Source organism: Sprattus sprattus (assembly GCF_963457725.1).
Source record: "Sprattus sprattus genome assembly, chromosome: 11".
Classification (NCBI taxonomy): Eukaryota; Metazoa; Chordata; class Actinopteri; order Clupeiformes; family Clupeidae; genus Sprattus; species Sprattus sprattus.
The window spans coordinates 10695318-10767406 of NC_137909.1; the positions used below are offsets into that span (position 1 = coordinate 10695318).

Sequence of the window (72089 nt, forward strand, 5' to 3'; positions counted from 1 at the left end):
TATTGTTAAAACGGTTTTGCAGTCTATATAGGCTACTGTTTAAACAGATGAAGAATTACTTTTAGTTGAGATTTTTGTTAAGGTCTTTCTACTCGGGCTGTATTTGAGTTCACCACATTCACGAATGTTCACACATGTTAAAAGGTGCCCATGTGGACAAATAACAGTAGTTTTGTACTATGTATAAAGGCCTCCTGTTGTCTTGGAAACTGGTGTTTTGTCAAATAAATCTAAATATGACAATCATGACCAAATAAACCCACTGATAGAATCTAGAGTATGTTAATATAGGGGTGATTCTAACTAGATCCGGTTGACAGGCAGTTTAAGTGGCCTTGTTTGTAGGGCATTTCTCTAAGTCAGTCAATCACACATTTGCAAATGAAGTTAAGTTGATTATACTTGTGGTGTATCTTCTAGTTGGGTTCTAGTAGTTTGTTTGAATGCATGTCAAACACCTATTACCTTTTTATAACTGGTGGTCTCAGTATCGTCCCCACTGTAGTGGACGGTGAAATATTTTTGAAAAATGACCTCTTGCACCCTGCAAAAACATGATGGTTGATAAAACATAACTTCTCATGAATGTATTGGAATGTTCTGTGCACAACACGTGTGCATGTCAGAAACATATGGGCTATAACTGTAGTATCAGAGGATAAAAGGATACATCATTCGGATGCAAGGCCTTTGTAAGTAGCATTCCGATTCTTTCCGGGGACGGACTCCTAGAAGAGTGACTGTTTGAGCTCACGGTAACCCGTACAGTATTAGAGAAGAATGATGCTATTGCCAACCGTGCACACGCACACACATACACATACACATACACACACACAGCCCACACACACACACACACACACACACACACACACACACACAGCCCACACACCACGCCAGCCTAGGGGGACAACACCCTAAGATTATTCCATTGCTCTTTCCTCCAAATGGAGGTGGTGCCACACATCTCCTCTATAGGTTTAGAAAGCTCTTAAGCATTTACACACACACACACACACACACACACACACACACACACACAGGATGAGAGAGAGTGTAATCTAGTACTCTGCCATGGTGATTGAAAGCTGCAGCTATATTTCCCTCCTCACTGATAGATCCTGATGGATCAATACCGGCAATGGTTTGCTGCAGTGTGACCAGAGGGAAGGATTACTTATGGATGAACACAATATCATGGTGCTTGACCTGTAGTTAGTGTCATCACGGCCTGGTCTTTAAAGTGTCATCTAGTAGTTCCTTTCCTTTCCAATGAAGTGGATTTTTTATTATTTTATTAAATGCATCTGTCCACCTGGCAAAAAAAGTGTAACCTAAAACTTTTTTGAGGTTAAGGCTACTTTTGCCCTCCGTGTGAATGAGATTCCATCTGCTTTTACGCAGATTCTCAAAGTGTATTTTGAATGAAACAGTGACTCGCTTTAGACTCTTTTGACATTTTGCCAGGGTTGTATTCCCCTTTTTTCACAGTCAGAACAGGGTCACTTGAAACGGTCCCTGTTTTCTGTCCCGCACTGGAGAAGCGGACACGGGGAGGGGCGGTTTAGTGGAGTAGGGCGGGGCTCTGCGCATGCACGCTGACTCCGCTGTGAAAATCTTTCGCTCAGTCGCTGAGATTGTCTGGGTGGACTTGGTGCATTGGTGGAGATAGGAGAGACAGGAGAGGGCACTGCTTCTCGAATTGTTTTGTGTTCAGCTTATTCTTCACGCCAGTTTCTTGGTTCCCTTGTTGCTTTAGTCTTATTACTTGTCACAATCCTCATCCGGCCTCACCCCTTTACAAACCTGCGCATCTTTTTTCACCGATAGCGGTCTGTGAAGGCAATAGTAGCATACACACAGCGGCGAAGATGTCTGGCTATCAGGGCAAGAAGAACATTCCACGCATAACCGTGAGTTCACAGGATTATGTTCCGTCTTATGTTTTGGAAACAAATGAAAATCGCTCTTTGATTCCAAGGCAAGTATGTAACGGAGGTTTATTGTACTGTTATGACAAGTTGCTATCAACGGCGAGAGACCTGTTTGCACCAGCTGAGGGACGTGTTTTACATTGACCCTGAGTTGAATGTAGGCTAGGGTGTTCCAAAATGACTTCATCCAGCGCAGAGGACAGAGAAATACATTTGAACCAAGATGCGAATCCTGTCGCTCGATGCTACTGTAACTGTTCTTTATTCTTGTTCGGTGCTCACGTTGACGTGTGTGAATATGAACTGTACATTTTGTGTTTTGAATTTTCATGAGCATGTTAGTAATTTTAGCCTACCTAACAAATACATTATTACTGTCCGCAGCAATGACGCCGGTGAAACATGTGGACATTGTCCTCTCAGGCTAATATAGGAAGCGCTACGGCGACGGTCTTTTGTTACAGGGGTTGGTTGGTTATCGACTCTCGCCAACTGGTGGAGCAAATGCAATGGATTTCTCGCATCCGCCCATCCGCTGCAATGCCGTCTGAGGGATTTTTTTTAACGATGCCCACTTACGTTACAGTGTTTCGCGGTTTTATTTTTAGATCTGTTCAAGGATAAAGAACTGTTACCAGCCGCTGCTAATGGGTTTGTGTTATGGGCACAGCAGTTTCCCCCGTGAAATAGTCAGACATGCACACTGATCATGGCGAATATAGAGCGGTTCAGGTTCATGGAAAAAAGCGACCTGGAGGGAAACAGCGGCTCCGGTTTCCTTCCTCATTTCTCTGTCCTGACTCTGATGAGGGACGCTTCGTAGCATAAAGCCTCTCTTCACTGCTGTGGAATTCTGTCGGCTTTTGCCAAGTCAATTCGATTTTGTTTTATTTAGTTTCGCGCCGCCGCCGGCTTTTCTCTTGAGTGTCCGTGGAGCCTGCTTAGACTGCGTCCCACCCCGCTGCTATTGAACAAGTAGCCTACCGCATGAAGCCGCACACTCACATGTTCAGCCTACTGCAGAGAGAGTCAGGGAAAGTCATCACACGTCTCACAAACATGCACAGAACATATTTTGGCTTTAACGTGTCATTGTTGGTCAGTGAAGTCATGTCCTTGCTCATGACACAAAGAGACCCGTGGCTTGTGGTGTACGCTTTTGTGTCTTACAAACAGAGAGCTTTGAAGGAGGATTTGGCAGTGCGCTGGAGTCAGGGGAGATCTGGAGGCTACAGTTAAGAGGCCTGCATTTGGCCGAGCATCCTTCCCCCCTCCCGCTCCCGCCTAACTCTTTCTCTGAACATCCAACAACTGTACCCAATAGATCACTGATCTCAAATGTTAGACACTGTGCAGCCAGCAGCAGCCAGCAGACAACACACATGAATGTGTGCATGCAAAAACACACACCACACACACACAGATGTATGAACATCTCTCTCTCACACAGACACACACACACACACACACACACACACACACACACACACACACACACACACACACACACACAGAGATATGGCCTTACTGAGCATGCCTCAACTCCCATACATCTCTCATATGCTCCAGTTTCTGAACTTTCTCCATCTCATTGACAGACATGGCAGTGGTGGTGGAAGAGAAAGAGAAAATGAGAGCAAGGCTGATAGGGCGGAGGGAGGGAGGGAGAGAGAGAGAGAGAGAGCTATAGAGCTATAGAGCCACAGGAATGATGCTGTAAGGAGCTGCAGGCTCAGAGAGCCACACCCTGTGTTGCCATGTGCTGCTCAGGCTGCTGCTGCTCAGGCTGCCCCCGGATAGGTGTGCTGCGACTTAAACTAATTAATTCATCCATTAGTTCATTTATTCCCTTTATTCTGGTGTTACTATACCTCATTCATTCATTCTTTCACCTACTGTACCTCATTCATTTCTTTCATTCATTCTTTCATGTGCCTCTTTACCTCATTCATTCTTTCATTCGTTCATTCATTCTTACGTGTGCTACTGTACCTCATTCAATCTTTCATTTACTGCACATGTGGAGGCTTCTGTTCTCTCACACACACACTGCTGGGGTAATGCAAATGTTTACTTTCTCTGGTTATGTTAACCTATAACCCCAGGGTAAAATAAATCACACACACACACACACACACACACACACACACACGTATAGGGAGTTCCATTCAGTAAGTGTGTTGTGGCATGTGTGTAGACCCAGAGCGTGTGTCAAGCCCTGATCCCCTCTGGAATCGCGTGCCATTCCCAGTCTCATCCAGAGCTTCTCAAACAGGCCAGTGTTCTCCTCAGACCGGCTCCAGCCGAGGGAGAAACATCACATACATTCAGCTTTGGGCTCAGGGTGGACAAGGGCTAGGCTAAACACCAGACACCACTCCAGATGTGTGTTGTACTCATTCACACACACACACACACACACACACACACACACACAAAAACACACACAAACTGTCATCGATGTCAGACACCACTCCAGCTATGGGTTCTACTCATGCACCCACACACACACACAAACTCTCTCCTTGATGTCAAACTCGACTCCAGCTGTGTGTTCGACTCCTGCGCACACACATGCCTTGACATATCTCCAGCTGCTACCCCTGCACACTCACGCACACACACATGCACACACACACACACACACACACACACACACACACACACACACACACACACACACACACACACACACACACACACACACACACACACACACACACACACACTCTGTCCTTGATGTCATTCATTTTATTTTTTCTTGGTGGTTGGCTAAAGACTGGCGTGGGTCTGTAGCTACACCTCATTAGATGAGTCACTGGGCTGCAGGAGGAGATGCTGAATGGGGCCTGGATCCTGGCAGGATGCTGCGGCTGTAACCAGGGTGAAGCAGGTTCTGGCCCTAATGACCCTAATCTAGCCCTGATTTGACCATAAACTAGCCCTGATCTGACCATAAACTAGCCCTGATCTGACCTTAAAGTAGCCCGGATCTGGCCTTTATCTAGCCCTGGTCCTATTGCTGGTCTGGCCCTGATCTGACCATAAACTAGCCCGGATCTAGCCCTGATATGGCCCTAACCTAGCCCTGGTCCTAGCCCTGATCTGGTTTATCGCTAATCTTGCGCTGATCTGGCTCGGGTGTGGTCCTGATCTGGAATGGATTTACATGGGGGGCTGTCCAGCTAGGGTGAGCTGCTCAGACAGAGACGTGGTTTTGGCCCAGGTCTGGCTTTAAATTGGAGTGCGCGGGAGTTCCTCACCGGCCAGATGAGGGCTGGGTGTGGCTCAGATCTGGCTGGGTGGTGCTCCACTGCGACCTGTGTGTGTGTGACAAAACTGACAACACTGCCAGCTCTCATTAAAAATGCAGGTGATGTGTGTTTGACCAGCTGCTGCCCTTGGAGAGGGAGTGGCGGCCTAACGGGAGACGGGCCTGAGAAATACTGTACACACACTCTCACACACACATACACACACACTAACACACACTCACTCTGCACACAGAGGTCTTCACACACCCTCACTCTGCACCAGAGATATGGTGTAATCTGAGAATATGGGCTTAATTTCCCTTTCTCAGTCTGTCTCACTGTCTTCTTCTGTACTGCTTACCACACACAAGCATACTCATGCACTCATATGCTCACGCAGTCACACACACACAGTCTCACACATCCACATACAGTCACACACATAGTATTGACTCACACTTGTGATCACCATAGCAACTAGGCTAGTTAAACCATTGCACATTCACACACACACATGCATCTCCCCCAGTTACCCCAGAATGCACCTCTGCGCCCACCCAATCTCACATTCACACGGGACACAAAAGCTGGTTTTACCCCTCCGAGTTGCCTGCCAACCACCGGGTTTCTCTCCGCTTTGTTCTCCAGGGTTTCCCCATTCATGTTTACCCCACCAAGGGGCCTCCTGGCTAGAGGGATAGAGCTGGAACGCCAGAGCCAAGCGCTGATCTGAGTACAGTGAGTAGCTGTAAACCCAACCTAATGCCAGTTAGCTTAGCATGGGCCACCTGTACCTTGTATCAGCCTCTGTGTCAGTCTCTATTTCAGGCCTGGCGTCAGAGGCCTTTGTGAGAGGATCAGGCAGTCAGAGATGTCTTATCCTGCTTGTTGGCCCAACAGAGTGGTGTGTGTGTGTGTGTGTGTGTATGTATGTTTGGGAATTGGTGTGTTTGTGTGGAGCTAAGATTATGTTATTGTTGGTGGCTGTGATGCCAGAGACCCTTCTCTCCCTGACAGCCATGCCTGTGAGACCCTGGAGAACATCATGGATGCTTTGTCTATGTGCATCTGCTGCCAAATACTCCACCAGCAATACCTGGGTCAGAATCACCTTATATGGCTTAGAGACCCACCTTATAAGTACCTGACATGGCTCAGAGATTGACGTTATATATTCACTTTAAATCATCCTATAAGGCATAGAGATTTACCTTATCTTCATCCTATACATCTTAGATATTCACCTTATATGACACTGGGAACTGTGCTGAGAGGCCATAGAGAAATAAAGCAGGCGTGGCTCCAGCTTTCTATCTCCATTTCTCTCCATCAGAGCAGGAACAGCGATCTGCATCCTCAGCCCAGGGTCTGCAGTGTGTCTGCTCAGCTTCTCTCTCACACTACGCTTTCCCTACTCTGGGAGATGCTTTGAAGCTGCGTTTGAGAAATGTGTGTGCTTTTTTTCCACCTCTTCTGAGTGATTTTATTTTTATTTCCCAGTAGCTTTGCTTAGCTTTGATCTGCATTTCATTTGTCTTTTACGTCTGCTACACTGCCTGTTTCTCCTTCTGCTCCTCTCCAAACTCTCCTCTCCTCCAAGCTGTGTCATTTTTCCTCTTATTGTATAATTTTCCCAGGCAGTGAAAAATGCACCTTTCACAAAAATTGACAGTCTGCTTTCCAAAAGCATATCAAAGCCTCTTACTGTCTCCAGTTAAATCAACAGAACGCATAGTACGTCTGCACCCCAGGACTGAGTCAGGATCATTGTCTAAAAATGCATTACCTCATAGGTGATAAATGCTTTGCATCTTGCTGCACAGTCCTCATCTATTTCAGCTCTCAACGCTGGGCAAATCACGACCCTTAACAATGAGGTATGCAGAGCGGTTCCCATCCTGTTTGCGTGTGGCCGGGCCGTGTTTCCATCCTGCAGGAGCTCCTTAGTGTGTGTGTGTGTGTGTGTGTGTGCCTCCTCAGTGCCCTGGATCTATGCCAGAACAAGCAGCAGAGGTGGGGAGCAGAAGTTCACCTCACAACTCAGAGGCATTTGGCCAGCTGTGTGTGTGTGTGTGTGTCTGTTTGTGTGTGTGTGTGTGTGTGTGTGTCTTTCACCGTGGTTAACCTAAAACATGTCATTGTTATGATTGTTTAATTGCATATCCTGTAGGGTTCTCTGCCTTTGCTCATTTGTGGGGCATGGAGATGGTGATCAGGTCTGTAGTCATACTCACCAGAGGCCTAGCAACAGAGTGAGTACAGCTGAGGTCTGTAATCACAGACACCGGAGGGATAGTGACAGAATGAGGCTCAAGGCTGTAGTCACAGACACTGGAGGGATAGTGACAGAGTGAGGCTCAAGGCTGTAGTCACAGACACAGGAGGGATAGTGACAGAGTGAGGCTCAAGGCTGTAGTCACAGACACAGGAGGGATAGTGACAGAGTGAGGCTCAAGGCTGTAGTCACAGACACAGGAGGGATAGTGACAGAGTGATGTATATGGGCTGGAGTCAGAGACACAGGAGAACTGCAGATTGTGCAGGGCTGCTGACTGAGCGTTATGATCAGCTATTGCGTAACGTCATGGCTGTGCAGTTGCTGCTGGAGCGATGGTCAGAATGAGGGTGGGGCCGTCTCCTTCAGCTCAGTTGTCATCCGGGGAAGGGACGCTCTCTGAATAGACCTCACATCAGCAGTTGTTCTGTTTCAGTGCATTCCTAATACTCTCACAGAGCAGCTCGCCGTCATGACGTCGTCTAAATGAAATGCAATTATCATCCCATGATACCATGTGCCTCGGAGTTTCACTGTCTTTCTGAGTATGTCAAGCAGCATCTGAGAGTGATTAAATAGGAGGCAGTGTCTTAGTACGGATAAATATATGGCAGCTTCTTAATGTAGATAAATATGTGGCAGCGTTTGAGTATGCATACAAAGTTTCCTGCACTTTCTTTTTGATTTCTTATGTAAAGCAGTATTTATTTATTGTCACACTTGATCTCTATTGCTCGTTCTTTTATTGTTCTCTCGTTTCTACGCCGCTTTGGATAAAGCGTCTGCTAAATGAGATAGTAAATACAGTGTGGTAGCATCAGAGTATGGACAGAAACGCTGTTGTCATCCAGGTTGCTGTTGTTGGGACAGAGCCATAGGTCAGCACTGACGTTTGTTCTCGTCCCGTCCTGCTGCGGTGCGGCCGCTGTCCCCCTGCGCTAGCCCTAGTGGTTTTGGCAGCACTGTGAATGGGAGCCGTGCAGTGCAGTGCAGGGCCTTGGTAGCCTGCGAGACAACAGGCATGCAGAACGTTAGGGGCACACAGAGGCGTCTTTGTTTTTGGGGTGGCAGCCTGAGGGCCTTGTGACTGGGATTGTTCTGCCGCTCCCTCCCTCCCTCCGCAGAGAAGGGGAAGGGCCAGTGTGTGTGAGTGTGTGTGTGTGTGAGAGTGAGACAGACAGACAGACAGACAGACAGATAGACAAAGAGAGAGAGAGAGTTTTTGTGCGACGGAAAGGAGTGTTTGTGTGTGAGTATGGGAGAGAGAGAGAGAGAGAGAGACAAAATGTGTGCGTGTGTGAGTGTTGTGTATGTGTGTATATTACTGTGGGAAAGGGACATGAGTGTGCGTGCGTGTGTGTGTGTGTGTGTGTTTGTATGGAAGGGGGGTAGTGCAGGGGTCGGTTTTTCTCAGAGTTTTGTGGTCCAGCTGGATGACTATTTTCCAAGTGTGAAGGATCAATTTGAACCCCCCTCACCCCCCTTTTCCTCTCATATGGAGTTGAGGGGGTGTGCTGCTGTGAAGGGGGTGGGGAACACGTTGGTGTCATTGGTGGATGCAACTGAAAGCATGCATTCTAGAGGGAGGGCTATCTGTTAATCAGTCGATGTGTAAAACAGAATGTATGAGTTATGAGTTGGAATGCCACTGTGGAACACTGAACACTGAGGTCCACTTCTCAGCCAGAGACAACACCTCCCTCACTCTACCCCACTGCCCACTAAACACAACACCTTTCCACTTCTGTGTTCTCCCCCTCAAATGCACACACACACACACACACACATACACACACAATTTTCTCTCAGATCCCAGTTTTCTGTCACTGACACACATGCGCAGGCGCGCACACACACACACACACACACACACACACACACAAACACACACACACACACACACACACACACACACACACATTCACACATTCACACACTCACATACACACAAACACACAACTAGCACACAGACTCACTTACCCGGACTAAGCCTAGATGCTCCCCAATGTCTACAGTGTCAAAGGGCAGTGGGTGCTGACAGTCAGCCCTCTGCCTCACAAACACACATACACGGACAGCAGTGTGGACGTGCCAGTTAGCCCTCTGCCAGACGGAACATCTGCGCTCCGTGTCCAGTGTGTGTGTGTGTGGGGGGGGGGGGGGGGGGGCAGAATGGAGGGAACAGGGCTAGTGGAAGCTGTCATGTCCCCCCCACCCACCCCTGAGGAAGCTGTAATTCTGCCCTATGTCCTCGAATGCACAATGGCCACCCCCAGAGAGCAGTTCACTCTGAGATGCAGCCAGCCCTGATGTGGCATGGGCTTGGGTTAGATCAGAGCCAGAGTCCATTGCTGCTCCAGGCTGATGCTTTCTGTGGAGGAGGCGGTTGCCATGACAGCGTTGCCAAGAGCAACAGACTGTCTCATAAGTTGCCTTTAGCAGACAGCTAGGAGACTGGGCCTATGTGTGTGTGTGTGTGTGTGTGTGTGTGTGTTTGTGTGTGGGTCCTGCCACACGGTCCGATGCGCACGCTGGCATAGAGTCTGAGAGCCCTGCAACAGCTGCTGTCAAAGCTGTGTGTGTGTGTCTGTCTGTCTGTGTGTGTATGTATGTGTGTGTGTGTGTGTGTCTGTGTGTGTATGTAAGTGTGTGTGTGTGTGTGTGTGTGCTGTCTGACACAAAAAGTAACTTTTTTTCTCTGTCCTCTCCAGAGCGATCGTCTCCTGATCAAGGGAGCAAAGATTGTGAATGATGACCAGTCTTTCTTCGCTGATGTCTACATAGAGGACGGCCTCATCAAGTAAGTGGCCAACTGAGCCACCTGCATGTCATTATTATATCAGATTAATAACCATGGAAGTTTATTTCCTCCAGCTGTTCTTTTATTGTTTCAAAAAACTGTTTAGCGATCTAACACATTTATTGAATTAACTGATACTTTTATTCAAAACATTTGACCGTGCATGTTACAGTGTTTATCTCATCAGTATAACCTTGTGATTCATGACATTATTTAACATCATTAGATTTTAGTCTAATAAATGTATATTTAGGAGCATTGGGGCCACATAAGACAGGGTCTCAGTGAGGTCTCATGATGGGGGGCTCACCTGTGATCCTTGTCTCGACAGGCAGATCGGGGAAAACCTGATTGTGCCTGGTGGGGTGAAGACCATCGATGCCCACGGCCGCATGCTGATGCCAGGGGGAATCGATGTGCACACACGCTTCCAGATGCCTGACCGAGGCATGACCGCAGCTGATGACTTCTACACGGGCACCCGCGCCGCCCTGGCAGGGGGCACCACAATGATCAGTACGTATGCTAACCATCATGCCAATGATTAGTGGCTTACCACTGACCAGTAGATATGTCAATGACCAATATATCTCTATGTCAATGACCCGCACATATGCCAATGACCAATATATGTCAATGACCAGTAAATATTCCAGTTATCAGTACGTCTGCATACTAAGAAGAATTTATAAAGTATGCAGCTGATATTGGGCATTACATCATCGCTCCTCTCAGCAGGCAGCATTAGATAAATGATCTAGACCTCACATGTATCAGTAATGTTGTCTCTGCTACGCTGCTTGTGTGATCTATATGCAGACCAACTATAGGAGGTCAGACACCAGTGCCCGCCTCTTTAAACTCCCCCTGTGGATCAGCATGTAGTACCCTGACTGGATCAGCCTCTGTCTGTGAACACTACAGCTTCTCTGGCACAAACTGCTGAATGCTGCAGAGTTTCAGAGCCACCTGTGCCCTTCTGGTTCAGGAGGCTGACCTTGGCAGAGTGCTGTGCAGACACACACACACACACAGACACAGACACAGACACGCGCACACACACACACACACACACACACACACACACACACACACACACACACACACACACACACACACACACAGACAAACAACCAGCCTAGCAAATGCCACCTGCCTACATCATACAGGCAAACACACACATACACAAACCTTGCAAATGGCATCTGCCTACGCACATAGAGACAGCCAGAAGAACCGTCAGTGAAAAAGACCAAATGTTTAAGGGTGGCTTTTAAACTGTTTATGTTTGATGTGTGTTTTTGACTCTGTGTGTATCTCTGTGTACATATTCACTGACACGTGCTTGCCTGCATGTTTATTAATCTGCTTGTGTGTGTGTGTGTGTGTGTCGTGTGTGTGTGTGTGTGTGTGTGTGTGTGTGTGTGTGTGTGTGTGTGTGTGTGTGTGTGTGTGGTGTGTGTGAGTGTGCCTGTGCGTGTGGGTGTGTGAGCGTGTGTGTATGTGTGTCTGTGCGTGTGTGTGTGTGTGAGCGCGCGTGTGTGTGTGTGTGTGCGTGTGCGTGTGTGTGTGCGTGTGCGTGTGTGTGTGTGTGCGTGTGTGTGTGTGTGTGTGTGTGTGTGTGTGTGTGTGTGTAGTCGACCATGTTGTTCCAGAGCCTGGTGCTAGCCTGCTGTCAGCCTTTGAGCAGTGGCGCCAGTGGGCGGACAGTAAGTCTTGCTGTGACTACTCCCTCCATGTGGACATCACAGAGTGGCACAAGGGCATCCAGGAGGACATGGAGACGCTCATCAAAGACCACGGTACGCCCCACCCAACCCCACCCCCAGCACAGCCACACACACACATTGCACATATAACAGCACAGCCACACACACACAGAGCACATATAACAGCACAGCCACACACACACTGGGCACATGTAACAGCACAGCCACACACACACACACACACACACACACACACACACACACACACAGAGCACAAATAACAGCACAGCCCCACACACATACAGAGCACATATAACAGCACAGCGACACACACACTGGGCACATGTTACAGCACAGCCACACACACACACACAGAGCACAAATAACAGCACAGCCCCACACACACACTGAGCACATATAACAGCACAGCCACACACACACTGGGCACATGTTACAGCACAGCCACACACACACTGAGCACATATAACAGATTACATCATTGTAAAAGAGACCGTACCCAGGGAGTAGAGGGTGAAAACGGGAGTGCATTTGTATTTTTGTCCCATCCCACTCCTACAAGGCACGACAGAATTAAAAAAGATTTCTTGTCCCATCCTGTTCTTGTGTTGTTCGTGTTTTTAAGGGGGGAATGGGTGTTGTTTGGGTTGGTTATAGTCCGCTGGCACCTTAAGTTCTGAAAAAAGAGGTGATGTTTGGCTACATTTAGCTGCCACCTGCTTTATAGGTGCGTCTCTGAAGGCCACACGCCCCCTAGTCAGGGGTGAATTGGACAACTTCTTTACAGATGTTATAACAGCGTATGGCGTTTTAACACAATCCCTCCTGACTATTAGAAACGCCTTTCAATATTTACACTTGCCTGTCAGTGTGATACATAAAACATTGTGCTTCACTCTGTGTCACCCAGACTGACTCCATTGTTGGCAGTGACATTTGTGTTGTCAATCCACATGCTAGCAGTGGTCAGGTGACTGCCTGCAACCAACCAGCAACCAGCCACCAGAGCAAACAGAACATAATTCAAGAATACTAAAAAAGACAACAGAATTATGTTCTAGCACCCTGTTCAAGCTAGCATTATGTTCAAAATAAACTGAACTGCATATTTGTATCTAAAAATGTCCTGCTGTTATTTTGTTTCCAGTCCACCCACTTCCCTTGACTTTTTTTCCTGTCACATCCCAGTCACATGATTAATAGTGAATTTGACTCCCATCCATGGGAATTGCGCAGGCATCTTGTGACCCACAGGATGTCAGCCACTTTCAGAGGCCACGCGCACTTATAACATTTAGTCTTGTATTAAACTAAAGGTAGCTCAGGATAAGAGTAATGACAATATAAAAGAATGTTCAAGTTCAACAGCTTTTCAAACAGTTGATTGGAGCACCCCTCTGGTCAGCAACCAATCAGAGAGCCTGGTCACACATACAGAATGCATATCATTGATAACATTAAGTTCTAATGCATGTTGAAGCTTTATGTCTTCATAAGGCCGGACTGAGCTAAAGCACTTTTTAAAGTGGAAATAAATAAATACATTTATATAGAAATGCTGACATTTGACCGGCACACAAATCCTAGACCATGATAAGCACATTGATGTGCTGAAATTCATGTTGATATGGATGTGACATCTAATCTGCTTACGTGACTTTGACCACCGCATTTTTTCCCCATGTGAGCATGAAACAGTCATTTGTTCTGCTGACTGTGTGTGTCCTCCCAGACTGTGTCTCATGTGTACCTCTGCCTTTTTCAGGAGTCAACTCCTTCCTGGTCTACCTGGCTTATAAGGACATCTTCCAGCTCACTGATTCTCAGGTAAGGCTTACTTTAGAACCGAAAGCTTCTGGAGCCTTTAGAAGCCAGTCAGCCATTGCCTCCTCCTGCTGACCCAGCTAAACACCCTCTCTATCTGTCCAGGGAGTATACACACACAGAGAGCCCTTACACTCCCAGGGATTTAAATAACTATCTACTAAATACTAAAATACTTAATCATGTTCATGTCTTATGTAAACATAATTAGGTATGAGTCATATCCCTTATCACATAAATATGTGTGGCTTCATTCTAGTCAAATTATTGTGTCTGTAACCTGTAAGTCTGTATTTATGCTTGCCATGGCAACTGGGCTTCTATTTATAAACATGCTAATGAGTGAAGCTGTGGTGCCACATGTTGTAGTAGTGTTCCCCATCTGTGCCTGCCTGTGCCCCAGACTTAACCACTGATGAATGGACTGATAGTTAAGATATCTCAGGCACAGATCTGGCATGCATCTGGGCCAGATCAGATCAGTGCTGGGCTGAGATGTGCAGTCCTTTGCCAGAGACTGGAGCAGTGCTTGGTTCTGGTTTCCCCCTAGCAGCCAAAGGCAATGATGAAGCATGTTTGCGACTCAGCCTCCACGAGAAACAGAGACCTGCTTATGCTGGCACCCGTGTGGAATGCTTAGCTCTGTGGAAGCAGTGAGCCGTGTGTTCTGGAAGCCAAGCCTGAGGGCTGATGGTCCCTTTGGTCCAGAACTCCTAATGGTCTCTCTGTGTGCTCTGGGGGTCATGGTGGAGAAATGCCTCTGGAGGGAGTGTGTGTGTGAGTGCAGGTGTTTAGTGTGTGTGTGTGTGTTTGTGCCCGTACAGGTAAATTAATTGTTTAATGTGTGTGTGTGTGTCCTCACAGGTGTACGAGGTGTTCAGCACGATCCGTGACCTGGGAGCCATTGCTCAGGTCCATGCTGAGAATGGAGACATCATCGCTGAGGTAAACGCACACACACACACACACACACACACACACACACACACACACACACACACACACACACACACACACACACACACAGGAGCTTACCCAGCTGAACTCTTACACTGCCGCTGTGTCTCGCTGCAGCTCTGAACACAGATCTGAATCTGAGCAGATGTCTAAAGAAGCTTAAATCATCACTCACACATAGGACATGCCTTAGTGGAAACAGATGGGAAGCTCTGTTGATTATTGGTTAAAGATGGAGTTTATTGTAATCATATGCTGATTGTACCATCTGTATTTGCCTCACTCTTCTCTCTCACCTCTTTTACCTCTTCCTCTTCCTCTCCTGCTCCTGCTCCTGCTCCTCCTCCTCCTCCTCCTCCTCCTCCTCCTCCTCTCCTTTCCTTTCCTCACTCTCAGGAGCAGCAGCGTATCCTGTCTCTGGGAATCACAGGTCCAGAGGGACACGTGCTCAGCCGCCCAGAGGAGGTAAAGTGCACACACACTCACACACACACACACACACACAGCCATACACGCACACACACACACACACACACACACACACACACACACACACGCACGCATACAGTACATTTTCACACACAAACATACTCACACCCATAAACGTGCACACAGACACACATACAAAACCACTAACATCATAGACACACTACACTCAAACCCACAAGCATAGCTTCAGAGCTGATGTGTTTGAGCAGACTGATGTGTAACTACACCCCCCCCCCCGTCCCCCCTCCCCCCCCCCACAGGTGGAGGCGGAGGCAGTGAACCGCTCGGTGACCATAGCCAATCAGACCAACTGCCCCCTCTATATCACCAAGGTGATGAGCAGGAGTGCTGCTGATGTCATCGCCCAGGCCAGGAAGAAAGGTGTGAGATGGGAGGAGTCCTCAGTTTGGGTGTCTCCATGGCAACTTTAAGCTGTTTTTCATTGGAATGTGATGTGTTCCTTATAGGGGTGTCCTTGGGTATTCTTGTCTCTTGGAACTAAAGCAAGCGGATGCTCTTCAGTTCTGTTCTATGTGTGGCCTAGGGTTCCCCATAGACCCTGGAAACATCTGGCTTAGTTGATCTTGGCCTAAAGCCATGCGTCGTTTGGATAGAGGAAACAGCTCAGAGCAGCTTCAGCTTGACTGCTTTTAACTTGTTGATTGTGATTGGTCTGTTTAAGGCACCGTTGTGTACGGAGAGCCAATTACAGCCAGTCTTGGCACGGACGGCACGCACTATTGGAGCAAGAACTGGGCAAAGGCGGCGGCTTTCGTGACGTCTCCTCCCTTAAGCCCTGACCCCACAACCCCTGACTATCTCAACTCTCTCTTGTCCTGGTGAGAACCACACACACACACACACACACACACACACGAACCTACCATACATACGCACATACACACACCTGGGCCCTGTTCGGCGTACAACTGAAGCTAAGATAATTAATTTAGCTTGCGACATGAGATAATATAGCTCGCTAAATGAGAACAGGCCAAGCCGGTCTGGCGACGTGCACTAAGATAAAAAATCGTCTAGTTAAGTTATCTCGTCAGCTAAATTGCGCGTGCACGTCCCGCTTCAAAAGGCAGGAAAGGTCGATCACCAAAACCATGATTTTTGTAAAGGTACAATAGTCTAAGCTCAAAGAAAAAGACACATTTTTTCTACGCTAAGGCAGGATATGACTATGAACGCGTTATGAAGAATTCAAGACCATAATCATGTCAATAGCCAACACTGCCGCCGCTGCGATATATAAGAAACTGTCTATAGGCTGTCTAATAAGCAATATCTTTTCCAGTGTCCCATATGTGACTGGTGCAGTGGGTAGAGCTCCTGGTTTGAATGTCACAGATCACTGGTTCAACTCCCCCTTCCCTCAGTACTAATTGTAGTTTAACATCTCCTTGTACATCGCTTTGAATAAAAGTGTCTGCTAAATGACTAAATGTAAATGTATTAATACAAAATTCAAGACATTTAAGCAATGAAAATAAATTGTGTGTATTTCTCCCTTCTTATCATGCATCCACCTTAATCATTTTCTACAAAAATGATATGCTATGGTGTAGTAGACAGAGTACTTTATTCACTACTGCACAAAAACTAAACACGTTTGCAAAACTAGACGTTTGCAATGAAGTAGGTAAAACAACTTTCGACAATATCTCCGTAATTTTTCCTGGGATCAAAGAAGACGTTAGTATTCATGTGCAAACTAAAAACCACGTCTCAGGATTGCTGCGCATGCAAGTTATTTCGGGTGTATCAACTGTACCCATGTCTCAACTATACTAATACCACTGTCATATAATTATGAGTGCTTTGTTCTCCGACATTACAAAAATGAAGGCTACCACTGGCAAAAAAAGTGAAGACATTCAATGTTTGACTGGCTTTGCAGTACATTACTCGAGACGGTCTTTTAAATGAATAATTTCTTGTCGGGTGGATCGGTAGTGCTCATACAAGAACTCATCATGATGGAAAAATGGATCTTGGCGATCGCAAAGAACTCTTCCTACGCTAATCAAACTATAATATGACTCCTTGTCAATGGGACCCCTCCTTTTGGCGTGGGTGTGGCAAGTTTAGCCAGCTAAACTTTGGTTAGCCTCCCCTGGAGCAGGTTAGTGCTAAGTGATATGTTACTATGGTAATTTATCAGAAGTTGCTTCGCCGAACCCGATAAAGGGGCGTTCTCTTTTTTTAAGGCTGGAATCTAGCTTGCTAAACCGCTTAGCGAGCGTCGCCGAACAGTACCCTGAACACACACACAAACACAAACACTTACTATACACACACACACACACACACACACACACACACACACACACACACACACACATGAACATACCCTAAACACACACACACACACACACTTACCATTCATACACACATACACTCACATGAACACACACAAACACACATACACTTACCATACACAAACACACACGAACATACCCTAAACACACACACAAACACACACAACTCTTTTGTGTGTGGTTAAGACACTGTTGAGTGACATTTTGAATAATATTTTCTTCCTAAAATGAAAACAACATACCAATGTATCTTTAATGTATCCTTGTGTATATGACATGGTATCTATTAGTATAGACAGTCCGTATTGTTTAATTTGTATAAGTATATAAATTAATTCTTTACTGTCTCTATGATGTGTTTAGCATTATTGTAGGAGTTTTGCTAATGTTGAACTCTCTGTAGTTCAAATTGATCTCCCTCTGGCTAATTGGTCTCTCCCCCTATTTTTCTCTGTCTCCCTCTCTCTCTCTCTCTCTCTCTCTCTCTCTCTCTCTTTCTCTCTTCCTGTCTCCGTCTGCAGTGGTGATCTGCAGGTAACTGGCAGTGCCCACTGCACCTTTAACACTTCCCAGCGTGCCGTGGGCAAAGACGACTTCAGCCTCATCCCTGAGGGCACCAACGGCACCGAGGAGAGAATGTCCCTTATTTGGGACAAGTGTGTGGTAAGACGCACACACACACATGTGCACACTCACACACACACACACACACACACACACACACACACACACACACACACACACACACACACTCACACACACACATTGATATACATATGCACAGGCACACACACACACACACACACACACACACATGACTGGATAAATGGTGTCCCTCTGATATATAAGTGCTAGGTGTGTATATGACACCAATTTTTATCCTGGTGACTGTAGGTGACAGGAAAGATGGATGAGAACCAGTTCGTGGGGGTCACCAGCACCAACGCTGCCAAGATCTTCAACCTGTACCCCCGTAAGGGCCGCATCGCCGTGGGCTCTGATGCTGACCTCGTGCTCTGGGACCCCGACATCACCAAGATCATATCCGCCAAGACCCACAACTCTGTAAGTTACCCCTGCAGACACACACACACACACAGACACAGACACACAGACACACACACCTAGAGCACAAAGTCATTGCTCAGATGCAGACCTGACGCTCTGTTTCACTGAGATAATCTCTGCCAAGAGCCAAAACACTGTAAATTACCTCCGCAAGGGGCAAAAAATTGCCCCATCAATGACAATCAACTCAGTCTAGAGGGGCACTGCAATAGAGAGCGTGAGCTCAGAAAAAGTAAACGTCTGTGGTTCTCCCTGCTGAAGTGAAGTATGCAACTCAAGGGCCCACGTCTGCCCAGTGAACCAGAACAATACCCCTCTCACACCAAACTGTTCCTGTTCGAGGTGTGAGAATGAGGTCATTCAGCTCTGGTCTCTTTTAGGATAAACCAATTCCTCACAATCATGTTGATGATTGGTTAATTTAAGCTGAGTGGTTTAGCTTGTGACAGACTACTAGTGATTCGCTGAGGTCATTAGGGCCAGGGTGGAGGCCTACCAGTGACTCATGGAAATGATGTAATCTCCAAACTTTTAGAACTGGATCACGTCCCTCCTGATTGCTAGCAGACCTGTGTGTGTGTGTGTGTGTGTGTGTGTGTGTGTGTGTGTGTGTGTGTGTGTGTGTGTGTGTGTGTGTGTGTGTGTGTGTGTGTGTGTGTGTGTGTGTGTGTGTGTGTGTGTGTGTGTGTGTGTATGCGCGTGCCCTCATTGACTCAGAATTGTTTGGCTTTCATTGCTTAGTCTTTTTCCTCTCTGTAAGGAAAGGAACTGCTAGGCGGTGTGTGTGTGTATTTTAGACATGCATATGTGTATGTGGATTGTGTATCTGCATGTATCAATGTATTTGTATGTATGTGTGTGTGTGGTGTGTGTCTGTATGGTGTATGAATAGTGAAACTGGTCATTTGTAGTGTGTGTTGTGTAGGGAGGCGCAGGCTCTGTGAATGACCTCATGCCGGTCTGGCCCATTGGGGTTTACCAGAGATGACTTCAGTTCCAGTAGCATGAGAAGGGGTGATCACACAGCCTAACACACACATCCTCACTGTCTAATGGACACACACCCACCATCACTGTGTAATGGACACACACACACACCCTCACTGTCTAATGGACACGCACACACACTTCCTCTAACTAACCACTCCCTCCCTGCATAATGCACACGCAAACAGGCACGGCCCTAATGCACACTGGCCACAGAAACTCTCACTAGCGCATGCAAACACACTCACAGCCACATGCACACGAATACAAACACACTCACTACCTCCATGCAAACACACTCACAGCAACACACACACGAAATCAAACACACTCACTTCCTCCATGCAAACACTCTCACTTCCTCCATGCAAACACACTCACGGCCACATGCACACGAATGCAAACACAGCATCTATTGCACTAATTAAGATCTTTTTTAAAAGCTCATTATGTATTGGTGACACCCATTTTGTCAACATGCAATATACCTGAAGACTGCTGCAATGCACTACAAAGCCTTTAGAGGGCACTCATGCGAATCATTTATGAATGGGAGTGAAGAGAGTAGAGTATTGCTTTTAACGGAAAAATGGGTGGACAAAAAAAAACAGCAAAAGACGGCAATGTATTTTGAGCATTTCTGTTTGGACAGTATGGAGAGAGTGATCATCAAGTTTCACTTGGTGGTTGTTGTTTGGATGTCCGTATGTGGATGTATACAGTCTCTCCCATCTGAGCTTCTTTGGAGTATAACATCTTTCATCTTTAAGGGGCTGGAGGTGCTAGGGTTATATTTGTGTGTGTGTGTGTGTGTGTGTGTGTGTGTGTGTGTGTGTGTGTGTGTGTCTTAGTTGATGTCTAACCTAATATGAGTGTTGTAGGCGGTGGAGTATAACATCTTGGAGGATGTAGAGGTGCACGTGTGTGCATGTGTATGTGTGTTTGTGTGTGTGTGTGTGTGTGTGTGTGTGTCTGTGTGTGTGTGTGTGTGTGTCTGTGTGTGTGTGTGTGTGTGTCTCTGTGTGTGTGTGTGTGTGTGTGTGTGTGTGTGTGTGTGTGTGTGTCTGTGTGTAAGTGTGTGTGCGTATGTGTGTGGGTATGCTGTGCCTAACCTGATGTCTGTGGTTTTTGCAGGAGGTGGAGTACAACATCTTTGAGGGTATGGAGGTGCGTGGCGGGCCCCTGGTGGTGATCAGCCAGGGCAAGATGGTCCTGGAGGAGGGAACCCTTCACACCACTGAGGGCTCAGGACGCTTTGTCTCCCGCAAGCCCTTCTCTGACTACGTCTACAAGAGGATAAAGGCTCGCAGCAGGGTGAGACAGAGAAAGAGTGTGTGTGTGACTGGTGGTCACTGGTGTTCTTCCTTCTGGTGCGTGACTGGTTTATGAAGTGTGTGACTTGTCTTCCTCTCTCTGTAGTGTGTGACTTGTCTTCCTCTCTCTGTAGTGTGTGACTCGTCTTCCTCTCTCTGTAGTGTGTGACTCGTCTTTCTCTCTCTGGTGTGTGTGACTCGTCTTTCTTTCTCTGGTGTGTTACTGGTCTTCCTCTCTCTCTGGTGTGTGACTGGTCTTCCTCTTTCTGGTGTGTGACTGGTCTTCCTCTCTCTCTGGTGTGTGACTGGTCTTCCTCTTTCTGGTGTGTGACTGGTCTTCCTCTCTCTCTGGTGTGTGACTGGTCTCTGTGGATTTTCACTGGTCGCTCTGTCTCTGGTATTTGACTGGTCTTTTCTGTGTTCCTGTAGCTGGCTGAGATGAGGGGTGTTCCCCGTGGCCTGTATGACGGACCAGTGTGTGAGGTGTCCGTCACCCCAAAGACATTGACCCCCGCGTCCTCTGCCAAGTCCTCTCCTTCCAAGCAGCCATCTCAGCCTGTCCGTAACCTGCACCAGTCCGGCTTCAGCCTCTCTGGTGAGCCTTTCGATGAGCACACCTGTTCACACACATACTCACACTAATGCTAATACTCTGATGAGCTGCTTTATGATAACACTCATGCTAATGCTAATACACCAGCCCAGCCCTTTTATGAGCACACTCATGCTAATGCTAATACACCAGCCCACCCCTTTTATGAGCACACTCATGCTAATGCTAATACACCAGCCCAGCCCTTTTATGAGCACACTCATGCTAATGCGAATACACCAGCCCACCCCTTTTATGAGCACACTCATGCTAATGCTAATACACCAGCCCCGCCCTTTTATGAGCACACTCATGCTAATGCTAATGATAATACTCATTGACAAAATCTGGCATTTTATGGGTTTTTATGGGTTTAAAAATTGGCATTTTATGGGTTGGAAATGGTTCAGCACAACATCTACTGTTCTCAAGGCCAATGCTGACTTAGATTTGAGCGGTTGGTGGATATCTAGGTCATCATATACATACAGCCCCGCTCAGCCTCATGCCCATCTTTTAGCATTTTTCACAATTGTGCAATGGGTGGAGCTTAGAGCTGGGGGGGAACTTACACTTTAATACACTAGTCCAGTTTTAGCCTCTGTATTCAAATATATATTCACAACATGTAAGTTACAAACTTTTAAATCATCTGGTATAGCTAACCAGAACAAGACCTCTGCAAGTAATTTAGAGTGTGACCCAGAGGGCATCTGTTTTGGTGTGGTGCTCTCATTTCATCTCATCTCCCTCTGTTGTTTCCTGCCCAGGCGCTCAAGTTGATGACAACATCCCCCGACGCTCCACCCAGCGCATCGTAGCTCCGCCCGGGGGCAGGGCCAACATCACCAGCTTGGGTTAAGCCCCGCCCACACATGACAGAAAAGGAGGTTTTGGGGAGGGGGGTCACAAGGAGACAGGGGTGCTAGCCATGACATCACACCCCCACCCCCACGAACCAAATCCTCCAGAGGGCATCCATGTCCTCACCTTTACCTCTCCCTGCACCCCCTACAACCCACCCACCCCCACCAATCTCCTCTTCCCTCTTTCCTCCTTACCCCCTCTCCTATCCCCCCACCCCACAGGAGACCTTAAGAAAACCACATATTTGCCTCTTGAAGGAAAAAATGGATAAAAACTAAAACAACACTTTATGTTTGAGCACTTGTGATTGTATGATTTAGTGTTTTATACTGTACTTTCTATATTTTTTTTTATTTAACATTCATTTAAAAATGAAGATTAGCGTAGACTGAGTGGTTTTGTGTTTGCCAGAGCAGGGCAGCTGAGGTGTGGGGGCGCCTTGGTCTACCGTCCCCTTCTTGTGTTTTAGGGAGACGGCCATTGGCAGTGCCTCATCCACACTGCCCCACGTCATAGCCTTTGTCACACACGTAAGCCTCATGGATTCATTCCAGATGCCACCGGACCGGTACCGCTGTGGCCCAGATGCCACAGGCCCGGTACAGTTCTGGCCCAGATCCTCTGCACCCACACAGGGTTTGACCCCGATCTGTTTAAGAGTCAGCTGCTGTCCTAGTCGAGTTCTTGAGTTCTTATTGGGAGGCTTTTTGACTTCTGTTTGGGATGGTGTTTGTCCTAGTTAAGTTCTGATTTTGACAGTACTTTCAAAGTTGAGTTCTGATTGGAACAGACCTTTCCCAGTTGGGTTATCATTGAGTGGCTGAGCGCTCTGCTCTTTGCCTCTTATCAATGCCATTCATGTGTGTGTTGGTGAGAATGACAGCTAAGGGACAGAACGCTCCGATTTCCATCCCACTTCGATGCCATCCGTCACCCTCACACCCACAGGTGGATTCCCCTTCTCACGTCCACCCTGTGCAGTGTAAAAGGTAGTTTGCAAAGTAACCATAAAGTTGAAAATAAGACTTGTAGTACAATCACATTTTAATTTAAGAATTCAAATATTTTTAAAGAAAGTGAAATAGAATCAAGAATTGCTTTTGGAAGCATTAGAAAGTGTGTTCAAGCGATGTAATAGTGAGTTGGAAAATGTTGAACATCTCATTGAGCCTGTGTTAATAACAACTCCACCTGTTGCTTCTCCTTGACCAGATGTACCTGTATGAGAAGCCACAGGCTGACGATGCTACTGGCTGAAGCACCAGGCCTGTGTGGAAGCTCAATCATTAACTGATGGCGTTAGTGGAGTTGTGATCTGAAGTCATCTGATTATAACTGGTAGTGTTGGGTTGAGGCCCAACACTACCAGTTAGAGGTTAGAAGAGTTTTAGAGCTTTAATGGAAGCTGAATGAGGAACTGGTTGTCTTAGAGAAGGTGAAGACCAAGTCTAGCCCTTAATACATCTGTGGCTGAATAGATGACGAGAGAGATAAAGAGACCGACAGAAAGAGAGGGATAGAGAGATGTGTAGGGATGGAGTCAGGAGGTGAAACATTAGCATGGTCACCTCATCATTCTTTAGTCTCTGCAGGTTGTCGATACGGAGGGTCTGTCCCTTGACGACTGGCTGCAGCAGCGGTCATGCTAATGCTAATGCTAACGTTCGTCCCATCTCCCAATGAAGCTCAGTGTTAGTCCTGCTTTTCCTCCGTTAGAACTATATCTGAAACACCTGCTCAAGTGTTTTTGTCTGTTTAGCCTTGTGAATTGAGCGAGCTGGTGTACATGTTTTTATATCTTGTTCTAATTGAGAGTAGGAAAGGGCTGCCCAGTTGAGGTGTTGAGTAGCAGCTGTTAACCGATCCAAAGGTGCCAGTTTGTGTGTTATTGATGCTCTGCAGTGTTGTTCTCTGATGAGACGGCTAAGGGCTCGCTGTGGTGTAAATGCATGTTGACATGTCATTTTGAGTAATGTACTCGAAACTTCCGTGCCATGTTCCTTCTGAAGTGGAGAGCCTGTGAGTTAGAGTTGGGTTCTCCTTGGGCAGCGCTCACACGTTTAGCACACTCTGTTTTTCATTTCACAACATGACTGTGTCATGCTTGTTTTTCTTCCTCTCCTTCCTCCTCTTTTCCTAAAGCCTGACAGATATGCCATGGCCTATCCCTGTCACGATGGTCTCGACACACGATACCTTTGTTCTAGATAGCAACCTGTTCTGACTTTGTTCTGGTCTGGTTCTAACACAGAACCTCTCTCTCGGTCTTTGCAGAAAGAGTGGATTTTGAGAGAGAGAAAGAGAGAGAGAGAGAGAGAGAGAGAAAGAAATAGAACTCATGAAGATCCCCAAAAGATCTAGAACAAACGTTAGGAAGGCTACAGCTTTTTGCATCAGGCTGATGAGTGTCTGCCCTCCTCATGGTCTGCTCCCGCAGGATGGACAGGAGCACAGTAGCCTTCTCCAGAGCACAGAGAGCTCCTGTGTAGGTTAGATATCCATCTTCCCTCAGAGTGCTCCGGAATGGGATTCAGACCTCTTGGCTCCAGCGCCATGGTCCCTCACACACCTCTCAGCTTCCCTGTGACTCCTCATATTTTTGCACTCATCCTTTCCTTGACTATTATTATAGTTACTTTATTCATGTTTTTACTTTCCCCTCTACTTCTAGCGTTGTATTGTCAGTTTCAACCTGAGGTCCCTACGCCAGAGGTGGACTGGGGCCAATGCTTTGGTGTTTTTTTTTTAGCCTGAGTCTCCGTTGTGCATGCTTGCTGTTGGAATGCACATCTGTCAAACGGAGGTTGACGCCGCCTCCATGAGTCATCCTTCCTCTTCCTCAGACTAGGCCCTTTCAGCCGCTAGACTGGGAACTTGGCAGGACACAAAGCCCAAGTTCTTCTGAGTATTTCTCTGTTCTCTTTGTGCATCTTTCTCTTCCTCTCTTTTTCCCCCCATTTCTCTCTCTGACTCAGTCCCCAAGGCTCTCTCGTCGTCCAATCAGTTGTGGCCCCCTTTCTTTATTTGTCGTGGCAACGCTTCTCAAATCCGATGTTGCCTATAGCAACCTTTCTGCCCCTGGTGCTAATAGAAACACAGTGTGATTGGAAGGTATGTTGTATAAATGTACACTCACCCACGGACACTCAGACACACTTCAGTCATAGCCTCTAGAGGCCACTCAGTGATAGCCTGTCCTAAACTCTTCCATGTTCCAGTGATTGTATATTCTCTCTGCTTTCGGGTCCAAACGCATCTGGCATATTGGGTGGGGTTGAAGTGTGCTTTTTACCCACAGTCACACATTGGCCTTGTGTGTGTGTGTGAGTGTGTGTGTGTGTGTCGCTGCGAGGCTGTCGGAGGCAGGGGCAGTTTCCTGCAAACACCACACCGCAGGGTCACTCAGTCCTGCCACACGCCCAGGAGCTGTGGGCCTTCACACATGCCTTAAGCAGCACTTCACTACTCTCCAGACAGATGTCAACCCCTCATATGATGCGTGTCCTACACACACACACACACAGGCTTACACATACGAACACATAGTTTGAGGCTTATACACAAAGACACACACACTCACACACTCCTCTTTGCTTGGATGTTTTTTCTATGCCTCTCCAATATGTGCTGTATGTTAATGTGCAGATTGAGAAGAAATAAGCTTTCAGTGTGAGGTTGCTTATGCTGTGCCCCCTCTCCCTCCTCCCTGCACCCCCCACCCCCACCCTCACCCACCCCTGCCTTGGTAGAATTGAAGCTGTTTGATGGTGTTGTTTTGTTGGCTATGGAGTGCAAGGATGCTTGATCTCTGTGACATGTACTGAGTCTTATGGATGGCCATATAAAGATGATTTCAAAGAAGTGAAAAATTAAAGCGAAACATGATACCCTTACATTGCTCCATGCGCTTTACTCGTGGCTGATTCTGATTCAATTCAATTCACTGATATAGCATAAAATGTGTCTTTTTATCTGTCACTATTACTCTCTCTCTCTCTCTCTCTCTCTCTCTCTCTCTCTCTCTCTCTCTCTCACTCACTCACTCTTTCTCTCTCACACACACACACACACTCACAAAGAAACACAAAACATTTACATAATCATTTATTTTGATGTAATCCATGTGAAGAATGGGCAAAGCGTGGGGGTCAAAGTTTATTCTACACTGTCGCCAGCACATCAGCGTCTACATTATCTTTGGTGGCTGGTGATCCTTAACTCCTCTCATAAGGGGACATTCTCCAATGCACAGAGGCACCACCATACAGCACACTGAGCAATAACCACCTTTAACCTACCTCATGAACATACAACCAAACAGCCCACATAGAAAGATCATTAGAATTGTGAACATGAATCACATGTACCTAGCTGAACATACAACCAAACACAACTGTTACAGTTAGACAGGATATTAGTGCTGTAACCAATGCAATCAAAAAATATGTACACTACGATATGTGTATTCTCTGTATTAATTTTATAGCCAACAGAATCAACAAAAGTCACCATAATATCATGAAACATAGTTTCTTCAAGTACTTGCTGAAAATGTTCACATTAAAAAACAGTACATACATGCAGTTCAAACTATCATGGCACCTCAGAACTTTCAACATGAAATACGTGCAGTTGCAAATTTGAACACCAGGTGGCAGCACATACTACGCAGTGCCGATTCCAGAGATAGCTGCGTAGAGGTCTGACCACCGATTCGTCCCTGACGGTGCGGCAGGAAACACCGCTGCTTACACAGAGATGTTGATGAACATTTACACACACATTTACATTGACTTCTCTACACAAAGTTAGGTCATCTCACATTCAACATGTAAAGTGATAGAGTACATTGTTTTTGTTGACTTATTTAGATTCATCAAAATCTAAAAAATTCGATGTGAAGCAGAAAAGGACAGGACATAAAACCTTATATATATATATTCATTTCAGACCTTTGTTACATAATATTAAAAACTATTTTGGGATGTAATTCATTTGAGAGTGCTTTTATGGGATGTTCAGAGACAAATCACGACACGCTGCGAGAGATTGTGTTCCTCATCCTTCCTGGCATCTCTGCAGGATTACTGTTCATTCTCCTCATTCAATTCCAAGCTCCTCCACAACTCACATAAATCAAAGATACAATCATCCTTCATTTCAAACAAAGAGCCACTGCTGTACACACAGACTGACAAATAACCAGCACACAAAACAACATGGTGCTCTTGGTGCTCTCTATGGTGTTAGCCAGAAAATATAAACAGATGTACAGAATGTTCCACAGGCCCACCATTTTGAGCTAAATTCAGGAAATACTCAAGGGCTCACGTCACAGAGAATGAACAACATTATCTTACATTCCACAGTGAAGTCCACCAATGAGACAAGAACAATTCTGTTTCCGCCGCTCTCTTCTGACTCCTCCAGGGTTCTGCCAGGTTGGTTCACATAGTTTCAGGTGAAGATATGTAGTCAGTCTCTCCATGTTTTCTTTAGAAGTGGGTAACACACCCCTGCCTCTTCAGCTGGACTGAATAGACCACCATGTGCGCGTGAGAGCTGCAACCAAGTCCTTTGATAGTTTGCCATGGGCTGATTCACTGCGTGTGTGTGTGTGCAATCCTCTCTCATCACCCACAAGGCGAAATTTTCCATTTGATCAGTTTGATATTCAGCTCAAGCAGGGCTGTGAGTATGAATCAGTGGTGTGTATTTCTAACTTGATCAGTAATACACTGAGCTCAACCAGCGGTGAGTATCTGAGCCAGCGGTGAGTATTTCTCATTTGATCAGTATTACACTCAGGCCCCCCATAGGTGTGTGTGTCTGAGCCGGTGGTGTCCAGCCCAGCTCATCCATATTTAATTTCCATTAGAGACTCAGAGGCCTGCACCCCCCCCCGGGCCCAGAGCATAAGGGTGCGGCGCAGGACTGATTTCGATTGTGGGCGCAGGCGAGAAACTGATGCGTGTGCAGGAATGGAAGAAAGACATGTCTCGCGGGACTCTGGTAAAATATAAATATATGTATGAAATAAAATAAAAGTATTTTTGGTTCTTAAACTAAAGAATGTTATGCTTGTTTGCAGGAAGGCAGCAGGAAATAGCTCAAAGACGCAAGATTAGGGGTTTTATGACACAATCACCCCTTGTAAACGTCCCGCTGTGGGATTTAGCAGGCAGGAGTGGGACAAAACGTGAAAGATGTGGACGGGAGTGGGACGAAATATGACATTCATTTGCGGGAGAGAGACAGAATATATGTGGAAGCAGGCAGGAGATCCTGCACAGACCTCTAGTTTGGCTTCTCCACACGGGAGACCTGAACCACAGTAGGTATCCAATGACCAAAAACTGCAGCAAAGAGGAAAGCTCCCTGTCTCTCTCTCACTCTCTAACTCTCCCTATCTCTCTCTCCTTATATCTCTCTCTCTCTCTCTCTCTCCCTCTTTCTCACTCTCCCTCTCTCACTCTCCTTATCTCTCTCTCTCTCTCTCTCTCACTCTTTATCTCTCTCCCCCCCTTTTTCCTTTGGCAACTGTGGCCTGGCCTTGATACGGCCCAAACTCAGCTGCATGCCGGGTCATCTCCAGGCGTAGGGGTCCAGGGTTTGGAGTTTCTGCATAGCATAGGGCTGGGGTAATGGTGGCAGATTCCTTTGGAGTGGGGGTAAACATAGTGGGGGTAAATCCTGTGGTAGGTGGGGAGGGAGACACTCCTAGGGGGATGAGGGGGCAGGTACTGCTGCAGTTTTGGCGTTAGATACTGGAGGTGGGGATATGGTCTTAGGCAGGGGTGAGGGCAGGGGCAGGGGGGAGAGGGTCAAAGGGAGAGCAGGGGGCAGGGGAGGTCCCTCTCCCCCGCATACAGCACCCCCCCAGTGGAGGGTCACAGCTGAGGCACACTGGAGTGCAAGCGGGAGCGTGGGGCACTGAGGGGGGGTGTTGGGCGCGGGGCAGGGACTCAGGGGTTTCTGAGGGAGGGGGTGAGCTGGGTGGAGGGTGTGTAGCAGGACTGGAGGAGGGTCTGTGGTTCAGACACTGTCTGCGGAGCACGCTGAGGAAGGCCCTCTTAAAGTCCTGGCTGAAGCACGGGTAAATGATGGGGTTCAAGCAGCTGTTGAAGTAGCCCAGCCAGAACGTCACCTTGAACACCGTCTCAGATGGGTGGTAGGCCGGGAACATGGAGCCTGCAGGAGAACACATAACACTCACATTAATTTACACACACACACACTTATACATACACATGCACACACACACCCAACACACACACAGACACTCACACATGCAACACAGATCAGTTATTTACAGTATACACATGCACATATGCACACACGCACGAACACACACACACACACACAAGCACAAGCACACACACACACACACACACACACACACACACACACACACACACACACACACACACACACACACATAACAAAGACTCAGTTATACACAAACACACATGTACACATTTCTATACTCACAGCCATCACATAATCAACACAACAGAAAACACCCCAAGCAGTCAGAGACCGTTTTATTCCCACGAGTGTGTCTTTTAAAGGGCATGTGTTCTTCTCTGTCTCAGCTCAGTGCATTTCTGCTTCTTCTGACATTCAAAGTCCACACACACACAGTGGCACTCAGTGTGACACACACACACACACACACACACACACACACACACAAACACACACACGTGTACACACTCACACACAAACAAGCATGTACACACAAAAACACACGAATGTGACACGCTCAAATACAAACAAGCATGTACACATATACACAAACACACATGCACACATGGTCACACACTCACACACACACACACACACACACACACACACTGTAGGTCATGAAAGTCTGGACATTATTAGTTTCACCATTCACCATTTCACTCTGAGACAGGCCCCCAGCATATTTCAGCATTTTCACACTTCTCTCAACACCATGTCCACTTTTTAAAAACCTCTTCAAACAGTGTGCTTCACAGGCACACACCTGGACACGTCAATGAACCTTTCATGCAAAATGTACTACAACCACCAAAACACTTCATACTTCACCCAAAAGTGACTAATGCAGCCAGCCGGCTACTGTGCCCAGCCAGTCAGTTACTGTACTACTGTACAACAATTTCAAGCATAGAGTTTCTGTCAAAATACAGCACATTTCCATCTACAGTGATAAAAGTGACTGGTTTTGAATCGAGCATCTAAATGCAGTTGTCCAGAGTTTTGCTGGTGGTGAACATTGACTTCGGACGGTTTTCACGAATTTCAGAAGAAGTGGTCATTGAATGCATTTTGTATCAAAGCAAAGCAAAAGCATCCACAGTTTATCTCACATAGTCTACTGATATGGGGAATGTGTGAAGTGTTTTGAAAAGATATTGAAGGTGAAAATGGTTGTAAAAAAAACTGTAAGGTGTCTCATGTTTTTTCATACGCTTCTCTGAATGAACTGCAACACTCCATCAAAACTCCATCAACTACCGAATCGAGGCTCCATCAAAGCTGCAACATCATCTCAAAAGCATATTCATCTTATTGTCACCTGATGCTCATCTCAGCCTGAGAGACAGGCAAGGAGTCCTCTGTGCCTGATATGGTGTGTATCCTGTGGGCTGAATCAGACCCACCCCACACATTCACTCACTGATATTCATTAATCCATAATAGTATAAAGGCAAAGGACTATAACTTAGCGAATATGTGAAAGGATTTAAGAGGACCTAGAACAGATACAATGGTGTATGTTTCCGATGTCCAAAACATCTCAGAATCAAACGTACTCATTCACTCACTGATTAGAGGGTCACGTTTTGTTTGTTTGTTGTTTGTTGTGTTGCAGGGGTGTTTATTCATGCGATTTTCTGTAACATAAAGATGTTGAACAGGATACACCTTTCACCCTTATGAGCACATGTGAAGGGGAGTTTAGAGGACATAGGACAAATAACATGAATGTGAATGTAATTCCCTACCATGACAGCAGCTGTAGCTCATATTACTGTAAGGTCAGCCTAACACATTTATTTTCATGTCCTTCTAAAATGTCATCTCTTTGGTTTTTAGCGGTTATTACCATATGTGGTCAAATTTATTTAATCGTATTGATTCTTACAGCATTTATAATTACACCTGCAATGAGTATTGATTAAAAACACACACACACACACACACATATGCACAACTAAATCTCAGAATCACTTAATTTTCATTGGGATCAGTGAAATCCTGCTGTGTATCAATATGTCAGAGATGTCAGGTTTCAGATGGTATTTCAATACATAATGCAAAACCACATATATAATGGTGCAGTAGGCTTCTGGTCACACTACACACAATCAACACTGTGAGCGAGCAGACATAGTATATAGGGGAACAAACACCAACCAGTGCAAAAGGGCACTCTCTCTCTCTCTCTCTCTCTCTCTCTCTCTCTCTTCATCCCCCTCTATCTCTCTCTCCCTCTTTGTCTCTCTCCATCCCCCTCTATCTATCTCTCCTTCTCTGTCTCTCTTCATATTCCTCTATCTCTATCTCCCTCTCTGTCTCTCTCCATCCCTCTCTATCTCTCTCCTTTCATCTCTCTCTCTCTCTTTCCTTCACTTCCTCTTGCTCTAAAATAGAGTAGATGCAATCTCGCTTTCGGGGGCCAAGAACAACATGATTTATATTTCCCAGTCCAGCAGGCTTCAAATGTACTGGTAATCAGTGATGGAGAATGAAGATATCAAGCCTTGTTATCAGGCCTTAACACTGTCACTTTGTTACAACTGCTGAGAGATGACATCTCTATCCCCCCCCCCCCCCCCATGCACACACACACAAACACACACAATACCCCCACCTCCCATGCACACACACACACACACAAACACACAAACACACACACACACAATACCCCCCCCCCCCATGCACACACACACACACACATATGTTCCTGACTCACCGATGGGCAGCACCAGGAAGAAGGGCAGCCAGCAGAGGATGAAGCAGCCCACCACCATGCCCAGCGTCTTGGCCGCCTTCTGCTCCCGCGAGAATCTCAGCAGGCGGAGCAGGCTGCAGTGCCCGTCCCTCTTCAAAGGCCCCTCCACCTGTTCCGTCCCTCCCCCACCCCCATCCTGCTGCCGAGCCTTCTGGCCGTTACCTTGGTGGATCCGCAGCATCCCAGCCTCTGGGTCCAGCGATCGGGTGCGGGAGCGTCTGCGTGCACGAGAGTGGCGGCTCGCCACCACGTAAACACGCCAGTACATGAACAGGATGACGCCCAGTGGCACGTAGAAGGAGCCGAGGGCGGAGAAGAGGGCGTAGCCTGGCTCCTCGTTCACGCGGCACACCGATTCATCGTCAGGCATCGGCTCCCGCCAGCCCAGGAGCGGCCCGACCGAGATGGCCGCCGCCAGCGTCCAGAGCAACACCAACGTCACCACGGCGCGTTGCCCGGTCACGATCTGTGGGTACTGCAGCGGTCGGCTCACGGCAAGGTAGCAGTCGACGGAGATGGCGCACAGGCTGAGGATTGAGGCGGTGCAGCAGAGGACGTCCAGAGCCGTCCACACGCTGCAGAGCAGCCGGCCGAACACCCAGCGGCCCAACAGCTCCGCGGCCAGCGAGAAGGGCAGCACAGCCGCGCTCAGCAGCAGGTCGGCCACCGCCAGGTTCACGATGAAGTAGTGTGTCACGGAGCGCAGGTGCCGGTGGCAGGCTACCGACAGGATGACCAGGATGTTGCCCAGCACGCCACACACCATGAACACCAATAGCACCAGCCCCAGTGCCACCGCCTTGCCCACGGGTACCGAGGCCAACGACGCCAGGCTGCAGTTGGGGCAGTGCCCAGGCAGAGAAGAGGTACTCGAGTTCCCCTCAGCAGGGACCATCTCAGAAACACAGCCACAGGAGGTGACCGCCACCACTCTGCTGGGCTGGGATCACTGCTCTCTAGCGCCTCCTGGTGGTGACGACTCCTATCTGCAGCCTGAAGTGATCACTGTTCTCTGCAGAAAGAAATACCTGAGCTGAAGCTATCTGCTAAGGGCCACTGGTCTCCTCTGTTCTCTTCCCAGTCTCCTTCTCCACACCACCAACAGCCAGTCTTCATAGACATCCTTCTTCAGGGGGCAATGCTTCTGTGCAAATGAATTAGACATAATCAAACACAATTACACATTAGCAGACAAGGGTGAAAGTGTGAACTGTAGATTTGTTGTGGAACTCACACCCGCAAAAATGAGAAACAAATTCTTTAATTTCATAGATTTTCATCATTTAATTCATCCCCATGAGGTTTAATTTAGGAAAAGATTAATTGAGGGAAAAGGCAGTGATTGATTAATTTAGGAAAAGGCAGTGCACATTTCACATCTTCCATGCAGATTTTTCCTATCATTTCATAAAGACATTAGGCAAAGCACACTGATTGCAGACATGTACAGAAATCAGTTTGTAACAGATTATACTGGAGTCAGAGGTGTTGAGTATTTCATTACATTACACTGAACAGTGAGAAGTGCTTGCACACAGTACCATGCTGATGGAGAGCGATCAGTTTCAGTCTTTCATGCTTTCATATTCTCACTGGACGATTAGCGCTAGCGAAGCTGTTATATGATACTTAAAATGAGTCCAGTTATCCAGCCTCCAGGTTGTTCAGTTCGCTAAGCATCCCTCTCTCCTACTCTCTCTCTCTCTCTCTCTGAACTTCCCATCTCATCACTGCAGAGTTTCTGTTCTGGAGCCCAGTCAGCCTGCAGCATCTGCTGGGCTCAGTGACATTCTCATCTGTCAGAACCCAAATGGACTCCTACACAGAACAACACATTCACACTCTGCTAACTTTCAGCTAATTTCTTACACTGGGCAGAGAGCTGCAGGAGATAATCTCTCCCGTCTCCCACAGCTCCAGCCCCCCGCCCCCCCCCCCCCCCCCCATCCCCGCTCCCCCAGCTCCTGAGTATGAAAGAGAGCAGCTCAAGCCTCCACACTGCATTGGAGAAACACCTGAGGCATTGCTGTTTGTATTCAGATGGTAAGCTCACTGAAGGTTAATCAGTGAATTTTTAAATGTGAAATGTAAATGCGTAAATCTGAGAGAACATGAGTCTTTGAGTCTTTGAGTGAAATCCAGTGTCCTGGGCTGAGATAGTGAGGGTATCTGACACACACACACACACACACACACACACACACACACACACACACACACACACACACACACACACACACACACACACACACACACACACACACACCCACACACTGATCTGATTACCTGATATGATACTCAATGTTACTGAAAAACAGTAGAGTTACAGATTAAGCTCAGAATCAGTAGATACCAAACACAGCCCATGCTCTTCCCTGTAGGTGTACACCAGGACTTCCCGGCAGTACAGTCAGGACTTATTTCCTGGTTCCTCCTGCAGATGTACAGTAACAGTAAGCAACCTCCGATTCAGATACATGTAAGCCTTTTCTGCGTGGGAGTTTCCATTCATGGTGAAAAGATAACCAAATACACAGGCAAACACAGCGAACACACAGGGGTGCCTACTGTTGATGTTAGAGGATTAGGGAACAGAGGGAGAAGACTGACTCTCTCTCTCTCTCTCTCTCTCTCTCTTTCTCTCTCTCTCTTTCTGTCAGCATCTACCTACACACACATCTGAAGGGATGTACATCTCTCCCTTATGTTTCTTCCTGAGCTTTACTGGGGACGCTGGGAGGCCGAACCGGGGCGATGGCATGCTGCTGATGAGCAGTCCTGAGTGTCACACAGCAGGCCAGGTCAGGTCACATCAATTACATTTTCTTACTTTCTATATTACAGTTAACAATAGACATTGTCTCAAAGCGCTTTATAGAGCCCATTACAGAGCCCAATGTCTGAACATCACAACAGACATGGGATCTTCAAACAGACATATTTCCTATTGAGACAATATGAAAATCTGTGATTCATTAAGACATTATCAAAACATCAACTCGAAAGGCAGAGTGGTAATTTTCACTGACGTTTCAACCAAGCAGATGTTTCTTAATATTACACTTCTTTAGAATTTCTAATGAAGTAACAGCAGCGTTATTTGCTCAATTTCAGCTGTTATGGTCAAAGGTAATATGAAAGCACTCCAGATTTTCTCTTGTCTGGACCTACTGCAGGTTAAATGTGAACCCGTTGACACAGTGTGTGTGACACAGTGTGTGTGTGTGTGTGTGTGTGTGTGTGTGTGTGTTGTGTGTCTGCAGCCCATGTTTGAACTTCTATAGGGCTGTACATTCAGTCATGAGCAGAAATCATTCCACTACGAATGCTGATTGAAGTGAAATGATGCAGAAAATTTAAAATCTCAAATGACTTCCTACAAATGTATGCATGAGTATGCATGACAATCAGCGGGTGCTCACGTCACTACCAGGAATACAGGCACACAGCAGTCGGTGGAGGCTCGTAATAGCATAAACCATAATAAATTATACTGAACTCCCGTTTAGAAATGAGCCTGTACTGAATGCTTATGAAAAATGATGATTCTTAAAGGGTAGTGAAAACTCTCCTGATGCAGTGCGTCCTTTAAGAAATAAATCCAGTTTCTTATGTTTCTGTTAGGCACACTTTTAGTCAGCTTTTGCCTCTAATAACATCTCTCCAGTTCCTTCCCTATATTCCCTCTGTTATCGGTGAGTACATGCTATTACACTATACGGAGGCTGTAGGGGAAGAATATGTATGTATGTATGTTTTTTTTTTTTTTTTCTGTTTTTAGTTTTCTTACCCATATACTGCAAGTATTTGTTACATTATATTCATGGTGGGAGTCTTTTAGATTTTGAGATAAAATTATTTTCCTGTTCCTGTTCAAATATTTGCATTTATGCATTCCCCTAATATTTTGTCATGACCTGTGTGAGCCAGTTTTGAATCACCTATGCTTATAGGATTAACCTATAAATGTTTACATACATTTTTTGTTTAAACATCAGATGAAACAAAATCACATTTACTGTATATACTGTTATTAAATACAAGATAAAATATGAGTTAAATCAATTGAATCTGACCATAAACTGTATTTCAGTTGACTGCTGTCCACTTGTGAGGGTATTTGCTAGCTCAACATATTTAAAGAGTATAGGCAGACATTAATTACCATGGAGATTCATTTTCTTAGCTCTGGTAGTTCACTTTTTTTAACCAACAACTTAAATATTCTGTAACTATAAATCCACTAATATTTGGGTCATTTATAATTTTTTAGATTCAAGACACAAGAAAATACAAAAATAAGGGCAATATTTTAAGTATACAAATAGTCATATTAGGCTATACTTATCTTGGAATGTGCAGATACAATGTACTCTTGTTTCAACAGGTTACATGTTGTCTTTTACTCTAACCGTTAATAGTGCTTACCTTTCTGAATTAGTTGTTTAATTCAGTCAGCCCAAAGGTATCGCTTATACACTCAGTCGTTTCGTCTTGTTTCATATGGATGAACAAGCGCTTGGGGTATACGGTTTTTCTGACAAGATGTACTACTAAACCTGAATAATTAGCATAGCCTACGCTACTTCGCTTAATTGTAAAGGCATGTCAAGTCTCAACACTCAGTCCTTTACTAAGAGGCGTTTACTGATTATACTTTCATCTTGTTTTGTCGTTCTATTTCAGCCGTTACCATGTCTGTTGCGGTCCAATTTATTTTCCTCGTAATCCTTTACTGTATAGCAGATAAATTGGATTTGCATTTGCAACGAGAAATGTCTGTCTGTCGGGCACGCGGTTTGACACATACCCTAAAATGACCAAATAACGACCACTAGGTAGCCTATTTTTAAAAACTTTTATCCTTACCTTGTCGACAAAGTAGGCTTTCTCTTGGAATATCCTGTGGTGAAGAAAGGGTTATTGCACTAAATAAGACGCCGGCAGTCCGGGTAGCTGCTGCAAAATATATTTTCTCAGAGTGTGCATGTCTGAGTCGATATTTTATGAAGTTTTATGTCACCAGAGATTTCCGCAATGTATAGCCTACATCTCTGGTTTGGATTCAACTATCGTACACATAATACTAACTCTCTCTCACGCGCAAATGTTCTCTCTCTCCTACTCTCTCTGATCTGTTCGCCTCCTTCTGCATTAATATTCGTTGTAGATAAATTGTTCAAATGAAGGCAATACAATTTCTCATTACGATCGCTCTTAAATCTTAATCCTTAATTAAACCAAATCAGAATATTGGAATTGTATTTTAGACAGCTTCCAATCCTTCTGCGGCCACTTGTCTGTTTAATTATAAGCATTGTATACATATTGTGTTAATGCAAATTAAGGAAGAGATATTGGATACTCAGCAATTGTTTTAATATGAGTTCCGTGAGATCTTTGACAGCCACAACTTATTTGCCAGAGACACAAACAAGATAGGAGCAATCAGCACCAGCTTTGTTGGGGAACTTGTGAATACAGATATGGGGACTCTGCCTCTGATCACATGAAAACAAATCAATATCACAGATTTTTATGTTAGAACAACATAAACATACAATATATATGCCTTCATAACTCTCTTGATTTGTGTTTCCTTATTCATTACAAGCATGTTGCAAATTACCTATTAAAGACCCACCCAAAGAAGAGGATAAAAGTAACAGTTTAGGGGAGAGGGGGTCGAAACCTTTACACTGAGGACATCACCATTGTACTGTCTAGGTTTCACACTCCCTGAAGAAAAGTTGAACCCCCCCGGTTGTCACTGCATAATTCACACTCTGATTCCAAGCTGATGTGAGGTGTACAAGTTATGTTCAAGAGCCATAGCAACAGTCTCTTAGACAAACTGTAGCCACCTGGGTCTGTCTCCACAGATGAGTCCATCTGAATTGCTAATGCTGTCTATTATCCCCATATTACTCCAAAGAGTCCAGTGAACCACCAAGACTTCTAAACCAGACCGAAGAAAGAAGAAACCAGACCGCTGGGTAGTCCATTCAGCGAAGACACAGGCCTTATTTCCTTTGTCTTCCGAATGCTCAGTCACATGGGTCTCTGAGTCTGGTTCACTTTACCTTCACCCGGAGAGACTGTAAGTGTACCACCACATCTCTTCCTCTTCATCCTTCAGTGACTCTGAATCACCAGGTCACCCATGGCCTGGCCTGGACAGAACTCTAACTGAATGGTGGGGGGGATAACAACACCTCAGTCCTCCCTCGTCACCTGCATCTGGGGAAAGGCTTTCTTCTTTTTGTTTATTTCCTTTTCCTGTTCTTTCCTTTTTCTTCCTTTCTTTTTTTTGTCTGAAACGTAGTGCCTATTTGTCCAGTTGGTGGTCAGATAATAAAATGTTGGATGGAATTAGACTCAATCTTACTTCGATTTTTCTTGAATAGAGTTCCAACTATAGGTTTGGACACATCATATATGATTATCGTTTAAAAGACTAATCTGGCAGGTCTGACATAAACGCCTCATAAAACACAAGTTTTTGTCCACGCATGTGTGAGACCAAGCAGCAGTCTGAGCAGTCTGTTAGAGATGGCAGTAAAAGCAGATCTAAAACAGACACGAGGAGCTGGAAGGAAAGAAATGGTATTGTGGTAGAAATGCTTGTCTGTCACACAATGAACACAAGAATCTGAATCTGACACTCAGTTTTTTATTAGAAGCAGTAACTGTGTGCTCATCATAATATGTCTAATCCAAATTCTGACTGGTTGTTGGTCAAATACCAGTTGCCTTATTCCCCCCAAATCCCCTTGATTTAAAATCACATTGTGCATGAATTGAAGAATTATTTCATAAATAAATGCCTCGGCAAAGCAAAGGTTTGTTCAGGCACATGGGAGCTCAAGCAGCAGCCTGGAGAGCCTGTTAGACACGACTGTGAGAGCGGCTCTAGAGATGGCAGTTACCGCAGCTCTTCAGTCGGACATGATGAGCTGGAGAGAAAGGAAGGCACACACTGACAGGAAGCAGAGCATTCGGTTGGATAAATCCGGAGCGAAAGAGACGGCGTGGGGAAAAAAGGACATTTTGAGTGCTGTCAGCTGACTGCTGCTTTAGCTGTCCCCGCTCCCCTCGTCTGCACCATCTGAAATGCGGCTGAACCGTTGTGCTCGCCGCTGCTTGAGCCACCGTGTGAGGAATATTAATAGGCAGGGCCCTCACTCTGAAGACAAAGGCTGGAGGCTGCTTTGGATGAACTCCAAAGGCAAAACAACTATTCTACCAAGGATGACAGTCAGAGAATGCTGCCTTGGTGGATGAGCTGAGCACATTTCCGCTGGACTGCTGCCAGTAATGAGGAGTCCTCCACCAAGAGAAGTGCTCACCGCTAAATCAAAAGGCTGCAGCTGCTGCTTGATCAGCCTTGATAAATAAGAGCAGTCGTTTAGTGAACAGGAATTATTATTATATTTATTATTATTATTGCAGTTTTACATTTTTCTGCCTGAGCAACCGCTCATTATGAAATCCAGGCATTTTGGGGGGAAATCGGGAGCTCTGCAATGAAGGAGGGGCTAGTAAAAGCCAAAGACACAGGTACCTCTGAAGACAGAGATTACAGCTCCGACAACAGCCTGCCTGAAGACAGACAGGTAGACAGACAGGCATCTCTGAAGACAGACAGATAGACAGGCCTGAAAACAGATAAAAAGACAGACATCCATGAAGACAGACAGAGAGCCCTGAAAACAGACTACTCTGAAGAAAGGTTAGTTAGATAAATAGACATTTATGTGTGCATACAGGGAAAGACCCTGGGAGAACAGACAGAACTATGAACAGCACTGAAGACATACATAACCAGATCTGAGTACATGGAGAACCTACACTGATATGCAGATACAGCCCTGAAGAAATATAGAACCAGTCCTGAGACGTACCGAACCAGTCCTGGGACAAACAGAACCAGTCCTGGCACAAACAGAACCAGCCCTCAAGATGTATAGAATCAGTCCTAAGGCTCCTTCCAAAAGCAATTCTCCCCAACTTATCCTGTGTCATCACATGACCATGAACGTCCAATGAGCTATCAACTCAATCTTGATCTTCAGCATTGTTCCATTAAGTTGTGTTACATTTGCAATGTCATCCAATCTGGATAGCCATGATGATAAAAACATGTTTTTTTAACCCTGGAAGCTACTGTGAATGTTCAGTCAATATTTATATTCAGCTAGACATTTTAAGTGACCCTACGGCTTTATGAAAAGAGGAACAAGACAGCACAACATCAGAGCGTGTTTAATTCCTCTAGTAATTAAAGGCCTAACACTCGTCACAGCTGAAACAATTTAACTTTATCTTCCCCAGGTGAGCCGCAGCTAAATTATTCATGGAAGTCAAACCTAGCCTCTGATTATGCTGTCTAATTACTCGCTCAGATCAGGAGAGTGTGGCCGCTCGCTGCTAGCACAGTTCAGGTAGCAAACTGATAATGAAAAATGTCCCCCAAATCCTCATGCAAACATTGCTCTCCACTGCGTATTAAATGCAACAGAAGTCCAGTTATTTATTTGTCGATAGTGTATAAATATAATGCAGTGGTTCTTCATCATGGCTTCCTGCATTGGCAGTCGCCAAACAAAACCTACTCAACGCACACCTGGTGAGTTCTGTCTGGCAAAGATGGAAACCATGCAGTGCAAGGGAAAGGCAGGATTTGAGATAGGAGGGAGGACCATTCTGTGGTGTTGGTGGTATAGCGCCTAGAGATGCTGCCTTCCAAGCGGTACACCTAGTTTTGATGCCCAGCTGTTGCATCCTGCTTGTGTAAGTTGCTTTGGATGAAATCTAAATCACAGACCATTGCATCGACTCACTGCTGACGATGCACCATCTATGGAAAGGTGAGCTGCCTTTTGCTATACCTCAAATCTATGCATACCACCTCTGCCTTGCCCTTCTGGTCCCCGTGTCCCATCTGCAATATCTATTAATCAAAACATGACATTATTCTTACATCCATTTGTAATTTGTAGATGTTTGCTGTCCAGAATTCGTAACTCAGTGAGAAATGTTTAATGTCGAGAGCTTTCTGATATTGTGCCTTCTACCTTTTTTTAAATTACCACCTCCTTTCATTTGAACCTTTCAGGAAGATTTATGTACAGTGGAAGTATATCATGTTATTTATTTGAATATCTGACAGCATCTCCAAGAGGTTATTTGGTTATTTGCTAGGGTGGACATAAGGCTACAGTATCAGCAAATTGAAACTGTATAAGGAAAACCCTTTCGTCTGAGTGTGCATGCCATCTACACAAATGAACAATGTCATTATTTGAAGGGAGTATTTACCAAAGTAGCCCACATATATTTCCTCAAAACGTCTCATCATTCTCTGCTTGTACATGCATAATAGGGAAATTAGATTTTGAATTGTTATGCTGCAAACTATCTGGATAACCACCATGCACAGTGGCATCACATCGCTGTGTGTCACAATGTGTGATGTCAGGCTTTTAAACTGACTGTGATGATACGGTTGCAACACCGTAGGGTTTCCATCCAACTATTTCATGCTAATTTTGAACATTTGAATTTGAAATCCCAAATTGAATAAAAAATGAATTTGCTCCAGTTGCAGCTGTTGTTTCTGTTGGCTCTGCCGATCTTAAGCTGTGAACACACAACTGTTCACAATCTTCCCCTGATCAGGAGAGATACATTTTTTTTTTATCCACATTACACCTCTGATGGAAGCTTGCACACTCGCATCGCACTATCCCATATAACACAGACATTCATATGAATATGACATTTGGTTCTGTGCCTTGCAGAAATGAAATGGGTTTTCCAGTAAGCCTTGTTTGTAAACTGTAGTTTGGGAAAACCTCCAGTCGAAGGCAATCTCAGTATTACCTGACATACTATTCAACACTGCCCTTTGACTGTCTGTCAAATGAACATTATGCCCAACACCGTGGATGAAAAAGACAGAAAAACAAGCACACACAAATGCACACACACAAACACACTCGCACATGAACGCACATGCACATACACACACATGAGAGCATGCAACACATGCAAAGATGAAGTCTGCAAAGTCAAAGACACAAAAGCATTTTGACAATTTGAATGCGAGGGCATGACAATAAATTAATCAGGCTGGGCACTGAGTCTTTCATATGGGAGAGTCGAGCTGAGCTGCTTTTCCATTACTTCAGTGCTAAAAGGGACGGCTTGGCTGTGGCACAGCTAGGTTACTCATTCGTTTCCAATCAGGGGCCAATGCTTGGGGTGTGAATCTGTAGATTTCAAAACATGCGTCTCAAACACTTGAGCTGTGGCTGTGTGTCTCACTCTTAGCAATGATAATGATGATGGTGGCCCAATCCCATTGCCCCCCAATGTACCCTCACAGACTTTATTGACGTCACTTGGTGTGATGCAGTGTGAGACGCTGCAAGGTTTCGAAATGGTATAAAAAGGAATGGGGCCGCATGTTGCAACATATCAAGTTACCTTGATGAGGCCAAAACATGTAGTGTACTATTGTGGGTTTGGGACTTTTGTTTTCTGTTTGCACTTTCTTCAGGCCCAAGGCACTTGAGGGACCAAATGCCTGATTTGAATGTGTTCCAGGCTCTTGCCTGACCAAGTGGATGAGAGGTCTAATTTGTTTACTTTAAGTTAACACAGCATTTAGCAAAAATGCCGAAGAAATGGTCGATGAATAAACTAGGTGTGTAATATAGCTTATACTTGCTTTTCTCTGATTTCCTTGTAATCCTGCCTGTTTAACATCCCAACACTATGAACTGGGGCTAAATCCTCCAGGCGAAGCTTGCAGAAATGTGGGCATAAGGGGCTCATAAAGTCTGCGAGAGAGCCCTCATGCACTTGACGATTTGACAGTGGGACAGCCCTAAGCCCTCGCAGACTTTGCGGGAGAAGTCCGCGAGTATTTGGGATTGGCCCCAGAGGCAGGGAGCCTCCTTCATCGGTATCCTTGACATCGCTGGTTTGGAGATCTTTGAGGTATAGTGTTAAGGCCCTGACAGAGATACAGGTTTTATTCCTATCAATACATACAATCATAGACTGAGCTGCTGTTGCATTATATGATCCCTGATCAGTTCAGTCACAGATGAATCTGTATGGTTGAGGGAACGGCATCGGTAAGAACCCGTGAATACAATTAAATTAGACATGCTCACCTCTGGGCACACTGTTCATCTGTTCAACTATGTTGCAAACCAAATCCAACTCTTGCTTTCCAATTGGCTGCAGCAGGGACATTCTCAACTGTTTATTTGATATTTTAAGAAAAAGGACTTTCAATCACACACAAAAATGTAAAGGATGACCCAATTCAGTCCGACACTTCTGTCTTGATGCTAAACTAGCAAAAATGCAGGTGATGTAATATAACCCACAAAACAGCCCAATAAATAAACCATATATTCTGTTGTCTCCTTTTTATTTGTACTCCGGGCTGAGTATCAAATTATCGTCTTTATCTTGGAATCAAGCAGCTGCTGACACACTGTCATCACACTGTCATCATACACTAGCTTAGTTTTCTCTCTCAGGGCAGTCACAGCCAAAGCCTGCTAGATGTGCAGACTCAAACCTTCCCTCTCCCCATCATGCACCGAACCAGCTCATTGCAAATCAAGTTTCAAAGAGCAAGAGAGAGAGAGAAAGAGAGAGAGAGAGGGATCCAAGAATGTTGTCAAGATGGCAGAAAAGATGAGTGGAAGTGAAATGACAGGAAAAAGAGAGGATGGGACAGTGTGAGGTAAGAAGGAAGTGTTACGGAAGTGAGATGGGAAGTTAAAAGAAAAGTCAGATGATTGGTACAGATGACAGGAAGTATGTTTGTGAAAAAGAAGATCAGAAAACATCAGCTCTGAGGCTAGATAGTTATTGTAAAAAGCTTTCATGGTGTTACACCAACCTACCAATTATGATTTTAGCGAGTGAGTTAGCGAGACGTGTTTACTGTTCTGTTCAAACTATGTTATTTATTTACATGGTTAGTGCTGCTACTTTTTTATTGCTTTAGATGCTGCTGTTACTTCTTTTCCCCAAAAGATAAATACTTTATTATTTTTCTTTTTAGCCAAATAAGTGAAATAATGCAATCAGAGGCATCAGTAAGAACCTGTGAAGACAATAAAACGTTTGTCTCACTCGTAGACCAAACAAGTGATTCATTCATGTTTGTGTTAGTTTATAGATACAGCAGATGTTAGCTAGATAAACTGTTATTGTTGTAACGAAACTACAGTGCAGATTCTTCTTCTTCTGGGGTTTTTGGCAGTTCAAACAGGGTCAATCTGCAAGAAGGGTAAAATCGGCTCTACTTCCTTAGGAGGTTGAGGTCCTTCAATGTCTGCAACAAACTCCTTTGCATGTTTTACCATTCTCTTGTTGCCACTGTCCTCTTCTATGCTGTGTTGTGCTGGGGAGGCAGCATAAGGAATAGGACAATGACCACCACCCACTGCACAGAACTCTCAACAGTCAGAGAAGCATATTCAGTGGCAGACTCCTGTCACTGGTCACTGTCATGCTCATCGGACAGGCTGAGGAAGTCCTTTGTCCGCAGGGCCATTGAGCTTTGCAACGCCACGCACAGAACACTATCTTCCTGGGCATCTACAGTGTCACAATCAATCAATGCATATTGTACCTTAGGGTAAGACCCATAGGGTAAGACCCATTCTTGTGTCAATCATGTGTATGTGATTTATGTATGTGTGTCGGTGAGTTGTATAGGTGTATAAGCTACTGGATGACCTACATTTACCTCGGGATTAATAAAGTATCCATCTATCTATCTATCTATGTCTACACGTGTTGCCAAATACAGAGGGAAGTCTGAAGAGGGCGAAAGCAAGTGATTGGCAGGATGGATTAGAGGAAAAGGTACTGACTCACACAACATATAACCACACAGCTCCCCTCAAATGTGTAAAGGTAGCAGTTAATCATTTCTATCCCATCGTCACACTACAAATGTACCGTGTAGATATGATGAGGGTGGTGTCGGTCTGTCCAGATGCTTTCTGTCACTTCCATCCTTTACTCTGTCCATCCATCTCTTTATCTTTCTACAGGTCGCCTGCAAGCTTGACAACCTTGACAGTTCACACCAAAGGTGTCCACAACTTGACAAAACAGGAAAGAGCGTTGTTGTTATTGTTATGACTTTTGTTATTGACATTAGAATTGATTACTCTCAGTTTTGATATATATGAAATCTCTTTTATAGCTAGGTGTTGACAGCAGTGTGTGTGTGTGTGTGTGTGTGTGTGTGTGTGTGTGTGTGTGTGTGTGTTTGTGTGTGTGTAGTATACTGTACAGGGGGAGACTGGTGCATTGACACACAACAGCAGTCGAGCAATAAAACCAGCTGGCTCATCCTTCTGCTCAGTGAATCAAACTCAACAAAGCAGCCTGTATCAGGAAGCAAGTTCAACTGAGTCTGGCTCTCTTTGGGCGTCACTGAGCCACTTAACCAATCACAAAACTGATTATAAACTAGTTCAGTTAACCCTGAGTGAACTAAGCCACCTTTGAGTGTGTAAAATCATCAAACCCTTGAGCAGAGTCCTTAATATGACATGAGATGAAATAGTGACACCCACAGGCTCTTCAGGTTATTGCAGCAGCAAAAAGTGATATTGAGCGAGGTCAAATACAATATCATCACACTACTAGAATAGATAAGTTAGGCTCAGGTTAAAAATAAATGTGGAAATTATAAGAAATTTGAGTCACAAGAGATATGTTGTAAAAAGAACAGTCAACATTGAAGCAGCATAGGCATAAATATCCTGACTTTAAGTCCCTAGCGTGGGTCAAGCTCCAAAAACACTGGATCCTCAGAAGCTATTTTATCAAACTTGGGAAAGCGTAAAAGCATTGTGCCAAATACCAAGGGTCTCTAATTGACTGCTGGGTCCCCCTGAATAACTCACAATTAAATTTGAGGGTGGTATCAAAAATGTGCCCAAATATTTTGTATTTATCTAGACAGTACAGTTTATTTTTACTTAACTTTTAAACTCAGATAGTTTTTTTACACAACCATTCGTCCACTTTGGCATAAGTATCATGGAAATCAAAGTATTTCTACTGACATATTAAGAATGTCACTCTGTTTCTATGTATTACTAGTTATTTAATTGTAAACGCTGTACTAATGTCCATGTCGGAAAAACGTTCTGGCTGATGACTCAATTTTTCCAGTGATCTGATTGGTCAGTAGGCGGTCAGATGGGAGGTTTTGGCCGGAATCTCTGGAGCGCAGCACAGGTTATGATGGTGATCTGCCTCAGTTGAAATTGGGACATCTTTGTGATGCTCTAAAACCTGAGAGAAGCCAAAAACAGAGCAGGATAATCCACTAACTTCCTGTTAGCGAGGTGGGACACGCCTGCTTGGAAATATCGAGGTATGTGCAATTCTAGATGGCATGACTTTGCTAGTTTGCAGGGTGGGGGGTGGGTTGACTTCAGCTTCAGTTCAAAACCCTCCAATCAACATGTCAAATAAATCAATCAATAAATAAAAACTCATAAAAGTTGACGTGTCTTTTCATTTTCATTTTTAGAGATCTGAGTTAACTGACTGACACAGATTAACTCATTGATCTCCTTTGTTAGCTCTGCAGTTTTTATCATAGTGTTAGTTATACAACTATGCATTGCCAGCAAGACACCACAAATTCAAACAATGCAACCAAAAAAGTCCAAAACTGTCTTATTCCACCACCACAGAATTCACAATGACCAAATCATTTTCTATAAAGCACTGGAGAAATCAGAGGAAATACAAAGTGTTTTCCTGTATTTCCAGGATTTTAAGACAGAGTTAATAATCTTTAACACATCAAAACAACCATTCCAATGTTTGATTGTCTTTACACCAGAATATTTCAGGGTTTTGTAGAGCTATTTGATGAAAAACAATGACACCCTTAAATCATAGTAGTTTGCACATTTCAAAAACAATGGACTCACTTTCCACCTCTTACAAGTTCTCAGCTGGGCAACTAAAACTCTTTGGCTTCTACAGAAGTGACATGTAACATAGTATTCAGGGTCATACCTTTCTTTTATGCACAAATTGTGTGTCCTTAATTTAATCATATGGGCTGAAACTTAAGGTGTAAATGAAGTTGTGTGTAAGATGCAACATGACATTAAACAACTTTGATTCATCAGATATGACTCACCTTTTCATCCCCCTTCAGATTGTATTTCTGTCCTGTTTGTATTTTTTATATTTTGATTTCTGGGTCTCATTTTTTAAAAGTAACATTTAAAGAGGAACCGATTAGCCAAAGTTGTTTATTAGCTTTATTTAAATTGCAGTGTTTTTCAAAGCACATAATACTTAAACAACGTCAGTGCAGATTAAACCAAAAAGTAAATATCCATATGATATAGACCTAAATACATCAAAGAAAGATTGACAGCTCAAGTAAAATTGTATTCACGTCATTTAACTCCATAAACAAGCTTTTGTTAACTTGTAGCACAGTACGGCACCAGTATAAAACAGTCCCATTGTCTCTGTGATGACTACCGCTTAAAGTAAGTCAACATTTTCCTGTAAACTTCTCGTTTTGTTCCTTTCATTTTTACTAAGCAGGCGTTGGGTTATTTACTTGCTGCCCACCGTTTCTGATAAACCACGTGATGCACGTCAGCCTGCCCTCTGGTTTGATGGGCTGTGCCGCGGCTAGTGGAGATAAGAGTTCACTGGGTAAACCAAGGAGTCTGATACATCACCAACGCGTCCAGAAGAGCAACACAGAACAGTGAGAACACTTTTTTTTTTTTTTTTTAATGTCACTTAGTCACAGTAATTTGTGTGTGCAGGGCTGGAATTTCAGTTTGGCCTTATGGCCATCAACAAATTATACGCCCTGCCCCTGTGGCCACAGTAGACTGGATGGCCGCACTGCCACAGCTTATACCTTATGTGCATTTGCTTTAGTTTGAGATATACTAGTTAGCATTAGTTGAAAGTTACTAGTGTTCCTAGTGAAATAAATGACCGGCCTACAGTTTATGCTGAGTTTCTAACTGCAATTAAAGCTGGTGGTTAGCTTTGAAGCAATGTCCAGTTTGTCATCTTTGAATGAAGTAACCACAGCTCACTATTATATATTTTAAGTGGGGGCATTGCTCAATTGTTACATGTTAGTGGAGGGCCCCTTGGGAGGGTGGGGCCCGTTTCAGTAGAAACAGGTGATAGCACGACTGCATGGCTCAGCCATCTTGAGGCCCTCTCTGCCGCATCGGTGGTACTGCACATGGCTCTCCTCTTTCTCTCACCCTCGATGCCTAAACTACTGAAGGCTCTGGCCAAGGAACGGGCTGCAAATCCTCTGTATCCAACCTCCACAGGGAAACACCTTGCTCTCAAGCCAGCCTCCTGACAGTCATTGGCCAGTCCTGCCTTTTATTAGACCCTCCCTACCTCAAGCCCAGGCTGAAATTACCCTGATGACATCACTAGAGTTATTTTCTCAGTTTGGAAAGACATTATACAAATGATTTTGAAATTAGTAGTTCTCCTCTTAACCAGTAAACTTTATCTTGTTTAAAATCTGCGGGTTGGCCCTTTAAATATTATATATATATATATATATTGTATATATTGTATAATATATTGTATATGAGTAGTACTGGTCTTAAAAATTAAACTTTACCTTGTGTAAAATCTGCGGGGTGGCCCTTCAAATATTTCTTAAATATACAATATACATATATACCATCCTCCTTGGTGTTTTAATATTTTGGTACATTGGATCCTTATTTATTAACTCACCCGCCATCAAAATCACACCTCAGTTTGTAATTTCCAGTTTTGTCCAAAACAGGGTGTACTCACTCAATGTTAGTTTTTAACCTGAGACAGAAGACTTCAGGTCTGTGTAACTATGCTGTACCACACAAAGGGGTAACATTAGCATGAGAAAATGACAACTCCCTCCACAACAACACTTTTCAAATTTCTGCACTTTCCTCCCTTAGTAAAATGTACTGCAATTACCTGCATGACGTGACCTAACAAAAACAACCATTTCAATGTTGGATTGTCTTTACCCCAGAATATTTCAGGGTCAAACCTTTGTTTGATATGCACATACTGTGCGTCCTTTATTTAATCATTATGGGCTTAAGGTATAAATGTAGTTGTGTGTAAGATGCAACATCACATTAAACAACTTTGATTCATCAGGTATCACTCACCTTTTCATCACCCTTCAGATTGTCTTTTTGTCCTTCTTGTATTTTTAATCTTTAGACTTCTGGGCCTCCTTTCTTTTAATAATAATGCTTAAACGACATCGGTGCAAACTAAATCAAAAAGTAAATATCCATATCATATACACCTTAATACAACAAGGACAGTTTGACAGCTCAAGTGACATTTTATTCATGTAATTTTACTCCATAAACAAGTGTAACAAACCGGCTCTTAGGCGCGTTACAAGAAAGCAGGAACCCCGCAAAGTTTCTAGACATAATCATTTAATTGGTCACAATAAACGCTCTCCCGAATTCAGGAAATGCAGGGTAGGACACGGACACGTCCCCCCCGGGTTGATTATGGGTGAAATGGAGAGATGAGTGAAAACATCAACGCACGCACGCACGCACGCACGCACTCAAATCACACACATACGCATCCAAACACACGCATAAATAAAATAGAAAGAGCTGACGAGCCCAAAGGGTTTCATCACACAAGTTTTTGTAACAAACGCACAATAACGCACGGTAAGGCGCCAATATAAAACACACTGTCTCAGTGCTGACTGCTGCTTAAAGTAAGTGAACATTTTCCTGTAAACGTCTTGTGACTACAGGAAACTTATATCTGCCAAACCCTAGATAAACTTTCGTTTTGTTCCTTTCGTTTTGACTAAACAAACGTTGGGTTATTTACTTGTTGGACCCCCGTTTCTGATAAACCACGTGATGCACGTCAGCCTGCCCTCTGGTTTGATGGGCAGTGCTTCGGCTTGTGTAGAAATGAGTTCACTAGCCTAGCTATATAAACCTAGTAGTCACCAAAGCTTCCAGAAGAGCAACAGAGAACAGTGAGTACACTATGTTTGTTTTTTAAATGTCGCTTTGTTAAGCACAGTAATGTGTGTCTGTGTGTGTGCAGGGCAGGAATTTCAGTTCAGTTATCAAAAAATGATATGCCCTGCGGTCACAGTGCCCGCACTGCCACAGCTGATACCGCCGATTTCTCTAATAGCCCAGGCAAAATAGCCCATTTTGGAGCCAAAAATATAATTAATTGTAAAAGATTTTTTTCAGCATAGATCATTTCTATGAGGTGTCCAGAACAACATACTAAAAGTCCTAAGAAATCCTACTTGAGGAAATATGTTTAATTATCATCAATCTGAGATGCATGGCAAAAATACACCTCAAAAATGTAATTGGTTCCTTTACTCCTATCAAAATAAAACTTTACACAATGATAGTACCCATTATTATTATTTTTTTTTTTGTATTACAAGTTTCTTTTAAAATGAAGTGTAATATGCAAATGAGCTATACACTAATCGAATATGCCCAACATACACCCAATAGGCTTAATCATTTCCTTTACTCCTACCTCAATAAAACTTTACATAGTAAAAGTAAACATAAAAAGTTACTTTTTTTGTATTACAAGATTCTTTTGAAATGAATTTGAATAGGCAGAAACACCATACCCCTGGCAGGTACTACCAAGCCAGGCAGTTTTCAGGTTAGAGGCCAGTCTAAAAGCAACATTGCCATCTCCCATTGGCAGTAGGATGATAGGATGAAGATTGGGTCGATGTATTTGTCATTGGCATACTTTGTCATACTTTGTCTCCTCTGCTCTGCTCCGTGTGTGTGAAACTCAGAGAGCAGAGGTGAGGGGAAAAAGTTGAATTTATATAAATATTTCAGTATGTTGTTTACCCTCATTTATTTTTACGCTTATAGAGATTATTTAATTATGTGTACATGCTTTAGTTTGAGAATTTACTAGTTTGCATTAGTTAGTGTTCAAAGAAATTACCTGCTTACTGTTTATGGTGAGTTTCTTATTGCAATTCAAGCCGATGGTTAGCTTTAAAGCAATGTCCAGTTTGTCATCTTTGAATTCATTAACCTTAGCTCACCATTAAATATGTTAAGTTGGGGAATTGCTCAATTCTTACATGTTAGTTGGGGGCCCTTGGGAGGGTGGTGCCTGTTTCAGGTGAAAAAGGGCAAACAATGTCCCTGTCAATGCAGATTTTAGACAACAGTGTTTTTGATGAATTCTTATTGGGCAACATCAAGTGAAACGCTGCGAACAAAACCAGTGGTGGGTTTGATTTCGGGCCTAGTATGAACCGCTGGAAAACCACTGCGGACAGATAAAAGTAGAAAAACATTATTAGCAAAATAGGAATTCTGCATCAAAATGTACCCTGTGACTATAGTATCACATATGACATTATTAAATTGTTAATTCTGATTTAATTGGTGCGTAACCATTGTAGCTGGGCGATGTTGAGATGTCCGATCTTTGCCATCTGAGAAGTTATACAGTAAGTCACTGCGCCTAACCAATAAATAGTCCCCCACATCAACAGCCAGGCCCGTGAAAATACAACTTGTCATTTTTACATATAGGATTACGCTTCTGCAGGTTAAACAAAGATATGAGGTGTTGATCATTGATCTTTTGAGGTGCTGGTAGGCATAGTTGTTTCTATGAACAGAAAAAGAGCTGTTTCCCCCTGTTTTCAGTGTTTGTGGTCAGCTAAGCTAACCCACTGATACAGATGTTCCCCTCAGGATGAGTTGTAATAACTGGTGATCCCTTAACTTTTCATCTAGCAACATCATCAGATCAAAACTTTCATTTGTCCAGTACTTTCATTCCCATCATCCTCAGCTGTACTTTGTGTTCAGTGCTAATAGACTAAGATGGTGAGCCCTGTCAACATTATACGTGATTAACATCAGCATGTTAGCATTATCATTGTGACCATGCTGACATTAGCATTTAGCTCAAAGCACTGCTGTAGACGTAGTGTAGTTAATTATGTACTCCCTGGAAAGCAGTATTGATACGGACTGGGTTATCCTGGTAAATGAAAGAGAATGTATTTGAAATGAGACACTTGTCTGATACTAAGTAATGTGGCACGGCCATGAAAATTTTACATGATGAAGTTAAATTAATAGAAACTTTAATTTCCTCTGCAGTGGCTCATTACGCTGAACAGGATCTTGAGGCCATGAAGAAATACAGGAGCAAGATTATCAGTGCTGCTAACAATTGTAATGTGGAGCCTTCTGTCGTGGCTGGCATCATCTCCAGAGAGAGCCGCGCAGGCACAGCGGGAGGTCTTATAAATGGCTGGGGAGACCATGGGAACGCCTGGGGACTAATGCAGGTCTGTGGTCCACCCAAGCTTCTTTCCAACACACTCTCTGCATCCACCTCCCTGATAATAATGTCTTATTTATGGTTCCTAGGTTGACAAAAACTGGCACACGCCACAGGGTGCGTGGGACAGCCAGACCCATATCGAACAAGGAATTGGGATTCTAAAAAGCTTCTACCCACACTTCAAGGCAAAAGGTTGGAGCGATAAGCAGACACTGAAAGGTACAGATCACCCATCTGAAGAGTTGCCTGTGTGTCTTTAAGGTGTAAAACAATGTTGTCTATCGTTGCAGTGCAAGTCAGTGGTATCAGTGTAAAAGTTTTTATAAATAAATCTGCAAAGCAATTACTTTTGAAATTCTAAAATGGCAAATCCACCACTTGAATGAATTCAAAGCCGCTGTGTGAAGAATTTTTGTGATTATAGCATTCTTTAAATTATTCGGACAGGACACCTTTTTGTTTGTAAAAATAAATGAATAAATGAGACAATGATGGTGAGAGATGGTGCAGCACACGATGTGTTGCCTTCAGCCTTTTTTTGGTTCTACCACAAGGGGCGACAGACGTAGTCAGAAATGTTCAAATTCTTCCTATAAGTGGCATTAAAGGGGACATATCATGCATATTTCCGGGTCTATATATTTAATCTGGGGTTAGACTGGAATATCTTGGCATGATTTATGAAAAAAAAAAAGCTCCCGGAGGCTAAGCCAACAAACCATGAAACAAACTATAATTTAACTTCTTTTTCTCGTTCTTCCACCATGTTTAACATAGTAAAATCACAATAGAAAATCACAAAGCACGATACGGGCCCTTTAAAGTCAGAATGTGTTTTGAATGGATGTCATCTGTGAAACCTGTGATTGTCAAGTATTAATCAATCCCTGCTGAAGAACACAAACCTCCTTGAAATAATACAACAAATCGACAAAACCTCACCGCATTTTTCTGCACTCAACAAATCATTTTCTTTCTGCTTTAGGAGCGCTGGCTGCCTACAACATGGGTACACAAAGAATGGATTACAACAACGTGGACGCTCACACTACTGGTGGGGACTACTCCGCTGATGTCCTTGCCAGGGCCAAGTTCTTTGAGAGGAAAGGGTATTAACTCTGAGAGCTGCCCCACTTCTCAGTTAAAGTTCACTTTAAACAGCAAATAGCATCGACATGAAATAGAATAAGACAACAGTTACTTTTATTTGTACTCGCTACCTGAGAATACACAATCCATCTTAGAAATATGTCACAGTATCTTGTGATTGTCTTCTCGACTGTGTGGCAAATTACACATTTTTCCATGCGATTCCACCGTTGATGACAGAGCATGATTGAAATCTGTGTTTCTTTATATCCTTTTTTTTATTTTGTAAATGGAATTTTCATAAAGTGGACAAATGCATTTCTGCAGCAAAGTAACTGCAATGTATGATATGGTGACTTATTTGCAGTGTGTATCAGTGCATCAATAAAGCTCAGTCCAGTATACATAATCCTGAATCATGTCTTTTCACTACATGCCAAGGGGGTACATGTTCACACATAATACCCTCTAGCATCTTTGTTAGCAGGCATTGTCACATTATTTTTCCAGAATCCTGATGCACATTACCTGCACTTTGCGAGCAGAATTTATCTCAGGAACCAACAGGGGACAAAGGACCGACTGAACTTAAATAGCAGAGGGGGAAACAGATAATTGGAGGGGAACAGACAAGAGGCAGGAGACACTAATCAGGCTGACAAACAGACTAATAATTGGGAACAGGTGAAGGGGTGGAGACACAGGTACACAGAACAGGAACACAAGGCAAGGGTAAACACAGGAGCACATGGCAGGAACAAGGAAGCAGCAAAAAGGACTAGACACAGGAAGTAACAAACAAAGTAAAAGCACAAGACAAAGACAAGGCACAATCTTGACATTTGGAGTTTCTCCTAACTCGGCCAGTTAGGATGTTTTGTGAATACGGCCGCAGATTTGTGAGAAGGATTTGGTTCACACCTCAGCTTGTAATTTCCAGTTTTGTCCACCACAGGCTGTACTACTCACTCAATGTTAGTTTTTAACCTGAGACAGAAGAATTCAGGTCTGTGTAACTATGCTGTACCACACAAAGGGGAAAAGTTAGCATGAGCAAATGACAACTCCCTCCTCAACAACACAACGTCTCCACATTAGTTCCCTTAGTGAAATTTACTACAATTACCTGCATGACATGACTTAACATGACTGCTCTGCTTTTGCTCCAGCAGATCACTTACACAACAGCAGATCATGCTGTTTTTTAACTATGTCAAGTTAGTTCAGCAAAAATGAACCAACAGGATGACGACGAGTGAAAAAACACAGACAGATGGCTCTGGAGAGATACTTTACCACTTTACCAATTTGTTTTCACTGCATGGACATGGAAACACTGTAAAACAACACAATAACAGCAGGCAGATATACTGTACGCTGAATTTTCTAAATATTAGAGACATTATTTTCTTTGAATTGAACCGCCATCAACCCTCAGTTGATTTATATTCTCAAATATAGACTGATCACAAATAATAGAAGTTGGGAGTTTGAAGGAGGATTTGTAAGTTTCAAGTTTATTGTAATGTGTGTTTCAGGAAGATATTTTGTACATTCAGTGTATGCTGGTAGTCACACAAGATACAAGGCCTTATCTGATGGAGGGTTGAGGGTTGGTCCAGAAGTGGTTGAAGATGTTATTGAGGCAGTTTGTTGAGGGCATTGATAGCTGCGGCTGAATTCAGGTTATTCAAACCAGGATTTTATATCTGCAGCAGGATGGATGGAGGGTGAAAAGTGGATATGAAAAGCTTTTTATCCTAATCAGCTTGTCTGCTATTCTGTTAAATCCCTAAAACAGGCAACTACACCAGAAGTATAGATCTAAAGTTTCTGTGTTGAGCACCTCTGTCTGAAACAGGCTGTTTTAGCTCCTGTCTCTTTAAGGCCCCCCTCCCTGAGCAGTTCTCAATGAATAATTCCTTCCTCTTCTCCTCACTATCCAGAGTGGTGTCTGGGGGATTACAGCAGGTACGCTTCCTGTCCAACAGAAACGTGACTATTCCTGGCCAGTAGGACAAGGACTTGTTCAATGAGACTATGGACGCAATGTTTGCTTAATGTGTCAACTTGCATGCTAGTAATTTTTAAGGAGTAAATTACTTATACATAATGAGTTTTTCGGGGCTGTTTTAGAAATAAAAGAAATAAAAACGGGGGTATGGTGACACACAATTCATTTTTTTGTCCCTTTGTGTCATTCCCACTGGGCTTTCTGATATGCAAGGATGTGACTTTTACACAGGGTCAGCCAGGCACAGCCAGGCACAGACCCTTCTTGTCACCTCTGAGCTCAACGAAACATATGCAGGTCCCTCCCCATATTACTCTCACTCATATGCAGACTACGCACATGGCGTCAGCACCTAATTATCTTAGTTACACATACACAGAAACCCAGAAAAGCCATGTTCCTGCTTACAGAAGCACATGATTCATACAAGGTACTTATCAATACAAGGCACTTGATAATACAAGTCATGAACAGTGTTTCTCAATTAATTCTGTCACTGGGAGAAAGGCAGTAAAATTAACTCTCTCTCTCTTCTTTCATATCATATTGCTTATGCCTATAATAACACTGATAAAATAGCCATATTGCCTACTGTTAAATCTACTACCCAAAGGTATCTCCCTATCTGTTTCTGAAATTGATGTCTACTAACATACATGTTCTCTCTCCCTTATAGCATGTTCCAATTGCTGATGGAAGTGGAAACATTGCTCCTCACCCCCACCACTCCTCATCTACGCACATGGACAGCTGAACTCTACCCACTCATTTTCTTCTTTTTCTTTCCCTCCTAATCTAGACTATCTCCGCCATGGGACGCTGCTGTAGTCTCTACACCTGGCCTACCTAGAGAAACCCTCGGCCAATTGCACCCACCGCCACTGCATTGCCGTACCTGTTCTTCTCCAACTGAAACATTTTTTTTTTTTGTGTGTGTTAAGGTGCACATTTTATTTCAACAGGATGAAAGGAGGCTTCTAGAATGTAACTGTGATGACCGATAATGTAGTAGTCAAGTATTGATGGCCTAAAATGTCTACTCTCCAAGTTGTTAAATCCTTTTAAATTGTCTGTTAATATAGGCTTTTAATTTTTTTTCTATAGTCAATGTGTCAACATGTGAATACTTAAGAAATGTTGAACCGTGTGGTTTGGAGAAATAAGGCCATTATTGACATGATTTTGTATTCCTAAAAACTGTGGTCTTTCCCTCAACAACATGGCCCCCGTACCGCTCCTCGTCTTTCTGCGCGCGCATTCATGCAGGACACCAGGAAGCAAAACAGTATGGAGCATAACTGAAGGGAAAAAGTTATTTTCCCGCTGCGTCAGTTTACATGTCTTGGCCAGCTGAATGGGAAGTTTTTGAGTGTTTCGAATATTTAACCGTACTTGCCGTATCAGTATCTTAGCAGTTTTACTGTGCGAGTACAGAGTGATTTTACAGGTGAGTCGAATTTAGGCTACTAACAAAATAGCAAAAACATGATAGGCTTGATAGCTTAGTATTTGCAGTAGAAAGCCATCAGCACATTGATATATGTGTCATGCTAATTTAGCGTTTGTTTCAGAATATCTGGTTGTTCTTGAACGCTGGCTACAAATGTGTTTGTATCAGTTAAACGTCTTCTTGCAGATTCAAAGAGAGGTTGGGATTATTAGCTTGCCTACGTTATACATAGCTAGTTGCCTCCCCCTGTTGCTGCTGTCCAGTAACACTCACGTCAGTAGGCTACCTTTTAACAGCATTAGAGCTATTTGTGTATCTCTTTGAGTTTGAGCTAATTTAACATGTTAACTAAACCTTTTAGCGCAGTTCTTGACTGGACTATGTTTCGTCTGGATTGGCACAGTTTGCTTATTTCTACTGTGTAGCGGTAATGTGGCCTAATTATTATGAGATGAATGGCGCCTTGTTTAAGCTTGGGCGCAAGTAACCTACCTTACAGACCACAGAGTAAGTGGAATCTTTCCATAGGAGCAAGAAGAAAGGGGACATTTACAAGGTTAGTCACGACTTGATTTAGTTTTCCTCTCACCCTCGCAGTTTCGCTCTCTCTCTCTCTCTCTCTCTCTCTCTCTCTCTCTCTCTCTCCCTCTCTCTCTGAAATAGTGGCAATGATGCCTACAAGGAATGTATCTGGAGGTGGAGGAATGCCGAACAATAAAGTGAAATATTCGCGCTTGGCAGACAACGACGAAGGCTACATCGATCTACAGGTACGTTTTTCAAATTGACTGGACTTAATTGAATAAGACAACAATAACATTAGTAAGCGGAACTGTGGCGGTTGTAAATGTGGTTCATGCTTCACCTATACCTGTCAAACACGAAATTAAATCATGACTGAAGTGCGTCCAGTGTGTGCGCTGTGCGCTCTTAAAAGCTCCAGTGTTCATGCAGTCCTACCTGTAATTCGGAAACAAAACAGGGCCTCGTTTCCCGAACGCGCACTTAGCCTAAAAAGCACTTGAAATCCCTCGTAAGAGGATTCCTACGTTGCAGACGGGTTTCCCAACGCCACACTTAGCTTAAGTGTATCTTTCGCTGAGAAGAATTCTACGTGTGGTCAGGACCAGTAGTAACTTCACACTTAGCGATTTAATCCACCAGGGGCGTCGTTCGACCGTCGTTTGGAAGAAAGGGGAATTTAAAAAAAAAAAACATGGCTACTTGAAGCGAGGAATATTTTACATGAATAAAGCTATCTACACAACTTTTTATATGTTTATAATGACTCGGTTTGATCGGAAATGTGCTACGCGACCAATGCAGAGTATTTAGGTCTTGACTGAAGCTTTCAAACAGTAGTTTGATGGCACATTTAGCGCTTATGCCACCACTCCATTGGCTTATATGGTAGCTTCTAGCTAGATGGTTGTATATTATGTAGAAGAAATCCAAACGATGTTTCTGTGTATAGCACATCATGAGAATGTCATTGTTTCACCTGCCTATTCCCATCAAAATAGAAATAAAGAATATTGAGTATTTGAAAATAAAGATTAGGCTATACAAAACTAGTGCATTGCCCGTAGGAATTATGCATTCTGTAGTGTTAGCAGACGTAGGGCTGTTGGGTAGTGTAATGGCAAGACATATTTGCACTCCACATAGGTACAGGTTACACTGAAGTATTATTGTGATGCATGTTTCCTTTTCATTAAGAAATGTGTTAATGGTAGCCTTTTTGGAGAGTTACCAACAAATAAAGTTTGAGATTATGTAGTGGATGCAGTTGAATATACTGTAGATGTCAACGTTGCTGTCTAAACTATAAACTAAATGTCATAAAGAAAGACATTATTTAAAATGAAGTTATGGTTGAAATAGGATCACTTCTTTATTGTAAGGGTAAGTGTAGGGCAAGAATGGTCATGCAGTTGGACTCAAATGTAGGTTAATTTTATTGAATGTATGTAGCCTACTGTACTGTATGACTTTGAAGATGCTAGCTTTGACAGCCCACTCTCAGACAGATCGTAATAAATGTCCTTACAATGGGAACACAGTTTAAATAGGCTTCTCTGCTGGAGATGGCGTTACTATCCCCGCCCCGAATTTAGTGCACATTGCACGTTCGATGCACGCATAGGCTAGCTAATTTCACAGCAATTAACGTAAACAGGTTAACCTGACGTAAACAGCTCCTAAGAGCTACTTAAGAACTCGTGCACGTTGCGCTCGTGCACCTGACTTTAAGTTGATGGTTGGGAAACGCACGTAAATACAAAGTGCTACTTAGAGTACGATGTCGCGAAAATCCACGTAGGCCGTTAAGATACATCGTTATCGGGAAACGAGGCCCAGGAAGCTTGAACTGAGCCACGCACTATTCCAGCCAATCAACACGTTGTTTTAGGAGCAACTTTAATTTAATGCTGCTGAGTACCAATGTTAAGGTGGATGTTGTAAGACAGGTATTGCCGGCTGCTTTGCCTCCATGGCAGACATTTCAGGTTGCCTTTGGTCTGATAGATTTGGATAAGCAAAGTCTCTGTCAGTCTCAAGAAGACGGCTGTAGATTTTAAGTAGGTCTAGCCTGTGGCTGAGTTACACTTGGCATTGGTATGCCCAGTGATGTAATGTCTGTCTATTGATGGATTTACCGCCAAAGGCAAGGTCAGCAGCAGCATCTTGTACTGGCCAGCCTGCAGCTATACAAGGCTTCCAGTCTTGACATGTCTAACCAACCCCTAGACTAATCTTAAACTCGACCGCCCTAAACTCCCCATTTCTGCACCTTCTTTTGCCAGTTTAAGAGAGGACCACCCAAAGTTCCCTACAAAGCAATCGCCCTGGCGACCTTCCTCTTCCTCATTGGGTCCTTATTAATCACCATCGGCGGGCTGCTGCTGTCTGGCTACATCCAGGTTTCGGTGAGTACACACAACAGAGCCCTCACATCACATAACAGTGCATTTAAACCATAGAACAGAGCCTTCACATCATAGAACAGAGCCTTCCCATCACAGAACAGAGCCTTTAAACCATAGAACAGAGCAGAGCAGCACCCATTGGTGCAAAGCCCTCATGAGATAGACCCACTAAGATGGTTAGTGTTAGTGTGCGTAGGTTGTTTTAAGTCAATCAGAGGCAGAGGGTCTCCATAGTGTTGTTTATGTGTGAGGGTGTGTGTAAATGTTCTGCAGTACAATGTCATATGCCATAATGTGATAGTGTTATTACATAGGAAAGACATGCCACTCATGACCTGTGATAGGGTTTGTGTTTGTGCATCATCCCACTTCACATCTCAGGAGTGCAAATCAACCAGGGATTGTAAGACCTAGTCCTAAAACAGAACTGTGTAGTATATAGTTATTTGTGCTTGAATTGCTGGTGTTGATGTTCTCTTGTGCCCCCCTTCCTGTGTTCCAGGACCCCAACAGAACAATCCCTGTGCTGATTATCGGAGTGCTGGTCTTCCTCCCTGGATTCTACCACCTGCGGATTGCCTACTATGCATCAAAAGGCTACAGGGGGTACTCGTACGATGACATCCCAGATTTTGATGACTGAGCTTGGGGCTGCTGTGGTCTCCTCCCCTCTGAGCACTGGAGACACTGGGGGGGTTCAGGTCTCCGACCCTTCCACGCGAACCATCCCCCCCACACACACTGGACCGGGGCCGCTCCGGCCCACAGGACCTCGCATGGGACGCTTCTATGTATGTTTACTGCATATTTCTCCCACCGGGAGGGAACGGCAACACCAAGTGGCTTAATTGCACTGTTCATGCATATGCTGTACTTTTGGACTTGAAGGTGACGACTGTATCTGTGCCGGAAATAGAGTATTTATAATCAGACATGTGTTTAAGACATGCAAGGCCTCTATGTTTATGTTTTTGCTGTCCTCTATCCAAAGATGTGAGTTGTAGAGAAAAGGGCTCTTCATAATCAAGGGCCAGTTTCAATATTATAGCATGTTTTTTAAAATCCTGCTTTGTCTAGTATTATTGCTTGACAACTGTTTATAAATGTCATTAAATACATATTTAAAATGTGAGATTGAGATTTTCACTTGTGTTGTGCAGAAACATATATTCAGGTGTTTATGACATGTTCATTATGCTTCAATAGGGCGTAATCAATATTGCTGCATTCTCAAATTCCTTCAACTGGTCGTTGCATAGCGACAGGAAAGGGCAGTGTGAAGATACAGTGCATTGTTGCTGTCTGTAGCAACGTGCGCCCTCATGTGGACTTAATAGGAAATTGTTCAGTTCTCAGGTGTAGAATCAATGAGGACCTACTAGCGATTTACATTATAAAATATATGTGAAGATTTATTTCAATCTCTGTATGCTGCCTTTCAGCCAGATTATACAGAACAACAACATGTATTATCATAGTTATGTAGATGATATCTGCCTTTCTCACTAGATTACCAATAGACACATTTTCTTCAAATAAATAAGGACAATACAAAGATTACTGTGTTTGTCAAGAAACAGAGGAGAATTAACCGTAGTAAACAACTCGTAACTGGCCCTAAAAATCTTTTACACTAAATTCAAAATCTTGGCGTGGATAGACTCAGTTCTCACTTACACCAGCCATATCAAAGCAACCACCTAAACAACTTTGTCATCTTAAGAAATATAGCCAAAATCAAGAGAAGCTCATGCTTTTATTTCCAGTAGGATGGGCGAATGCAATTATCAGCTGCAGCTCATTCAGAATCTACCAAAGACCAAGAGAACAGCACATTACTCCAGTTCTTAAAATTTTACACTGTTTTCCAATTAGTTATAGGATAGATTTGAAAGTGCTGTGAGTAGTCTACTAATCACTGGTTTGGGCCCAGAATATCTCTGACTCTTTAAAAAAAAAAAACTGAGTAGGGCTCTTACATCCAGACACCAGACTCCAAACTAAACATGTGAAACTGCATCTAGCTGCATGCATAATAATAACTTTTATTGTCTTGCACTCTTAAGCACTTTGTCCTTATTTTTTCTTTCGACTTTCCTTTTGCTTTTATCTATATAAAACACATTAAATTGCCTTTCTGTATGAAAAGTGTGATATAATTAAACTTGCCTAAAATTATATCCGACAAAACGACAGTTGGCAGACTAAACACCGATGCACATTTGAGTGAGCGGACGGATTACACACAGACATACCTGGCGCAGATGTAATATGCCTTAGTTTGCTGAAACATTACTGAACATGATTCTGTTTCTGTATATCTTTAATTCTTAAGTGCTGACGTTTCTTATTCTGTGTATGTGCTTTAAAGTGTACCGTCTCTGTGTGTGTAAGCAAGGGCTGATAAGAAGAACCAGGGAACGTGTTTAGGTGTTCTTGGTTATCTTTCTTGAAAGGGCGAGCAGGCACTTTAAGGTGTCATCCATCAAGTGGTCAAAAACAGCATTGGCATATTTGTTCTTTGTGTCATAGGCCTCTCTGTCCTGGTCCTGCCACTGTTGTTCCTCCACGGGTATTTCTTCCATCTAAAGGGTCAAGTTCCCGTAAAGACCATCAGTATTGTGTACACTTATCTTATTACACATTAGTGTTGTGTACACTTTTCTTATTACACGTTCAAGGAACTTAACCTTTTATGTGACTTGGTCAAGGTGATGTGGAAATATTTGTTAATTACATTTACAGACATACACTGGGTGTTTTATGTCGTGTCGATTCTACCGGATGCTTGGAAAAAGCACATCAAATAGACAATAGAAGTGGGCTTGTGATTAAATTGAATCTCCTAATAGTGGCAGTGTGTAAAATTCATGATGGATCAGCCCATATTTATCCTAGCGTTTCATATTGTCACGACATTCCAAATTCAGCTCACCAAGATGCGTTCGAATGGCCTCAAGTCAAAGCTTTTGAAGTTGGAGGCAAAAACCTTCCCGTATGCCTCAGCGTTTATGTCTTGCTGAAGACCACAGAGCTTAAAAACCTCTTTGTTGACATATTCCTGGATAAAGACAGGAGATTCTATTAACTCCCCAGAAGATGTTTTTCGTTTAAAATGTCTCAGGGGATCCTGCAGAGGTTTTCAATTAAATTAACTGGGCAGGCAGATGCTGCCTATTCAAATGCGATGCAACATTTTACCTTAACTTTTGAGATGTCGTCTAAGAAATTCAGCTCGCTGACATAGTGCTGTTTGGCCTTAGGGGTTCTCCAAATGGGCCGTGTAGTAGGATCCTTGGCACAGAGGTCCTGAAGGATCTCCCAGGACAAATCAAAGATGTGCTTTACATGGACAAACATAAGTGCAAATAAACAGTGGGGCACTGTAATCTTTTGTACAGCAAGATGCAGCTTTTATTATTTTCACTTTTACAACAAGCAGAATATAGATACATTATGAAATTATGCTCCCGCTCCTGTCTAGTGGGAGGTGTGGTTAGGGCCTGCTCCTGCTCCTGCCTGGTGGGAGGTGTGGGTAGGGCCTGCTCCTGCTCCTGCTCTTGCTCCTGTCTAGTGGAAGTAGAGGAGCCTGTGTCCCCCTGCCCAGTGGGAACCCTCGGGGAACCCTCGTCCTGAGGTCTGTGCTCAGAGGGACTGTCCAGCTCCTCTTGGAGAAGGTTGCTTACAGCCCGCTGGTTGGACTGGTTTGAGGTTCTGGGTGTTAACTTCGCACGCAGTGAGTTGTAACCCAGGGACCCCTCCACATCAGAGAAGTCGCTGTCAGTGAGCTGAGGAAGAGAGCATGAGTTTTTTAACAGGGTCTTAAAGAATCAGGTAAACGCAGCCTCAAGGCTGACAATGTGGTGGTCTTAATTTGCTGTAATGTAAATGCCTGGAGAAATAGTTTTCATCGCACACAAACGACTCAGGTTGTACATCTCAAGACTGAGAACTCAACTGTGTCTGCTACGATCTGTGATCGGTCATGTTAGTATTTGGCAAAGGGCACACAAGGAAAAGGTCTTCCCAGAGACTCGGTGAAGGGCAGACAGGACGGTCTTACCAGAGACTCGGTACAGTCATCAGAGCAGCTGGAGGTGGAGCAGGTCTCAGCGGAGCTCTCCACCTCGTCCTCGTCAGACAACTCATCAAAGTCGTCATCATACTCAGAGTAACGGTTTTGTTGGCCGTCTGGCATCCCTGAGGCATCGTGTAAAGCTGCTTCACACCAAAGCGATGGAGTGTAGAGTGTGACGTTCTTCAGACACACCTCTGGAAGCTTGGAAAGACACAACACACAGTCAGTGATGTCCAGGATGGGCCAACTGTATCCATACACTCTAACAATCATTAGTTTAGCTGCACTACATTTTTTATTTTGTAATTAAATACAACTTATGCTGTACTTGGGTGATTAAACTAGTGATTTTTGCCAGCTAACAGGGTCTATGCTCATCACTAACCTTCATGGAGACCCCGTCCCATTTCAGTAAGTCTCCTGTGCTCTTCTCGGAGACGTCGCCTTCACATAAAGACACCTCTGTGGCCAACAAGAGTCATTCCATTATCAGCGGCTCCTTTTCATGCTTGGTATTCTCAAATTAAAAAGCTCATCTAATTTCACACTTTTATTCACAATGTTGTGGGGTATTTTTTACACTTATTTCTCCAAAGGAAACTTTCTGATCTGACACTGAAGCATCCCCTTCATGAAACCTCTATGAAACAGTAAAAAAGAGGACACACGTGGTGCTCCTACCTGAGGATGCAGAGGTGGTCGAGTCAGACTGCAGTAGCAGGTGTGAGGATTGGGCTGTCTGCACGTCCTCAGGGTCCTGCATCTCGGGGTGAATCTCAGTGGCCTGGTCAGGAACCTGGAAATCAATGCACTGATATCAGGTAACCTGTGTGGATTTGGAGTCTAAAGTTTAAAGGTTTACAGGTTGAAATGCATTGATATCACGCGCAATCTGGGTGGATTAGGGTGTGTTTTACCTCATCAACTGAGGGCATGGGGTTCATCTGGAGTTGTTGCCAACCCGTCATGCCCAACAGGACCTTCTCCTTGAAGGGGTAAGAACCAGCCTTAGAGATGACATCAGTGTTAGCGTTAGTGTCAGAGTCAAAATGGCGATTTATTTCGGGCTTCACAGACTGAGGTCGCCTGGACTTCAGGAAAGAGTCCTCCAGCTCCTGACACATGGTCATAACAAGGTCATGAAGTCTTTCGTAGTCAGCTACATAGTCAGTAGGACTCTGGTGAGCGTTCTCCTTAAACTTGACCTTCTCCATGGTAAAGCTTTGGGCCTCAGGGTCCTGCACCTGGTCAGGTACCTGGAAATCAATGCACTGATATCAGTGGTGTGATAAACTACAGTACCAATGCTGTAAGGGAATTTGGTGCATCAGATATGCTCAGTTCTCACACAGGAAGTACAGGTGGTTTAAGGGGAGGCAGATTGAATCAGCCAATGACTTACAGATGCTGAGGGAGACACAAGCGCGGCATGCTGGGAATGCTGCACGACCTTGGGATTCTGCTGACACTTGGTGATAATCAGGTCATGAGGTTTTGAGTCTGCAGTGAAGGAGTTGCAAATCAAGATTAACAATCAGAATTCATTCATTACAATTGGCAATAATGCAACGAATCTCATATCCATTTGAATTTAGCCTCTTAATTAGACTTAGGTTAGAATGTAAGGGTCTGTGGTTAAGTCTCCTAGAGAGGTGTGAGGCCATAGGTGTCTTTTCACCACATCTCATCTCATTTGCTCACAGCTGGATCCTTTAATTAACAACTTTCCCGGTGAACCAACGTATCAGAGTATAAGACTGATATATGTATTCATCTAGGATCGGGCTATTGGTTGACACCCATTATTCTGTTTAGGATACTTAAACTTGAACTGTTTCAATGTCTAATCAGAGACTTGGGTGAATCTGTTGAGTGAAACCTTCCTCTCTCCCTTGATGTGCATAAAGCCTGATTGATCATTCCTCGACTGAGTCTACTTGAATCTTTGGTATTAGAAAAATACCAACAGTAGCAAGGAAGAATCTTGTGATGGTAAACATATGCATGTTCACATTTCTTTGAAAAGATGGCCTCTTTTCACAGCTTTATTAAACAATATTGGGGTATATGCTTTTCCTTGTTATTTCTCCAGAGGCACCTTTCTGCTCTGACACCAACGCAACCTGAGCTTCCCCTCCATGACACCCCTATGAAACAGTTAAAAAGAGGACACACGTGGTGCTCCTACCTGAGGATGTTGAGCATGCAGATGGGACATCTGAGAGACTCTCCCCTGGGTCCTGGGCCTCCTGCAAAGACAAACTATGAGGTAAACCCATTGCATTCTTGGACAGGGGCTGGGGTTGGGTGTATGTTTCCTGGTACTTTGACCTTTCTGTAGGCTTCCACTTGGTTGTGCATCTGTACGATAGATGCTCTTTCGTTCTCCACCTCAGCCAAGTGTTTCAGAAGCAGCCTCCTGTCCTCGTCTGCAGCCTGAGCGGTCTCAACAAACCCCTTGATTTGAGCCTGCAAACAAAAGTAACAGAAAAGAGATTTACAATCTTTTAAGAGTTACAATAAATGTATATAAAGTCGGATCGTTTTCAGCTTGCTTAAGGACCTCTACATATAAAGTACTACTTGCCTAAGTAATTGATAACCATTACAGTATTGAATTAAAGTTACGGTATACATTTATATCTTTTTCTCTTTAACTACAGCAAGGAGATAATTTGCAGAAGACAGATTGGTCACCTGCTTTTGCATCATCTAATACACCACATGGTAACTATCAGTAAGAGGGTCATGACCAGTGTGTCCCTCTTGGCCACATCTGCAGAGACACATCGGGAATAAAGGGGCAGTAAAGCATTAAGTGGTCTTAAAATGTGTGGAATTTAGGATACTACAAGCTGCACTAGAATAGGAATATGGTAAATAACCTTACCTTCGACGACCACCGATGCACCCATCGTGTGTGAACTCACACCTTATGAGTCGAAAGCTGGTCAGTCGACCTAAAATAAAGCAATTAATCAAGAACGACCAAAAAGCGTCAGCACACTAGCGACTAGCGACACTAGCGGTAATGTCCAGAATAAACCTGCACGCATTCTACTTCTACTATAGAAATCTATTCTAATACGTTAATAAAAAGCGTAATAAAGCTTCACAATTGTTTCTTTAGAAACGGAGGGCCGGAGCCCCGTGGCCCGCAGCCTCCACTGCGTCATACATTATGAAATCATTGACATAAAAGGCCTCTGGTCCGGGTATCTACCGCGCCGCCACTTAGGTTAGGGCGGAAATCAATGGTAGTCAATCACAAAATATTTGTCTCTGAGTGGAAATTGGTGGGACAAATCGTAGTACGTAAACGTATCACTATTTCCATGTAAAGCTGCACAATTGTTGTTGTTATTGTTGTTGATCGCATACCTGTCAGTTAACATGTCTGAAATCCGTGAAAATTGTGTGTTTCCTTTGATTGTATACTAAAATATTATCAATCAATAATATCCAAGCATTTCGAGTAGTAGGCCAATAGTATTATTGTTATTTTTACATCAGTGGGTTTTACTGATCAAAAATATGGGACCTTAATCTTGAGATTATCTGATATTATTGCCATTCATTTATTTGATAGTTTGCCAAAGGCTCTTAATCCCACGGATGCTTTAAATGGGACCGTCGATAGGATAAACAGAAGTATAACCTAGGGCAAAGTTCAGGCGCACTAGTAACCTGTAATAAAGAATCCAGCGGAGCAAACGGCACATTGGCTCCAATACTCGGAAATGTCCGGATGACACGTGGCTTAATAATGTCCTGACTCAATTTTAATTAATTTCCTCTCCCATTTATCCCCATATCTACAAATTTGCCTGTCGATATGTATCTAAATATTTAGTCTATCTATCAAGATGATGTAGAGCTATCGATAGATTGTACAATTATCTGTATAGGGATGATCAAATTTCCTGAAAAATGTCACTGATGATTCCAACGATGATTCAAAATGTTGTTGTTAATTAGATGATTGAAAATGGTAGTGATAATTGTGTTCAAATTCCTCCGTGTACGCATCATAAAATATGGTGTAAAACTTGAGACTGCATTGAGGAGAGTTGGTCTCGTCCACACACACATATACACACACACACTCACACACAAGCACAGGAGAGGGGGTTGGAGGAAACAACAGAAGGGTTGTATGTGAGCTCAGGTTGAATGAGTGAATGAGTGAGTCGAGAGTGAAGTCTGAAGCACGCAGAGCAAACGCCAAGGACCTGTTGGGGATAAAGTAAACGTTTGTCACAAACGAAAGCCGTCTTCCAAAGTCTGGGAAATTACTGGACCTTACATGAAGGCTTGACATGCCAAGAGACTTTTATATATTCCCGAACTGCTGTAGGACACGACCGGAGTGAGACATTTGTGGATGTAATTTCTTATTGGGAACTTCGCTTGGATTTGTATGAACCAATTGAGTACAGAATCGCCTCTTCAACTGAAAGTGGGGACATTACCCGGCTGATTTACGGACGGTATGTTTGTTAAATGCCCGTACTTGTCGTGTTGTTGTTAAACGTCACTTTATTTTCAATTGCTTTGTTACTCTCTTTAAAACAAAAACCTAACAAAATGAAAAAGCTTTCTTTTTTAAGGCTTAACACACATACATTTCCACCTTTTATTTGCAGATAGAAACGAAATTCTTTGAATACGTTTATGTTCCGATCCGGACAGCTACCTTATCCTTGATCGGGACAATGAGTGTTAATGTAAAGAACTGTATTGTGCTTGGTAGTGGGAAACACGGTGTACACAAACGAGTAATTCATTGATATTGGTAATTAATTGGTGGACCTGTCAAAAGAAAGAAAGTAGTGGTTGTCACGAAAGTGATAAACTTGCCTGTTGCGCGGTTGGAGCACGCGATGTTGATGTTAATGTTTTGTGATGTTTCTTATAAACCTATCTCTGTACAATCTGTTTGCGAATGACCAAAGAAAACCGCTTGAACAAACACAAATGCACTGCTTATTTGCCGTGTTACTTTAACCTCGCCGATGGGACTGTCTGAGTATACACGGTATGGGGGCCGTGTTTGTTTAGCCTGTTGGTTCGCCGGCCCCTGGGTCACTGACTGCTTTTACCAAACGATGCTGTTTAGTGACCCACTGTGATAGAAAGGACATATGTTCTTCGCCATTTGGCTCTTCCTTACTGTGCATATACAGCTGTTGTTGTTGTTTTTTTTTTTTTTAACAAGACAAGTTTACTTGTGTAGATTTAAGTCTGCATGGAACTCCTATTAAAAGAGTTTCTGTGTTGCCTGCATGGAGGCTATGTTTATGTATGCTATGCCCGTGTGTGTGTGTGTGTGTGTGTGTGTGTGTGTGTGTGTCCGTTCAAAGCCTCACTGCACCTTTGACAAGGTAATGCTGTTAGCCCAGTGCACTGTGTTGGTTCTGTAGCTGTCCTGGGTCCTTTCACTTTAAAAACCCAATAAGCCCCATTCAGATTAAAGCCACACCATGGTGCTGTCCAAAAGCTGATTAAAGGTCAGTCATGGTTCCCTGCAGATTTTAGTTGGATCAGGCTTGACTTCTCCACTTGCCTGTCTAAAATTCGCTACCTTGGACAGATTCCCTTCCCTACTGACTGTAATGCTTTAAATCTCTTTGGCGTTTTTAAACTGCTGTAAACTGCTTACTCATCAATGGCAGCCTAGTAGCAACATTGGAGTGTGTGGAGTTAGAGAAGATACAGTTCTGCTTCTACTACGCTACACACCGACACACAGTTATGACACAGGTTCTGTGCCAGATCAGAGACCGGCCTGTATCAGTGTGGGTCTTTCTTGGTGACTCCAGCCCTCCAGTGCTCTGACCTATCCCTGTGTGCGTGCGTGGGTGCGTGCGTGTGTGTGTGTGTGTGTGTGTGCATGTTGGATTGGGTTGGGAGAGACCCGCAGTCCACTCCCATTTCCTCTTTCCATTGCATCAAGCAGGATGATCCCTGATTAGCAGGAGAGAAACATCATCCATAATGGACACACACACACACACACACACACACACACACGCGCGCGCACACACACACACCCACACACACACACACACACACACACACATATGCACACAGATGCACACACACACACGCATGCGCACATTACAGTCCCATGTAGCTAGGTGGTTAGTTAAGTTTCAAACCCCCACTCTGAGGATGTGCGTGAGCTAAGAGTAGCACTTGGCCCCATGCCTACTAATGATTGGAGTCCTGGTAGACATGTCTGAGCCTGGTGGGGTCTCATCTGGCTGTGGCTTCATTAGGTCCCTAATTAGAGAGAACTCCCTCTTCCATCAACCATGTCATTACCATACACTACTTACTCTACAGTTGGGAATTATCTAGTTTGAATAGGACCTTTACCTCTCCTACATACCTGCCCTGCAGCATAGGAACTCAAATTGCTCAGCAGAGCTGTCTACCCTACAGCCTGGGTAGAGGAACAGTCCGTGATTCTAATCTGAAACACTTTTTGTCAGAGTCAGCAAAGTGCTCTTCATGGTCCTCTAGCTGAAACACTCTGGTGTCGGTACACAGCCCTGGCTCTGTCAATGGGAAGAAAAGTGGCTCGGAACAAGCTACACTGTTAACCCTGATAAGTTGAGTTTACTCAAAAAATTTGTGGAAACTGGTTGCCTTGAAATTCTTAGTCGATTAAACTTAAATTATCTTTCTTAAATGAAATGCTTTCCCAATTACTATGTACTTATTATATTAAGTTTTTTAGAATGAGTTCTTGAAGTGTTTAGTTGGAAAATTCTATATCCTCCAATTTCAAGAATCATTTTTTTTTCCCCCAAGTAATTTGATTGAACTTTTAAACAATATAGTAATAGACAACTTATTTTAAGTTTCTCTTGTATTTCAAGTCAAGAATTACACACGATAAACTGTTGAGCGTTTTATTGAACATTTGCATTAATAACAAATACACTTGTTTCAACAACAATCAACAAAACATTACCTGGGGGGCAGGGAAGCAAACACATCATTTGAAAAGTAAAAGAGGCTTGGTGTAGTATGTACGTGTGTGTGAGTGCGTGCTTGTGTGTGAATGTGCGTACGTGTGTACGGTATGTGCAAGTGTGTGTGTGTGTGTGTGCACCTGGCTGAGACAGTGTAATGAAAAATAACTCCTTACATTCCTAATACAATACATAACTTCCTTTTGAGGGTCAATGAAGTACTTTATAATGAAACTCTTAAATTTCTTTAATCCAGTGTGTGTGTTTGAGTGTGTTTAATCCACCTCCTGCATGTGAAACCATAAAAGTGTGTGTGTGTGTGTGTGTGTGTGTGTGTGAGTGTGTGTGTGTAATAACAAATACACTATTTTTTCAACAACAAACAATCAACAAAACACTACCTGGGGAGCAGGGGAGCAAACACATAATTTTTAAAGTAAAAGAAAAGGCTTGGAGTAGTAATGACAGATCAGAATCAGCTGTTTAAGTGTTTATTAGAGGAGGCAAAGGCATTGCAGTGCTGTGGAAGTTTGCCACACCTCAGGGTGACAAGACAGGCTTTGCTTTCATGCACGCACACACAGACACACACACTCACTCATACACACACACACACACATACATACTACACCTGTAACACACAATGCAAAGGATTCCCACTGACGTTTGGCTAAATGCCTCTTGCTCAGTTG

The 72089-nt window shown here is 44.0% G+C and overlaps 4 protein-coding genes across 4 annotated transcripts; 3 read left to right on the plus strand and 1 right to left on the minus strand.

Moving 5' to 3' along the window:
- The first annotated feature begins 1677 nt into the window (after positions 1 to 1677).
- On the plus strand, positions 1678 to 23601 carry dpysl2b (dihydropyrimidinase like 2b). Its single transcript, XM_080847445.1, has 14 exons — positions 1678 to 1913; positions 10175 to 10263; positions 10595 to 10779; positions 11901 to 12065; positions 13756 to 13817; positions 14679 to 14759; positions 15168 to 15236; positions 15521 to 15641; positions 15943 to 16099; positions 18109 to 18250; positions 18482 to 18652; positions 20777 to 20956; positions 21385 to 21550; positions 22318 to 23601. Exons 1-14 carry the CDS (start codon positions 1872 to 1874, stop codon positions 22407 to 22409), a joined length of 1722 nt encoding a protein of 573 aa, XP_080703571.1. The 5' UTR covers positions 1678 to 1871; the 3' UTR covers positions 22410 to 23601.
- A 5382-nt stretch (positions 23602 to 28983) lies between these two features.
- adra1ab (adrenoceptor alpha 1Ab) lies at positions 28984 to 33315 on the minus strand (the record flags this gene model as incomplete). Its single annotated transcript, XM_080847460.1, has 3 exons — positions 28984 to 29181; positions 29322 to 29605; positions 32382 to 33315. 3 exons carry the CDS (start codon positions 33313 to 33315, stop codon positions 28984 to 28986), a joined length of 1416 nt encoding a protein of 471 aa, XP_080703586.1.
- Positions 33316 to 50427: 17112 nt separating this feature from the next.
- On the plus strand, positions 50428 to 53969 carry LOC308372131 (lysozyme g-like; the record flags this gene model as incomplete). The annotated part of the gene is made up of 4 exons (XM_080847249.1): positions 50428 to 50520; positions 52667 to 52857; positions 52940 to 53072; positions 53839 to 53969. Coding segments are annotated over exons 1-4 (456 nt in total). The 5' UTR covers positions 50428 to 50519.
- A 3285-nt stretch (positions 53970 to 57254) lies between these two features.
- On the plus strand, positions 57255 to 61398 carry tmem230a (transmembrane protein 230a). Its single transcript, XM_080847788.1, has 4 exons — positions 57255 to 57403; positions 58070 to 58176; positions 60214 to 60336; positions 60839 to 61398. Exons 2-4 carry the CDS (start codon positions 58075 to 58077, stop codon positions 60977 to 60979), a joined length of 366 nt encoding a protein of 121 aa, XP_080703914.1. The 5' UTR covers positions 57255 to 57403; positions 58070 to 58074; the 3' UTR covers positions 60980 to 61398.
- Positions 61399 to 72089: the final 10691 nt, after the last annotated feature.

What these genes read in the sequence shown, in the direction of transcription:
- dpysl2b (XM_080847445.1), top strand. Translation starts at nt 1,872, where the DNA reads ATGTCTGGCTATCAGGGCAAGAAGAACATTCCACGCATAACC. An exon ending in GACGCTCATCAAAGACCACG is followed by an intron (nt 12,066 to 13,755) that starts GTACGCCCCACC and finishes TGCCTTTTTCAG; the next exon opens with GAGTCAACTCCTTCCTGGTC. An exon ending in GGATAAAGGCTCGCAGCAGG is followed by an intron (nt 20,957 to 21,384) that starts GTGAGACAGAGA and finishes GTGTTCCTGTAG; the next exon opens with CTGGCTGAGATGAGGGGTGT.
- tmem230a (XM_080847788.1), top strand. Translation starts at nt 58,075, where the DNA reads ATGATGCCTACAAGGAATGTATCTGGAGGTGGAGGAATGCCGAACAAT. An exon ending in AAGGCTACATCGATCTACAG is followed by an intron (nt 58,177 to 60,213) that starts GTACGTTTTTCA and finishes TTCTTTTGCCAG; the next exon opens with TTTAAGAGAGGACCACCCAA. An exon ending in CTGGCTACATCCAGGTTTCG is followed by an intron (nt 60,337 to 60,838) that starts GTGAGTACACAC and finishes CCTGTGTTCCAG; the next exon opens with GACCCCAACAGAACAATCCC.